The 72,089-nt window shown below is 37.1% G+C and overlaps 1 protein-coding gene across 1 annotated transcript; it reads left to right on the top strand.

Annotated features, from left to right (window-relative positions):
• The first annotated feature begins 3,598 nt into the window (after positions 1-3,598).
• Positions 3,599-55,838, top strand: LRRC2 (leucine rich repeat containing 2). Its single transcript, XM_055699755.1, has 8 exons — positions 3,599-3,723; positions 13,275-13,485; positions 21,074-21,230; positions 33,086-33,222; positions 51,835-51,980; positions 53,177-53,332; positions 54,181-54,317; positions 55,789-55,838. Exons 1-8 carry the CDS (start codon positions 3,599-3,601, stop codon positions 55,836-55,838), a joined length of 1,119 nt encoding a protein of 372 aa, XP_055555730.1.
• Positions 55,839-72,089: the final 16,251 nt, after the last annotated feature.

Genomic DNA, 72,089 nt, shown 5'->3' on the forward strand with positions numbered 1-72,089 from the left:
GGACTTGTCCTTAATAAAAGGAAGGTTGCCTGTTTCTTGGGTGAGAAATAACTTGAGTATGTTTTTTGTTTTTTTGCTTACTGCTGTGTTAGTGGGTTGGGTAACTCTCGTAAGTATGACCAAAGCTTGTCCTGAATGAACATGTGTAAATATGGGGTGTGAAAGGAGCAATGCTGGATTACACAAGGATGGGGAAATTGGAGAGGAAGGGAGCTGATGTATGTGTAGATTTGAGTGAACAACCATTTGACTGCTTTGAGGAGGGGTTGGACTAGGTGACCTCCAGAAGGCCTTTTCTAACCTCACTGGTTCTGTGATTTCCGACAATCAGTAAAATGCTTCCCAGTGATTACCTGTGAAGAGTCTGAGTATGGGAGTGAACACAGAGGTAGAATACCACTTGAAGGGAAGAAGCCTAAAATGAGGCATTTCTCTACTCAAATGTAACTTTCCACCTGTGAGTAACAGAGGATAGCTTTAGGTTTTCTTGTGCAGGCCTAACCCGGTGACTGGAAGAAAGCAATTGTTGTATGTGAACTTGAACAGGTACAGCCCTATGTATTTCTAGAAATGGAAATTATTATTGGTATTTGCTGCTTCTGTCACAAATTCATGCATTTGTGAGCAGGCACCCCAAAGAACCTACACTTAGGAACAGGTAAGTTTAGTTTCTGCCAGCTTGCCAGGTTATCTTTTTTGCGCAGCTTCTTATCATCAGGAAGATGGTGGTGTCTGCACTCTGGGAAACATACATTCTGCCATCACACTTGATTCCTCATGCCCATTGTTTGGACTAGGACATGGGGAAAAGCAACAACCCTGTGAAAGCTGTTGGGTGACCTTTTCAGAGTTGGAGATAGCATCAAAGTTTCACAATTGTCCTGTTGAATACTTCTAAAGCCTTAGGCACCCCGTGAAGTGGTCAGGATTTGTGGCTTTGCTCCTTCTGAAGAGGTTAGTCCTGAGGAGTTATGATGGACAGTGCTCACCTCCCACCCATGTTCCTCCTCTGCTTGGTTTTACCATTGAAGAAAAAGCCCAATGCACTGCATTGCAGCCTAATCCAATATGTGGATAAAAGCTGTATGAACTTTTCAGTGTGAGTGTCTAATAAATCAGTGTCTCAATAAAGAACAGGTGACAACCTGAGAGACAGGAATGTGGGGAGAAAGTCAAAGAAATAGAGTACTTTCACAGTTTATTCAGACTTTGTGTTGATTAAGGCCATCTAGTTCCAACAGAGGTCAAGTGTCCAGCTGCCACTTCACTGTCTCTCAGCAATTCAGCTCCTGCAGTAGCCCTCATACCAAAGCACACTGCTATGAATTGGTCTTTTAAAATGAATTAGATCCTGCAGAGTAGAGTGACTGCTGGTCTGCAGCTACAGTGAGGGGAAAGTCCTTGACACTGGGCTTCTTGATTTGGGCAGCAGAGGAGAATGTTTTATTTTATGCGGTAAATGTTTTCCTGTAAATTATTAGTGAATATGTTTTAGAAGGATGCAGCTGATTATAGATAAACCTTTCTGCTGAGAATAAGGTCACTGTTCTCATTACCCTGCTATTAATGGGGTTTTGACTTGGCTGTTGTCAGCAATTGGTTCCAGACAGGTTGGGAACTATTTTTGCCTCACTGTTAGTGCTTGAAAAGATAAACAAGCAATGGAAACAGCTTTATGAACAGCAAAGATGGCAGTTTATATAAACATCCTAAGATACAGAAGACTATGTCATAGAAAAATACTGGTCTCTGACCAGTCTCTGTGCCAGTACTTGGACATATTTGTAAGTGTGTTTCTTACGGAGATCACAGATAAGGTGAACAGGTAGAAACCTTTTATCTTGGTGTACCTATGCATAATCCTTTTTAGTCCATGCTGTGCATTTTCTAGAGGACCTGAGGGTTTTGCTGGCTCAGAAGAAATTATTCCTTTATGTGTTATGTCTTACGAAGAGATGTACAAGTGAAAGGAGGTGAAAAAGAAAGGGGAGAGTTACAAAGTTGCAAGAGGAAAAAGGCAGAGGGGAAAATCTTCCTCCTCAGTATTGAAGCAGAAAGACAGATAATAAATAGCCCCAGCTGAAGGATGTAGAGCTTGGAAAAAATGGTCACAGTAAGGTCTGAGGAAAAAGTAATAAATGAAAGCTTGAAAATACCCAGTAAAGGAAGGGGCAGATTGCTTTCTAAATGCTCAGTAGATGGTCCGCTGTTGTTTTCTTTTTTTTTCTCTCTCTCTTTTTTTTTTCTTTAGCTTATTAGTAGTATAATAAATGTGGTATCTAATGAAATCTCAATCAAATAAAAAAAACCCGAGATTTTTGTTTTCTCTGCTTTTTATCTCGGTAGAAGCAATTATTTTTAAAAGGCTTTGAACATCCATTTTATAAGATTTGTTTGCAAGTCCATATTATGAAGAATATTGCAAACCATATTATAAAGAAGTAAGCATGACAGAAGTGATCTGTAGACAGTCTAGCTGCATTTCATGAAAACCAGTGTATTGTGATGATTGTACCCTCACCAGTGCTTCAAGCAAGAGTGTATAGTTTTATCTATTTTATCAAGATTTGTATCTGTACTTGCATTAGTGATTTAGTAGGCGATTTGTTTTCTTTGTTGGTACTGATCCATTGCTACAGTTTAGTAAGGAATATCCTGTTGCCATTCCTGCTGTACTTCACAAGATGTAATATCTGAGGTCTTCATCTCTTGGGGTTGTTAAAGGTGTTACAGTGCATTTTTTTCCTCGAGTAAAAAGAAGGTAGCATTCATATTGGGTCATACTCAAGCATCATGCCTGTTAAAGGGAATGAGAGCCTGGTCGTGGACTTCAGTAGGGGAAGGGTTCATGCAAGAAGTTTCTGTGGCTCTAATTGAATATGGAAATCTTGGTGAGTTAGGTTCCAATTCAGCTCAGTTCATAACTGCATATGATACATTGATACCAAATCTCTGAATGTTGGAAGTTAATTCTATGCATACTAGTAGATGGGGAACTCTTTACCTTATCTCTGCCTTAGGTAAGTTTTCATTGCATGTTACAGAGCTGGTCTTTTAATGCCTTTCACAGATAATCATCTACCTGTGCAAACACTGGAAATTCCTACATTCCACTGGAACAGAATAGCTGGCGTGCATAAACATCAATACATGATGACCCAAGATTAATTGCTTTTTTGTGACTTACAATGAATAAATTCTTTATGACATTTCGTTTTAATTTTAGTTACATAAATTGTTAAAAATACAAAGTCTTCGAAGTTATTTTCATCAGTGTTACTTAATGAAATTAGTATTTCTTTGCAACTGTGCCTTTATTTTGGAAAGGGAAAAGAATACAAAAAGTCACCATTTAGCTGTTGCTATAGTTTTTATGTAGAAGACAATTGTATGGTGTATTGACTACTGCCAGCACAAAACCCCAAATGAATTGGGTAAGACGGAAAGCATACTATGTTAATGTTTCTTGTGACTTCAACTTTTTTTGCACAAATAATTTTAATTTTACATCATAATTTAGTTCCTTATTTTTCTCGTTATTCCTTTCCTGAGGTGTTCATGATGTTTGTTGTTGCAGGAGAATCTTAATGTTGACAGTATGGGGCATCAGGTGATAATATTTGACTTTTCTCTCATAAGAGGACTGTGGGAAACTCGAGTTAAGAAGAACAAAGAACGTCAGAGGAAAGAGAAAGAAAGATTAGAAAAAAGCTCATTGGAGAAGTAAGCCAACTTTTATGTTGTTAATTTTAATGGTATCCATTCTTATTATCCACTAACATTGCTATATACTAAGCATTGTCAGATGATTAATTTTTTTTTTTTGGGGGGTGTGTGTGTGTTGATTTCAATGATTTCTCACCTCCTTTCTTCAGATGATTGTGGGAAATGCAGCACAAACTAAACTTGTATTTCATTAGTCCCTGCTCTTTCCTGTGTACATTGTGATTTAATAATGGTATATTTTATTGTCTACTGTGTAGACTTAATTTGAAGAGAAAAATAACACATTTTGTACCTTTCTATTCTTGTATGCTATATAAAAGTATGGCTTTTTGTTATGAAATTCATGAAACGTGCTCATAAAATTCAGTACGTGGAAATACTTTATGTCTCAGTTGACAGGAGGAACGAAAGGAATTAAATAAATGGACACATACAATTGCTTCTTAATAGGACAAAAAGGGTAGAATAAAAGAATTATCAGAGAATTTTTTTCTTGTTCAATTATTAAAGACAGCCTTTATTATAATGCTTGCACCCACTAATCCTGTTATTATTTTTATTTAATTTATGTTTTTTTTTTAAACAATATTTTGGTTTCTTTATGGTCATTCCCATTTGGAAACATATATATGACTTATCATTTTTCCACTCTGAGAAGAGAAGAAAGCAATAAAACCCACTTTCTGCATTAAACATAAAATGTACAGGGTTAAACAGTGCCCTTGTTTAAGAGCATAATTGCATTGGACCTTCATGTGGTGGTTTGGCCATCTCAGGAGACTCACAGATATTTCACTGCCAGTGCAGCTTCACTGACAACAGAGCAGCTGGGCTAGGAGGAGACCAGAGTAATACAAAGACTGATTGCCCTTTCTGTAAGACCTTTCTCTTCAAAGCATCCATATTTGCAGTCTTGGTTCTCCTATCTAAACCCAAAGCTTGCATTAAAAACTATAATCCTAACAAAAAAAAAAAATTAAAAAATGAAGGTCACCCTTCAGGTTAAATTCTCTAGCAAGGATAAGCTTGCTTTTTGCTATGAGCTGATGGACAGAAAAAATTTGCTTTGTGAGTTACGCTTACAGATAACTCTTGGGGTACTGCTGTGACCTTCTTCATAAAAAGAATATTATGACCAGGAATCCATACCTGTAGCTTCTAGTGGCACATGCACTCATCTTGAGAACTGATGAAAGGTCGGTCCCAATGGACCTAAATGTCAACATCCCCCTGTCATGTTTGGTTTAGGTTTTGGTTTTCTGTGGTGCAGAAGATAACTTCTGAGTTTAGTAACATAAAAGCAAAGCCAAACAAAGCCTAGTGCAAGAAGTGCCAAGCATGAGGAACTTCTACATGGAAAAGGGTAACCTTATGTGCTCTGAAGTAGCTAATTTCAGCTCCCATCTTTTTTGTCAGTAGCTTATGTTAAGCCTCGTTTCTTACTGTGACTTGTGTTTTCTGTAAAAATACATTCTCCCTGCTATTTCTGCCAGTGGTTATTTGTTTGTAGCCACCCCTCCAGCTGAAAGAGTGGAGCTTGACTGCTTGTTCTGATCTTTTCCACTAATGAGGTCCAAAGTCATTCTGTTGTCTTCCTGCATCAGCTGTAGATGAGAAACTTGGGATATGACACAGAGAAGTAAAAGTTTCCAAGTGTATTTTCAGCATTCACAAAGGATTTGTTTTTTTGTTTTCTTCCTTTAGCTTGCAATTTACATACAGTACTTTATCTTGATGCACTTTATCAGGAAAGCTCATGTTCATTCTTATGATGCAGGCCTCATAGAATGGATTAATCTGTAAAATAATGGTCAAAGTCATAAAAGTATTGGTAATAAAATGTAAAATTATGTTAAAATGAAAATACTTTTTGTTTTATGAAATGTGCAGTGACCACTGATCTTCAGGACCCAATAGTCAGATTGCAAGTTATTTCTTAGATGCTTTTCAGTGCTCCCGAAAATAGTTGGGCCAAAAATAGGACAGGATTTTGCTTGTTGTTAGTATATCAAAAGTATAAATATAATTGTCATTATTATAAATAAATGCTTAATAGAAATAATGTTTCCCTGTATATATAAATACATTTCATTATTTTAGGGAGTTTCATGACTGACAAAATTCTGATATTCTACTTGGAGATTAATATTTTATCACTGTCACGTAAAGCCACTGAAATCAATGCTGGTACTTACTGTCAAGTCACAGTAAGAAAGCATTTTGGGAAGGGTTATGACCCAAAACAGTAATTCCAAGGAGACATTCAAAGAAGGCAGTTTCTTGAACTGGGGACTGCATTCTAGCATTTAATATTCTAAATATTTATTTTTGCTAGCAGCTGGAGTGAATTCCCAAGTAGGGCTGAAATTAAGAGTTTCTCTGCAAATATACTTGTGTAACAGATGAGTTTGGAATCTGACCTGCTGAGGCTGCTTTGCTTTTATTTTTTTTTTTTAAAGTCCAATTTTTCTCAAAGAGGCTACAATTCACTAATGCCCTTGAGACTGTGCAGTTCTTTACCAGTTTAGCAGTGTTGCTATGTAGAAAGCTACCTGGTACTATGTTGTGAAATGTAGCATGTATTATTTGAGGAAAAACTCCCAACTAACCTCTAGGGAACTTTGCTTGCCTTGGGGCAAAGTAATTTAGTTCATGCAGGGTCAGTAAGCAGCCACATGTGAGATATTTCTAGTTTGTGATTGAAGATTTTCTAAGAGGAAAACCTCACAAATAAACACAGAGCTTGAACTTTGTTTGCCTTAATGGTACAGTCTTTAAAGATTCTGGGAACTTACAGGTTTAGAACATGTTTAAGCAGCTGGCCAGTGAAAGCTGATTCTGGAGAACAGTCTACTTAAGAGTATTGTGAGAGGCTCATATCAGGATCTCAGACACTGGTATCACATCACTTTAAGTAGAGTTTATTCAGTCCTCTGTTTCCCCTTTGGTTTTGTGGGACTGTGGAAGTATGGCAGTTTAAGGAACCACTGCTTCTGGGAGCACATATAAACCAGCAACTGAGTATAAAATAAAAAGAAAACCACTGCTTCTGGGAGCACATATAAACCAGCAACTGAGTATAAAATAAAAAGAAACAGTACCGTGTTGTGTAGGATTAATTTCATTTTACCTCATGTCCTTAATCCCATCAGACAAGCCCATTCTAAATCTCCCATACAATATGAAACATGAAATGTTACAAAAAATGCGTACTGTTCTGTGGTTATCTCCATGTTTATGAGAGTTTATATTATGGAAAGAAGCTTGTGTTTATATCATTGCTTTATATTTCATCTTCTAGATTGTGGTAGTAGTGAATGATTTTATATTGTATCCTGAAATCCTGAATGATGTCAGGCTAACTTGATGTGGTATGTTGATTTTCCCATTTAATTTTTCCTTTCTATTAGTTACTGTTTTGGAAAGGGAATAAGAGTGAAAGTTTACAGTTAGCTTGTTTTTTTTTTTTTTTTTTTTTGGTTTTTTTTTTTTAAGGATTGCTACATATTTGTCTTTTGTCTGAAAAGAGGTAAGGTAAAAATTGAAGGTCAACAAATTAAACATTGAAGTGGGGAAACAGCAGAGCTATTTACCAAGATTAGCTATCTAAATCTTAGCTGTGAAATGGCACAGCCTCCCCTCTCCACCAACCAAACATGCAGCAAAGATAACAGCTTGTTCAGCCACCTCTTCCAGTGTGTCTCTTCTCCAGAAATTTCCTTTCAAGGTCTGGCTAGCTAAATATGCACGTATTTCCTGAGCTACACACTTCCTGAATGTTAAATGTCAAAAGAAAACTTTCACTCTGCAGGCAGACAGTAACTTTTTTCCCTGACAGATTATGTGTTTGTTTAATAAAATAATTTGTCTTTATCTCTCTGCTAAACTTCAGTGTTATAACTGTTTGTACCTGAACTACGATTTTGTTTGTGATGTTTACCTTTATTCTCCTACTCAATAGCCAATTCAGTATTTTTTCTAAGCAAGCCTGAAACTCAGGCTTGTGAGTCCTTCGTCCCAAACAGAAACTATAGGCAACAAGCTGGGAGTAGATCTGCAGCACTTATAACCACTTAAGTTGTTTGCCTTTGTTCTTAGGTACTTGTGCATACACACCTTGCATCTAATATAATGCACACAAATGTGTTGAAAGATAAGAGCTGCTGTTCAGCCACAATCCTTTACAATCCATGGAAAAGCCTGGTAGAGGGACTGAAATTAAATCAATCCAATTGATTTTGAAGCAGATGTCCATCAGGAATATTAGTTTGGGCTAAGCTTCAGTTTAACTGTCATGCTTTTATAAAAATTCCATAGGTTTATTTAATGATCCTGAGTGGCTAGTGATTCTGATTTAAACATCACCCAGGAGTACTAAACTGGTGTCACCATGTAGTGTGCTGGCTATTTCTTCCATCCAGATTTAGACGTAACAGTGCCATCTAATGAAACTTCCATTCTTTGTCTAGAGTAACAGCTTTTCCTCAAGACCTCCTAACTGGATGTTGAGCAGTGGGTAATTGCAGAAGGAAGAACCACTCGAAGAAACCCAGCCGCTGTTCATTTACGGAGGTGGCTCTGGAATCCTTACTAATGCAGTCTTCTTGTTTTCCAAGCTGGTTGCTCCTTTGAAGGGTGTGATCACTGAATTTATTTTACAGTAATTGTTTGCATCAGGTTGATTAGAATTGTGATTTTGTTGGAGGATCTAAAATGCCAAGCAAGGGACTCCCATATCCTTGAAGGGAAATATTTATAATAATAATAAAAAAAATTATATGTTGTTAAATCTTTTTGCTGCAGACATACTCCAATAGTGAAGTAATATTTGGGGAATGATTACCTGAAGACAACTTCAGCACTAACCAGACTGGAACTACTTGATTATTCCATTTCTGTGTGGCTCCTGTTTCATATCTATACGCTATTAGTCCTGAAAGTTTACTGAGAAACAGCCATGTATTGGAAACAGCTTGCTAGAACTAACCTTTCCTCTACTGTTTGCAGTCTGCTTTAGTGACTAACCTTTCCTCTACCATTTAGTCTGCTTTAGGTGTGCTTTTGTGTTACAGATGATGGTATGACACATAACTTTTTTTTTTGTTTTGATAAATTTAAGCAGCATGCAATCAGCTTGTTTTAAAATTAGTTGGACTATTTGCATAATTCAAGTGGAAATACTGGAGTAGTTAGCTGAGTTGGAATCTTAGCTCTCATTGTCTTGTGTCCAGAAAAAATACTTATTTTTGTTCATACTCCCACCTAAATTAGGCTTGATTTGACTAACACCCACTTTTTGAATATTGAAAATGGTGGTTGTTTCTTTAATTTGATGGCAACTGTTTGATCAAGCTCTAGAGGCAGATCAAAATATTTTATTGCTGAACAGTAATAAAAAGACATAAACTTCAGGAGAGATGTGATTTAATAACCAACTCATTTTTTTGTCATATATGAAAATGTGTTCCTGGAATACCAGGAGCCTTTAAAGTGCCAAGACCAGAAATTAAATTTCTCTGAAAGTATATTAGTGCATTTAAAGGCTGATTTTATTTGTGTGGTCTTTTTTTTTTTTTTTCCTGTTTGCCACACTTTCAGATGCCTTTCGTGTCTTTCCTGAAGATTCACATGGTAACCTCTAGATAGGACTAATGTGGTGGTAATCCTGTTTTATTTGAGGATTATCACCAAAGGAAGACTTAAAATGGTCTTTTATGAAAATACCTTGAAGAACTACCATCATTTCAATTTTTTGACAAAGACAGAGCTGAGTGACAACCATGTAACTGAACAGATCCCTTTGGTTTGATCTCAATTGTAACCTGCAGCTTACAGCTTTATAATCTTTGCTTAACGATACATACCAGTTTAATGTAAGTTGCACCTCCAGGCCAGGAAAGCTCATATTGATTCACTTGGTTAGTCCGTACCCCAAGGGTGCAAGCAGGGGTTGTAAAATATTAGAGCCTCTGCTCTTAGGATATATAATGTTTTCATTCTGAGATGTACTGTACAAAATTATGCATGTAAGTTGCTCTGCTTTAATTCACTTTCCATCTGTTCAAAATGTGTTTGTCAGTACTTAGCCTGGTGACCATAAGCAGACATTCTTTAAAAGATTAACAGTGCATGTTGCCATCATTTAATGTATAAGTAAAGAATAAATTTGACCCAGGATTTCCACATTAGTGCATGTTATTCATGTTGAATTCCTAAACAGGCTTAATTTTTAATGCCTGTCTTTTCTCTGAGGTCAATATTTCACTGACTGATCTGGTTAACAGCAGTTTATATTAAGTGGATTTTATTTTATTTTGCTAACAATGTGTCATGACCTCCTGAGATTTGTGTTTTGTACATGTTATCAATAAAGTGGCACAGGACAGTTTATTCTTTCATCTTTAATGTAGCTTCCTTCATGCTATTTTCAAATTCCTTGTGAGAGAGAAAATTTTTAGATCTGAGACCTCTGCTGTCATCTTCCTGGGGTCTACCTGTCAGCCAGCACTGAGATGCCTTACTTCTTATTGAGAGTTAGACTTCTTGACCTCTTCTTTCTGTTTGTTAAGCTTCTAATGTTCTTAGAATTTATACTGTGAGGAACAAGTCAGTCATTTTTTGTGCATGAATGAAAAGCAATCAATTAAAAAAAAAGCATCTTTGGGGCAAGCTTTTTCAGTGCATTGAATTATGCACTGAGATCAAATGTTGATTGCTTTGTAAGAAAATGAAGGAATTCCATGGAAATGAGAGGTCAGTAATGCAAAGTTTCACAGAGGGACAGAAAAGCTCTATGTGGAGGACTGGAAGGGGAAGTGAGAAGCAGCAGTGATAAGCAAAGCTAGAATCACTCAGAATATTTTAGAAAAAAAGAATGCCAGGGTTTTGGTCCTGAGAGACATATTTCAACTTTCATGTCTGTTGATATGAAACATTCCATCATCTGAGTGATTCCACAGTGCAGCTGGAGGGGATACCCTTCAGCAGGTCTGCCTTGCGCAATCAGGTACTCAGTTGTCTCTCCCTCTGTAACCAGAAATATCAGATGCAACATGTTGAAGGATCACAAAATGGGCTAAGGACCTGTGTCTGCTATAACCTTTTTCGTGTCTTTGTTATCTCAAGTACCTTCAGAAAAGATCTTGAGATGTTATGGGTTGGTGGTGAACTCTTCCATCACTGTACTAGCAGCTGTAGTACCTCGAGTGACTCCTTGAGCTGAAGATGCTGCTAGACATGTTTTCTGTCTGTCCAACCTTTCTCTTCCTAACTCATTTATATATCACAGCTTGCTGTGGTATAAAGCAGTCTACAATTAGACACTGAGAGAAACAGGGAGATTTACTTCAAATCTGTATATTTTTTATTCTCAGTCATCCTCTGTTGACACTTTAAATATCAGAAAGTCCTCCAGATGCCTACTTATAAAGAACATACTGATCTCTCTAATGAAAACTGAAGCCAAGGATAACTTTTCTGCAGCTCTCAATAACTTCCTTAACTATTCCTTCACTGCTCCTTTCATACCTTGATAAGTTATTGCTCCTACTGTCTCTCTGAGAGGCTTTCTGCTTCTGATATTCTAGAAATCCTTTTCCTATTCATTTGTATACCTGCAGTAAGTGGCTTCACTTGTTTTTTTGTGGTTTTACATTTAATTTACCAGAATTTGTTCTGCCTTCTAATTTCTTCATTTGAACATAAATGCCATTTTATCTTTTTTATTTTTCTGTTTTTGGAAATGAGAGGAGAAAGAGATCCTTACAGTGGTTTCATTAGAATGTACTTTGAGATTGTGCCGTCTTTGTGCAGTCTGCCAGCACTTTACCCAGTGAGCTGGATGTTCAACCAACTTCACTGTTATATGCAGCTCATCTTCTGAAATATTTGTAGATGTTTTTCCTTATTTTCTCTTTATAAAGATGTTTCATGGGAGTACACTGCTGTCATTATAGAGGGAGCTTTCTGTAGGTCTCTGATGACCTACGTACAGTGTGCTGCTCCTTGAAATGACATCAGGTCCTCCTGTGGTCTCTCAAGCTAGCTGGTTTGATAAACAGTATGAAAGTGTATATTGTCTGCAGTGCATTAATGTACTATGTGTATGCTGCTAGCTGAAGTCTCTTGCTGTTGCTGTGCTCTCTGCTTTAAATTCTCCCTAACATCCCTTAAGGTTTCAGTAAGTGCCACAATTCGTGCTGGGCAGTTTACAGCTGCCTCAGTAATACCTTGCCTTTTTAGGCACGCAGTTTTGATCCCTAAAGATTTATTTTGATAGCACTGAGTCAAATACAAATTTTAATCTATGCTATCATATTCCCATAAATATATTCTGCCCTGTAGTTTCTATCTCATACCTTGCTATGAGTGCCCCAAAAATACTTATTTTCACCAAGTTTGAAAGATGTTTCCTGTACCTGAGTTTATAACAGATTTCTTGTATGTGACTTAAAACCAGGCATTCTGTTTCATGTGCCATTTTTTTAACGTCTCAGCATTTCACTCAGAATCCCTTGCTTAACTGTGAATAGGTGTACAGGTTTTGTTAATTCCTGCTTGAACTTTACAAACTTACATGTGATTCTTTATAGGACATACCACTTTTGACTCTCTCTAGGGGGCACATTGTCCTGAACTTTATGTCCTTCTTCACATGTCAGTTTTCAAGTCTTTAGCTTAAAAAATTTGGCAGAGGGTGGAGATCACATAAATGAATCTCACAAAAATATAGCATTCAAAGCATGAGATCAGATTTATGAAGCAAGGTGCTCTGCACAGTCTTATTTTGGTATAAAGAAGTCTTGCTTCAGTTGATCAACCTCTTCCTTAATTGACTAAGCTGAAATAAATCCCTCTTAAATTAAAGCATGTGTTTTTGTTGTGTTTCATTATGTCAAATTCAGCTTGCACCTGAAGTTATATGGGTAAAAATTTGTCCTGGAGGTAAGCCTCAAGTAACACTGAAATTGAATCTGAAAGTACTTGATGTGGTAACTTTGACCTTTGCCTCTACCTGGTACAATGATATTGGAAGATAATGCGTAAAAAAATAAAAAAAGATCATTATACTTGAAGAAGAAAGGGCAAGGAAAAGGGAATTTTTCTAACTTCTTACTTTCTAAAATGACTTCATTCCAACTAAAAATTTGACATATATCACCAGGTCCTTGTTTTTGTTTACGCATAGAACTTGTTCTGTGAGAATATATTTCCTACCTTATTGAAATAACGGGCATCATTCATGCTGTTTTCTGTGACAGTGTGCTTAGTCTCTACTTTTCTGTTATTCCCTGAGTGTATCTGTTTTATAATCTGTAAATGAAATCCTGCTCATCTGAAATCTGTGTGTGAGTCTAGAAAATCTAAGCATGACTCCAGGAACACTGGGTATTTTCGTTTGTTTTATTTTGGTTTTTTAAAATGGTCAATACATGAAATACATATTTTTGTTTTCTTCAGTACTTGTGCAAACAAAGGTGAAGCTTTAAGGCTTATTTGCCATATTGTTTCCTCTGATTCACATAAACCATTTTTTGACACTATTTCAGGATAAAGCAGGAATGGAATTTCATACTAGAGTGCCGGAAGAAAGGCATTCCTCAATCAAAATACCTCAAGAATGGCTTTGTAAACACTGATGAAAAGATCTTGGACAATTACGGAAAGACTCCTCAGCTCCAGAAGAGGCGTGCTTTGTCAGATGAAGCAAATAAGGAAAAAAACAAGTTTATTTTTCAGCTTTCTGGAGAGCAGTGGATGGTAATTATAATGGAAAATATTTCTATTGTTAAAGAGTTTGGGTAGCCTAGCACTGCAACTTCCAATCCCAAAGCCCTTTTTTTTTTTTTTTTTTTTTTTTTTTGCCAATGCATATGAGATTGATGCTTTTTCACAGTATTAGAAGTGACAAAAGCACTTCCTATCTTACACTGAACTAGTGGCTTAGTTTTCAAATATGCTTATTTTAAATTCTCTACTGATACATGTAAATCAGCCTTCTCAAAAATTTTGGTGTAAGCAATCATATTGCAATAAGGTAACTTTCTCTGAAATTCCCCAGTAGGTGGAAAAAGATGCAAAAAACATTCAGCTTTGTTGGCTTGTTGATGTCTTCTACTACTCAAGACATCTGTCTTCTTGCTCTAATGGTGTGCTAATATTTTTGTCAAGCTCTGTTCAAATCAAAACTAATATTACCATCAATCCACAATGGCCTTGCTGAAAAAAGCATTTTTTATGTGCAGTTGTGTTTGATGTGAAACAGCTGTTTGGAAGTAAGCTCTGAATTAGTGCTGTTTCAAAATGCAGCAAAAGGCAGAATAGGGTTGGTCTGAAGGCTTCTAGATATGTTAAAACTTTGAAATGTATTTAGAGTACACACTATTAACATGAAAGTCTTTTGACGTCTTCATTATAAAAATGCAAGTTAAAAGTCAATTGATCAAATGGCTAAATTTTACTAAAACAGTTCTTTTGATATAACTTTACCCCAGATTTGATCTTGAATATGAAGATTTTTCTTTCTCAGCTTTCGTCTTTTTCTGGCCTCAGCTCTTTTCCAAATAAACACAAAATAGATGAAATTTTTGAAAAATAGAAAACCCTGCTTCCCCTCCAACTCTAGTAAGGAGGCTATTTCTTCAGTCAGTGCCAGCCATTCATGTGGTAGGACTGGTTGCGGGAGAGCTATCACATTTCATCTTTCAAGAGCCTTGGATTTTGGAAATGAAGTTAAAGTTGTGTAGTCTTATATTGCACACTTCCCTGTGCTGTAAACTTTGTACGTAAGTTAGAACAAAAAAACATATTACAGCTCCCTAGACACTGATATAGTAGGAATTGCAAATATTTTCAGTGCATCAGGGAGCAGAGAGCTGTATAACTAAACTTTTCTATTGCTTATTCTCTTTTTGGCAAACTGTTAACATTTTGCTTTGTCACCATAAACAAAGCCTCACTTTAGGAGGCAAAATCAAACACATATAATTTGCTCTGCTTTCCAGAGCATTTAATTTCAATTTGACACACTGAAAGATCACATTTAAGAGCTATCAGTGTACTGTTATGTACATAATGCTACCTTGAACAGTACACTCCTAATCACCCTGCACTTCTTTTCTGTCTACATATCCTGTGCTCTCTGTGGCCACATCACACAAACACTGTGCCTCATTGTCCAGCTCTAGCCTGGTTAAAGTGGGTTTTCTTTTTCACCAAGATACTGTGACATAGTTCAGGTGTTTGCAGACAAAGATAAAATCAAAGCTGCTTTATTAAAAATCAAAGAACATCACCAGTCTCTAACAGCAGAAAACGATTTAAAAAAATGTGAAAATTCTCTTGATAAAGTTCTGAAGGAAGTATATTTCACTTTATTGCAGAAATTTAGTAAAAATTACATTGGTTATACAAATCATGTCATTTGTTTTGTGTTCTTAAATCTCGACTGCTGCTTCTAAACCAAAGACAGAATCAGACATGACACTTTTTTCCCCTATTACTCTCTCACAAAAAAGTGCACTTAGGCAAAATGAATTTTCAGACTATACAACCAAAGCTGCACAGGCTGGTAATTTGCATGTGAAAAGGTCTGCGGACATGTGACAGTTTTCTCAGAGAAACCTGCGTGTTACATAGCTGGGACCTGTGGTATCAGTTGTGGTTTTGTTTTAATGTGTTTTGCACACAAATACACCTACGAGATGAAAGTTTGGATGATTAAGCATTCAGACGCTAGGAGAAGTCAGAGCTGGGATTGCCTGTGCAGTTTTACAGGCAGATAGCCAGCTCAGCTTGCTGTTGGCTGGCCACTTAGGGGTGGCAGCAGCAAACAGCACAGCCCTGTGAAGTGTCCATTTGGGAACTGGCTGCTCAATCCTCTATCTCACTTGCTTTTAGCTGATAAGTGTTTCCATTATGTTTCCCCTTTCCTCTCATCAGTGAAGCAGTAATATATCCTCCAGACAGTTGATAGCTAAATCTGAGTAGGTTGTTGGTATGACTTACAGATTTAATTTTGAGAACAGGGCTTGCTTCTGGGCTGTAGCAGTTCTCTTTCTGGATGCTGTGAAGTTAGGTCTTCAGGAGGAGTAATCCCCAGCACAGGGATTTTTCAAGATCAAAGCAAGTGGCTTTACCACATCCTTGCCATAGGTCTCAGTGGAAGGGTTCTCATTGGAAACTTCAGCAGCAAATGAGCTGAGTGCACAGATCAGCTAATGATGTTATTTGCCACGTTGCAGTCAGTTAGAATGGTAGCTTGTGTTGGGCACTAATCAGTGCCTAGGCTGTCTAGACGGTAAAAGTGTAGACATGTAGCAAAGATGCTATCGTCTCGTGCTCCACATCCATACAGCGTAACAGTGAATCTGGCCCACTGATTCTGCATTGTTGAGTGTCAGGTTAAAAATGGGTTTCATAAAACACCCCATCATATACTGGAATAGCTTGGAAAATTATTTTGAAAATCACCTGGATAGTGCTTTTTTGAAAAGATCTTGGATCTCCTCCTGAGAACCTTTGTAAGGGAGAAAATCAGAACAGATAACACATTTTGAAATCCTACTAAGATGTTCTTCCTTCCAGGACCCCTGTGCCACTTTTTTTTCCACCTGTCAAATGCCATTGAAATTTTAATGTATTTGCATTAGGGGGAGACCTAATAATAATTTTCCTAATAATTCCTTGTAATTACTTAAACATATCTGAGGAAAAATAAAGCTTATACAATGAATGTTAGGTTACAGAAATAGGCACAGACCACTAGCTAAAGAGAGTAGGGCTTGATTTTACAGCATATGAGTTCTGAGGAATTGTATTCTGTTTATGCAGATCCGTAATTCCTTGTGGATGATTAATTCTTACTAATTATCATTCATGTTTAGGCTAATTTTTTGAGATGTGCAGTTTAAGCCTCTAGACATTTCAAGTCACAAAGGTTTTCTAACAGCATGGTCACACGAACTTAAAAGGAAATCGAATAACGCTGTCAGTAGGGTTAATATCAAGCCTTCGTGCTTGAAGAGCATATACTCAGTGAGTCCCTTTGAATCTGAAAGTCCTCCTCTGACCTGGGTACTGGTTTGGCCATGTCTGTCCAGAGAGATTAGCTTCTACTGTGGACAGTGGTTGATAACTACAGCGATGAGATAGTTTTGTCTGTCAGAACTCCACCTGGAAGAGGCTGTGTGACAACATCCTTAAGGGTCAGTGGTCCTTGCCTACTCTTTTGCATACCAACCAAATATTTACAACTTGTGTCTGTTATCACTGGCATTTCTGCCAGCTGGGAACAGTAACGAATTAGGAAAGAAAAGGTCTTATAACCACAAAGGAACCAGTCTTATAACCTGATGTAAATGAAATCAGGCAGGCTTTTCACTTCTCTTTGTAAAAAATTAGGCAGAATCCAGTTGTATTGCCCCATGAGTGAGTCTTTTAAATCCTCTGGTGTTTGCAAAACCCATGGGATTGACAGCATGAGTATGGTGTACTGTGCCACAAGTAATCTGAGGTTCCGAAGGTATGTTTCAGAAAAACTTGTTATTTATCTGAGAGTTTTCCAGGCAAACCCACCACAAAAAGTTGCTGTGTAAGGACTCTGAACTCTTGAATTGTCTGTTTGAATCAGTCGCCTAGGAGAGAATGATGAAGAGTTGATGAAACCCTTCACTGAGATCCTTTGTACATGTAGACATGTATCTACAGGATTAAATTAGTTCTTCAGAGAAATAGCACTGCTACTAGAGCAGAATGAAAACTATGGCAAAATAATTCCATGAATATTCATATAATTTTTTCAGTGACTTCACTTTAACTGTTTTTCCCCTCTGAGTGTTTACTTTCTGCTCCTGACTAATGAATGTTGATTCTCCAGTGGGTCAGTGAATTTCAAATGATTTTCAAAAAATATTCAGGAAAAACAAATTTTTGAATTTGTGACATCAATATTGGGAAAGGAAAGGTGATGATATTCATCAAATGCGGAGCAGGACTGTTCTTGGCTGTGCTGCTTTACCTAAGCAGAGGATCTGGATGCATATGTACTTTAAACAAGTTCAGTGTTAAATGTGCATGACAAGTAAATGAATGAGTGATGGTAAAATCCTTTACTTGTAAATCATGACCTTGCATATCATTTTTTCACAGAAAAAGGCAGCAAATTAATTAATACCTTGGTATTTATTCTCACAGTTTTATCATCTAACTTAGTGTGTATTTTCACAGAGAACAGAGAATTTCCATTTGTTATTCCCAGCTGTTAGAGCAGTGAGGTATTTATTTGGCGCAAAGGGTCAAGTAGAATTGCTGCATTGAATGGACAGAGAAAATGTCTCTTGTGCTTGTTTAACTTCTAGAGGTCTTTTTTCCTCTGACGTGTAAAACAACCGACCCAGCCAGGTAATAAAGGTGTCCCTGAGACATATTAGTTTTGGAACTAACTCCTAACTTTCTCAAAGATAGGGAGATTTGGATCCAAGGAGTTGATTTGGCCCATGACAGATAAAACTACAGAGATAGAAAAGAAATTACATTGAAACTTCTCAGAACTTTGACCACCATTTTAGTTCAGGCTCATATCTAGCAGGTAAATTTTCTCCTGGTTAGAAATAACATAATCAGCAATGTTTATAGGTTTGCTATTTATTTCTTTTCAATAGTTGTTTTTTTCCCCTCTCCCAAAATTCAAAGGAGTTTGAGGTATTGTTTTGCTGTTAAAGGCAAAAAACTGGCTATCCTCCAAGTGTCAGTCTTCATGGAGCAATTTATCAGCAGGCTGCCAGCTTTAGCATGGCAGCAGAAGATTACAAAAGAACACAAGGGAATCAGAGAGTAAAGAAAATGTAAGGCTTGTGCAAATTTCAGTTCCCATCCCTATCTAGTTTGTAAATGAAGTAAAATATCACATCAGTTTATGTTTCAGTAACACAAAATATATTGTTAGGAGGAGAATGCTAAAACCCCCATATTATAGCAAAGTATTTGTAAGCTTACATTTGCAAATTGTAAATACGATTATACAATTTAAAGAAATAATATCAAGAAAAAAAAAGTAAGTCAGGGCAATTGGTAGAAGAATGGAACCTCCTTCCATTCTTTTGAAGTTATGCCTGATTTTATTTCAGTTACTGCACATACCCTCAATACAGAAGTAAAGATTAATTAAAAAAAATTTTTATTAATAAGAAAAATTTAAAAAAATGTTTTGGTTTAATTTTTCTAAAACAATGAAGGAGTTTGCTCTTAATCTGAGAGAGTGCTTTGTGTGCTGCACTGTTTTTAGTGTATCAAGGAGAAGTCTGTGGGATATTCCCTTCAGTCTGGGAGAACAGCAATTCTGTTGGCTTCACAGGAGTAAGCGTTCCCTTTTGTTCCCTGCTGTATGTGCCAGTAAGGAGCTGGAGATGGTCTGTTGTGACAAGGTACAGAAAACCAGTAGGTCAGTAGAAAGACAAAGACAGACCTGGACTGTGGAGAAAGAGAGTAGCAAATGTTATCTGTTACTGAGACATCTTTTTCAATCCAGTATGCCTACCCTGCATGTGCTTTCTCTGTGAATTGGGGTTCTTCCCTACAATGGCATCCATGACACTAGAGCTACACGCTATCCCCTATGAGCTGCATTTTCAATTCTGTACAGGTAGGAAAGACAACACTAATTGAATTTGCAGTTGACATTTATTCTTTTATTTGCTGCAGAACAATGTGCAACACTGAAGGTGGAGGAGTGGAAACCCACTCCAGAAAGTTGCAGAGATTTCTCATTACCAGCCCTGAGGCATTTCAGGCATTTTATTTTTTAACTGCCATAATTTGACAAATATGTAAGATGGATCACAATGAGATATACACCTAGTGAGAAAATGAAACAAGAAATGAAACAATCTGTATTAAATATGGAAAGGCAGGTAGCAAGGCAGAAATGTCTGCATGATTAAATTTGAAAAGGACTGAAATTAGAGCCAGCCACAACCAAAGGACACCTTATAATCAACAGTCCAGTATATTTATAATTACAGTTAGATGTTTTAGTTTAGCTAGGAGTTAAGTAGTACTATTCCTAGTTAAGAAGTTCAGAATTAATAAAAAACAACCAAAATGCATCACTCTTGTCAATGTCTTAGGGGATCTATAAAATCTAGAAAAAAAAAAAAGTGGGGTAATGTCCTCTGATAAAAACCAGTAATTCCTATTGTGTTGTATTCTTCATGCACAGGAAACAAATTTGGAAGTTATAAAGGAATTGCAGGCTGAAACTCTTATGTGACTTTTTAAAGAGCAAAGTTAGTGATAGGACCTCATACAGATTATTTATTTTAGATGTTACCAGTGGACAGTGTTATAAAATCCAGGACAACCTGGTAAATTATGGTGCTGCATTAGAAAGTGGAATTTAAATGATCTTACCTTCAACTTTATGAATTGATTTTTGTCTGTTTCAAGTTCCAGAAATTTTATGACATAACTGAAACAAAGATGTGTACATCTGAACTGAATATCAATTAATTAAAAAAATTGGAAGGATTAAAGGCTTTAAAACTTTTAGTTTCAGTAACTTTTATACATTGGAAATTTTGGACAAATAGAATAGTCTGAAAATTACTCAGAAGCAAATTTATTTGCTGTGTATATGGAACAATACTGGAATTCTTAAAAAGAAGAAGATTCTACATGTCTAAACAAGAATGAATTGTGATTGTGGACAGATTTAAAAATTGAATATTTCTATTCTACCTAAAGAAATCTAGTAAAAATTTTAAAACATTGTTGAAATAACTTAGGAAGTTAAGTCTCTTATTTGAAAAAAGGTTTTCAAAAGTTGTGTGTAACCTATTTGAAATGTTTCTGTTCCTTGGACTGTGCTCTATCTTGGTAAACTGGTAAACAAATTTTGAAACATTGGCAGGTATTAAGAATGTAGTGACACTTTTTTTTTTTTTTTTTTTTTTTGGCAAATTCTGTTTAGATGTTCTCCACACACTCATTCTTCTCTTCCATGTTGCATTTTACTGCGTCTTGATGTGTGAACTGAAATGTGTTTTTAAAAAAATCCTCCAGCTGAAGAAAGGAGATAGTATGGGAGACATGAAACGAGTTGACTGCTTCAGATAGGTGTCAGTTTTAGAGCAAAATGATTGCATTAGCAGGTAAAAAATGAATATGTAGTGACAGCTGTAATGCTTTTCAAAAGCAAAGAGCTCCTATGAGAGTTTGGCAAATTGCTGTTCTATATCAAGATAGTTAAGGCAAAGTGTGGAGATTTGGCTGTGAAATTTTTCCCCCCTGCATGGTAGAACAAAATTCTAACTTTATGCTCTCTATTTACCTGTTCTTATTTCATTTACAGGAATTCCCAGATTCTCTGAAAGAACAGATCTATCTGAAAGAATGGCACGTGTACAGTACATTGATACAAACCATTCCAGCCTACATTGCATTATTTCAAGATTTGAGAGTACTGGAGCTGTCAAAAAATCAAATCAACCACCTCCCAGTGGAAATTGGTAAGTGGTTTCAAGATATTCAGCTGTTTATGCTTATGCCATTTTGCTGTATTACAGGGAAATGAACATCCGTGGATATCCTTATCAAATTAATGATAATTGTCTTCTTGCTTGTTTCCAGTGAACAGTCCCTTCTAAATTTTTACAGCTCTTTGGCTGTAATTATACTTGCTTAGTTGTATGCAATACCATGTGTATAGTATGGCTTACACATGGGAAAAGTCTGACACTTTTGTTATCTGACTGTAAGTACTATAAGGCAGTTATTTGTGTTGAAGTAGATCAAAAGTTCTTTCTGAGAACAGGTGGTGTGTTATGTTCCTTACAGGTTAAGAAACACAGAAGTATTACAGAATTATAAACCTCAAACAAGATTAATTGAAACATAAGATTGTGATAAAAAGGAATCAAAAATATAATGTTGCATAAACCCCACCTTTTGAATTTTGTAGTGAGTTCAGTAATGATCCCCATTTAATAAAGTGGTATATCCATCATGTCATCAGGGTTTTTGGAGAAACACATTCTCAATGCATACATACTTCGGTCTTTGTTATTTTAAGCTACATAATAAGACTTCTAGTGTTTGGTTCTCCTGTGTTTTCTGATCGTACAATATTAAAAGCTTGTTTGAAAGACTGTAACGGTTTGAGAGGGATTTACTGGTCTTACAAGGAAGAGTGTTGCTGTAGCCAGTGGTATCTTTGAAAGCTGAGGAAACCGGGTCTGCTATGAGATCCCCATAGTCAAGTCCATGCACCCAGTGGTACTAATACATTAGCCCTTGTTTTTAAATGCAACAGTCCTAAACTTTCCCCATGATTGGTATTCCGTATATATGCTAAGAGCTAACAACTTAAAAAAATAAGATAAAAACTAAAACCTCCACCTCCATAGTTATCAGAGGTTTAAGTAAGAAAGACAAGGAGAGACCACCCTAAAACACAGAAATCAGCGCTAGACTCTTCTATACTTTTCTACTCTTTTTCTACTCTATTAATAGAGTAACACTCATGCTTTTGATTTATTTACTAACATTTTACACAGAAAATTTCCCACTGACATAGAGATATATTTCGTAGTTTCAACCTAGCAGCTAAATACACTAACAAATCATAAACAAGACACAAGCAGGAGATAACAGACATAAAATAAACTAACTGTTTTGTTAGCACTTTGACCGTGGAACTCCGATGGGTCAGTGAGTTTAATGGACAAACACCTTCCACTAGTTGGTCTTGAAGAAAGGGGAAAGGACATAATTTCTTTCCAGAGGCTACCCTAAACCACTAAACATAAGATTTTAAAGGGTCACTGCTTGACAGTTGAGGCAGGTAAAGGCTAAGAAAGTTTTTTCTTTCTTCTTGCAATATTGTGCATGGTTAAAGAAAATAATCCCCAAGAGAAAGTGATTATGAATGGTAGTAAAGTCTGTTTCCAGAATAAAATTTCCATCATTCTATCATAACCAATTCTTTGTGGAAGGTAATGTAGAGGCTGCATAAGACCCTTTTTAGGGAAACTGGGAAGAAAATTTCAAATGCTTCTAGAAGCAATAACTGTTCTTTCAATCACATTTAAATGATGATTTCTGCTTATCAGTAGCTTTCACGTTACTCCCATTTATTCACTTTCCCTCCTATATATGTTCATCCCTCTAGCTTATATTGAAGGTGTTGCTTTCTTCCTTTTAATGCTTTTGTTGCACTTTTATTATGTAAATGTTTAACTGGACGGCCCAGTGAATGTTAGGAAACCTTTTGTTGTAAGTCCTGCCTCAGACATAAAGTTACAGCACTCACCATCCTTCTCTTAACAGTGAACTCTTGTTCAGAATTTTTTGTCAGGATTCATTATATGAGAGTGGGCATGATTGTACTAAACAACTCGCCTGGAGAAACCTGTTTTTGAACCTTTCCTTTTGAGACACTGCATAACCAAATTAACAAATCTGGTTAGCCATAGATGTTACTCATAAAATAATTCTACATCACAGCAGCAATTCTAGCCTATCCAGACAAAGACACAGATTTACCAATGTAGTTTAAAAAGAAACAATACAAAAAAGCCCATCTAGGACTGTGCAACTGAAGAGTTCCACATTTTTTTTGCCAAAACTGCCTAATGATTTTCAGTCTTAGTGAATGTCCTGTGTTGATAGACCACCTATTAGTAATACAGTGGAGATACCCTTGTTGTTATGGCATAAATTACAGAGGAGTTTTTATCTCAATTTGTATAATGCTCTCTTTGTGGACATGTAAGGTGGCATGCTTGCAAATAGCTGTATTTTTATTTCATGTACTATACGTGCATACAGACAAACACTACTATGTATTTTAAATGTTCATTATTTTAATAAGACATTATTATGAAAAGTCTTGGATATTTTGAAGTTTTTGGATGCTGCTTCAAAATGAAACCTTTCATACTTTATTTACCTAGCTGCTAAATTATCACAGGGAAAATAATCAATGTGGATTTGGTTTGGGAGCTCTAAGCAAGGAGTGAGGACTGGGTGCTAAATCAGAAGGTAAGGTCTCTGGAAAGGTTAAGTGCTAATGCATTCATCATCTTGTGTTCTGTTTACAAAACAGCAGCAAGTAGGTAAATATCACAGCTAAAACATACTTGAGAGTAATGACAGATGGTTAAATTTGGCAGTGACATGCATGCTGTTGAGTCTTTAATCTTCAGACAGAATTGAAGCCAAGTTTAGAGCAACAAATCATCCAGCAGAAACTATACTGGTAAGCCATGTTTGGTCTACTTTTGATTTTCACAAGAGGGCCTTAAAGGTGTGAGAGAACAGGAGATGCTAAGAATATTTACAGTAAAAAATGTATCACTGCATAGCAGTCTTTGGACTAAAATACCTGCAGGAACTGAAGTTCGTGTTCCTGTTTTACTTGATTTAGAAGGGAATGTTCTACTCTGAATCAGAAAGAAAGACTTGAATCCATTCTCAGATATTTCAAATCATACTCTTAGCTATAATCATCTATGCACTTGAACAGACCAAATTTGGGTCGGAAATCAGACAAGAATACTTTTGATTTGATTCTCTTTGTGGAATAGCAAATATTTCCATGGGAAGCAAGTAAACAGAAATGGAGAAAACTGTAAAATGGAGTAGTTGCTTGTCTCAAAGTTGTCAGGTCTGGTTTTCCGGGGAATAACAGAAAAAATGAACATGGGGGTAGCTGGGGGATTTTCTTTGGCAATCATTTCTAGGTGAGTTTGCAGTTCTGGCTCTGACTGCATGGCTGCAGTGCATCTGCTGAATATCAGTTAATACTAGTACATTAGTGGTTGCTGTACTCAAAAACATTCAGTAGAATGTGTTCCCACATTCACAGAGAAAGTAGTGAACTGCATTTTCACATGATCCCAAAGCTTTTGTGCTGGGATGGGATAGTGAGGGTGTATCAGGATTTTTTGTCCCAGAAATTACTCATGAAACATTTCAAAGAGCTGTTAATAAAATATTTGTTCATTTATGTTCTCTCACATTTTTGATATGCCAGATATTTCAGAGGAAAAATAACTGTGCTTTTGAGACATATTTTAATGAGAAATCACAGTAATTGTTTTGGTCTCCTCCCTATCTTACAGTATAGAATTTCATTTGTGCATGCCATTAATCCAATTTCCTAAAACTCAGAGGGGAAAACCGTGAGTAATACAGTTTTAATGATTTCTAGGTACCTAAAATAGCTTTTTCTATTAATAGATTCCTAGTGTGCTGATGTGTGAGTTTCCAAGAAGAAAATACGTATTCTCAGTTTAAATGCAGTCTACTTCTGAAAAGCTGCAGATTCATCTTTTACACTTGGCATTTATTCATTATTGAATATTACAGGTCCAACAGCTCAGTCTTGTATACAACTGAGGAAAATTTTCTTTATATTTCCCATTTGAAGGGAAAGTATTAAAACCCTCAGTCTCAAGTTGACTCTTTTTAGGAGGATGACAGCTGCTTTAAGGCAGTGATGGCTTGCTCCTATTTGAACAGCTAGTAAGCTCCTCAAAATTTAACCATTGGCTAGTACATCACAAAAGTACAAAATTGTTCTTTTAATTGAACTAACTAGAGAGGAAACAATCTTATTTATTCATCTGCTTAAGCTATCAAAAATGGGAATATTGTACTAAAATGTAATAGAAACATACTGCTTTAAAAATTTTGACATCACTGGATCTTGCAAAGGCCAATACTTTATTAAGCTAAATTTCTTGAATGGATTTTAAATAGTGCCATTGGGTGCTGAGATCAGACTGCCGTGGAAACTATTCATTACATTAATTATTTTTGCCAAAATATTCCTATCAATTGACTTTGTCATATTGCTTTATGTAACTATATTATGTATAACAATGTTAGGACACGTTCCTACACAGAGCAGGTTGGTATTAGCAAACTGATTTATTTCTCAGTATTCATTTGGGTCTTAGTGGGAATGTTGGAGGCTGTGCACACCATTTTGGTTATGATGGAAAAGTTTTATCCAAGAAGAAGCTTTTTCTGTTTCCAAGGTGATAAAGATGTATTGTTCTACCCTCCCAAACATTTTACTTCCTGTTTGTTTCTGATGCTGGGGAAGCTTTTCCCATCCTGGAGACTGAGTGTATAATACTCTGCTTTGCCCTTGGGAGTTATCCTCTTTTCTGGGGATCTCCAGGGAGATAAGAGTCCATGTTTCAGCTTAACTGCTCACATGAAAACAGGAAGTCACATACTTTTCTATAGAATTTCTGATTACCAAAGTATCTTCAATTCAGCTCACTGCATTTTTGTTGTAATTAATTTTCTTTTTAGACTTTTCAGTAGACCCTCACCCTATATTTTTTCCCCAAAGCTATCTCTCTCTACCATTCAGTCCACAAGAACTTCATGTTTTTCCACCTCTATTTTCCTACAAGAAAACCTTCTTCCTCCCCTGGCCCTTACATTGTACTAATACTCCTCTGCGCACAGATCAAATTCCCCAAATTTATCCTTTTTATTTTTGTTTGTATTAGTGACTTGCAATTTCTCTCAGCATGTTTAAATATTTTTAATTGAACACATGAAGGTTGGTTAAAGAGTGAAATTCTACTAGCCCATGGTCAATCTGTTACAGTGCTATAGCTTTTATAAGTCTTAGTGCCAAAAAGAGGTTTTACAATTTTATTATGCAAAAGGATTTCAGGAAGTCTTCATCCCTACTTTGCTTGGATGTTTTGAGCAAAAGTAAAAAAAGAATAAATTGGTGTTTTAACTGTTACCTGTAAGCTTGAACATCAATATCTCCTTTCAGATAAATCAAAGGCAATGTCACCGATTCCACAGAGAAGACTGGAAATAGGAGACTATTTGTCTTGGCCCATAGAAAGCTGCTATCAGATCACTGCAGATCAATGCAAAAAATTGCTTTGTGTTTTACTCCAGTTTATACAAGTGGACTTGTGTTTGCATTGAATAGGATCCTTAAGTAATAAAGACTCTCTGTAACCTCATCTGTACTTTGTCTCTGACACCGTATTGAGAACACTAATGTAGGCTTTTTAAAATGGTCAAGTTGCATTACTGTTATTACTGTGCTGCACTGTCCATCCAAAATTATAGTGTTTAATTACTGGTTTAATTTTTTAAAATAATGAAATAAAAATTTAACCTGGGAATAAACGCTATGTTAGGCAACAACTATAACATTGCAGCTCCAATTTAAAAATAAAATATTCTTAATGGTGAAATTGCCAGGGAAGACATGGATTTCATTACGCTTTTACTGCCTCTCTTGGAAAACACAGAGATGTTAGCTGTTTAACTCCCTAATTTGCATTTCTTACAGAAGTGAAAATTCAATGTCATTAAGCATAGCTAACAACAGCATTATAGCAGCAGTGATCTTATTATTACTACTTTTATTTGAAAAGTTGTGCTTGAGTATTATTTGAATATATGTGTGGCAGGTATGACAGTCTAATCCTGCCCTACATTTGTGCCTATGTGAAAGGGGTGTCACCCCTTCTGTCCCCTCCTAAGCTTGCCTCAATGGTTGCATTGTATGCTTATATATAGCCTGGGGGTGGCTAGGCACCACACCTAAGAGACTGGAGAACTGCACTAAGAAGGTATAAATAAGCTCCTAAATACAGATTACATGGTAGTGAAAGTCGTTCATACTGCCTTACTGTCCCTCTCACTCCCTCCTAATCCTCCAGCTGTTACTGCAATGAACCCCAAACGTGGATGAGAATGGCTGGAATTTTTCTGACAATGCTTATGACTTTTGAAGGTAATTTAGGGATTCATTGCTCCCCAAGTTTGCATTCCTTCAGCCAAGATATCTAGATTTGGGAATTTTGAATTGTGATGAATCTTGTCTTATAGTCATATATATGTGCTCCTTCTCTCACAAAAGTAGCCTAGCAGTCTTGTTTAACAGATTTAGGGGAAAAGAAGAGTGACAATCTTACTCCTTTTTTCTGAGAAAGGAAAAGGTCTCAGTCTGTAACCTAGATTACTGTTCAGGCAACTCATATAACCTAATTCTATCCCTGTGAAGATTGTTGCTTGTAAGACTTTAAACAGTTTTTTTAGAGGAGGGAGTAATTACAGATGTGGACCTGAATGGAAACTAGGTTGAAATTAAAAATTTATAAAGGAAAAGCAAGTTGTGCTCAACTGATTTGGTTTCAGTCTTTCTTTTGAGAAGATGGTTGATCTTTAAGTAGTATGTCTTGTCTATCTGATGTTCCATAAAGTACTTGATACAATGAACTATGGAAAATGAATGTTTGATCTAATAAAATGGATTTTGATACAACATTGTGAAAATGAGCAAAAGACTTGCTAAAGCAGAGGCCACAAGGCACTCATTTGGAAAGACAAGCTATCGATCAGGAAGAAGATCACTGGTGGAGTTTCTCAAGGATCAGTTTTGAATTTATTTCTTAATTAAGAAACTTTGAGGAACTAGGCTACTGAATTTTTCTGCGGACACAGTTTGGGTGTTATTGACATTGCACAAACAGAAGGAAATATGAAAGCCTGGATGAGCAGATGGGCTTCCAAGAAAGCAGGGAGATTAAATTAATGATTACAGAGTTCAAGGTCATGTACACAGCAGTTAATAATTTGTGCAGGAAGTCATGAGCTCATTAAATACAAGTAACTGAAGAAATAAAATCCCTAATCTAACATTCACAGAAAGACAGTCTAGTGTGATACATACATAAAGTTGTGGTCATCCAAATTCAAGAAAAGTTATTTCAGATGGGAACAGACACAAAAGAAGTCTATTAGGACTATTTGAGGAGAGGAATTTTTATTTTGTGAGAGGAGATTAGAAAAACTGGCTTAGTAAAATAATTTCTGATATGTCTGCTACCTGTGAAAACATCACAGAAGTAAACATCAGGGAAGGAAAAGAGCTATTTAAAGATAAAATTGGCAAAAGAATTAATGTTTATAAAACGTCTACAAATAAATTCAGACTGGCAATCTGAAAACCATTCCAAATCATGGAAAAGATGAAACTCTCTAACTTTGTTTTTCTGTAAGTACAGTGGATGTAAAAAACCAAACTACTTTTAATAAGGAATGAAATAAATAAAAAAATGAGATTATATGAAGTGATGGTGTAAGGATTTTATCCAGGAGGTCCCGGTGAGTGCTATGTATGTCTTATGGTCCTAGAAGAAGGGTTAATACTTGGCTACTGCTCAGCTGTCAGGTGGCATAACTTAAGCCACTGGAGAGCCTAGAGGTGAAAAAACAGCTGTAACACAGAATTGCGAGAGATTGCTCCCTGCAGGCAGATCTCAGTGAATTGTATCCCACTTAGCTATGATGTACTGAGTTTGTTATCAGAATTAAATTCAGTTGTAAGACTCGTGGTTTTTTCCAGTAATTTTCATAACGTTAGCTACAGCAATTACTGGCAATTGCCTGTAGATTCTGTAGTGCACTTCTGTCAGATTAGAAAGACATTATATATGACCAGAAAAAATGTGATGCATCTTCTATTTACTCACTTCCTTACACCTGCAAGCTGGGACAAACTATTGTGAACATTGACATACATATTAAAAACTGTGAAAGGAGAAACAAGCTTGAAAACTCATGGTTTCAGAAGGCAAGAAATTCAGAAAGGGAAGCGATGCTTGTCTCTGTCACTCTGCCCTGAAAGGTAGTTAGATGTTTGTGGGTTTTTTTTTGGTTGTTGTGTTTTTTTTTTTTTTTTTTTTGTAAGCAATTCTACTCAGTGTCTCCTAGTTATGCACCAGAGGTACATCACCGCAACAGAGTCAGAGAAGACGATGACTAGGAGGCTGGTGGTGCTAGGTGACTTGTTCTCCAGCTACTAATGGAATTAAGAAGTAGAAATTTCGGTGGCTGAAAGTTAGCATATACCTCTGTTGTGGGTTAACAATCACAGGCAGCTAAGCCTCACACAGCTTGCTCAGCCTCCCACATCTGCTTGGTCAGTCAAAAGTGAGAAAACTTGTGCATCAGGATGAAGACAATTTAATAGGTGAAGAAAAACAAACAAGCAAACATACAAGTGATGAAAAAGTATCACTCACCACCAGCTCACCAATGCCTAACCAGTCCCTGAGCAATAGCCACCTTGGAAAACTTCTCCCCACGTTCCTTCTCCACCCCCAGATTTCACTGCTGAATGTGATGTTATATGCTGTAGTATGGCCAATGGGGGTCCAGTGTCTTGGACTTCTCCCCTCCCAGACTCTTACCCACCCCTAGCTGACTCACTGGGCCAGCAGAGTGAGAAAGAGAAAACTTTCATGCTGTGTAAGCACTGTTCAACAATAGTGAAAATGTTGGTGTGTTATCACCACTCTTTGGTCACAAATCCGAAACACAGACAGGGCTGCAATGAAGAAAATTAACTCCATTCCAGACAAGCCCAGTACAATATCCCAGCGCTAAAAGAAAAGACAAAACCTCTCGGTGTTAATAAGTAAGTAGTTCCTTTTTCATTCCAGTGGGATTTACTCTCCTTCACTGAGGGATTAATGGGATGAGGAATTTATTTGCGATTCTCTAGTGCTCCATTTTATGGCATTTCTGCTTCAGTGATTATTTTGTTGCAATGCAGTGGTTGTATATGCCACTTAGCATGTGATATAATACCTTCATTTGTCTACATCGTGATACTAAACCTGGTGAGGCTTCATCATGGATAGGCTAAACTTCTATTACTTCCATGTGCTTAAAAGTCTGGAAATAAGGCACTTCACATGTTTACACCATTAAGGTGCTTCTGCTACACTCTTGTACCAGCCCCAATGACCCTTGTGGGACACTAATGCACTGCCATAACAATACCTGTTGTAGTCTTGCAGAAAAAATTGCTTCTGCTCTTTTAACTAAAACAGCACTTCATAGCAAATAGGAAAGACACGTTACCTTCCTAAAAGGACAGCTGAATTTTGAAATACTAGTTCAGTGTCTATTTCTGGCAGAGCTAAAACTGGGAGGAAGCTGAGTGGAAGCTCCTGTATTTTTCTCTGTTGCAACCTGTAGAAATTAATATAACAGAGTTCTTACCATATACGGCTTGTCTGCCACCTGTAAGAAAAATATGCATAGCCCAGTTGTCATTTGAAGACAATGTTGTGTCTAAGAAAGACTCTGGGGTTTATGTAAAATGTTGTGTGATTTGGTGGCTGCTAGTATTAGCCATCAAACTGCATGCCTCTCCCTTTGAAAACAGCAATTTCTCAGGGAAAAAAAATGTGCAGCTTTCAATTCCTTATGTTTCTTCTCTGTCGTTGCCTGTGGAAGCACCATCTGGCCTCTGGTATGGTTTTCCACACATTGCAGAAGGTGATCAGCTCTAAAATAACTTTTGCTTTAGAGAGAGTTTAAGTAAGCATTAGTACCATAAGGATAAGCTCACTGTTATGACAGTTTTGAGTGCTTGAGATGTACCGTAGGGAGATTCTTTCCAGTGTCATCCAAATCTCATGAAACACCAGATTATTTTTAAAAATTTGTTTATAAATAGAAGACTGACATAATATGAAATTGTGACTCTCGTGTACGTCTTGTACTAGTTTGCCAACAGAAGATGTTATCTCCTGATTTCAACTGGTGAATTGCATGTAAGTTTCTTACTGCTGCTTTTGCTTGTGAATGCTGTACTTTGTCACTAGTTAGAGGCGATATCACAGGAATATCACTGAAGAGGGGAATATTGCAAATGATACAAAGCTAAGTGGCACAGTTGATACGCCAAGGGACTTTGGCTTGAGGAGTAGGTTCATGTGAACCTCTTGAGGTTCACCAAGGCTAAACGCAAGATCCTGCATCTGGGCTGAGGCAATTTCCAATACCAATACAGGCTGGGCAATGAAAGGATTGAGATCAGCCCCAAAAGGAAGGACTTGGGGATACTGGTGGATGAGAAATTGCACATGAATTGGCACTGTGTGCTTGCAGCCCTGAAAACCAACTATGTCCTTGGTTGCATTAAAAGAAGCATGGTCAGCAGATCAAAGAAAGTGATTTTCCCCTTATACTGCACATTTGTGAGACCCAATTTGGAGTGCTGCATCCAGTTCTGGAGTTCCCAGTGCAAGAAAGACATGACCTGTTAGAGTGGGACCAGAGGAGGGACATGAAAATGGTCAGGGGGCTGGAGCACCTCTCCTGTGAAGAAAGACTGAGAAAGTTGGGTTTTTTCAGCCTGGAGAAGGCTCCATGGAGACCTTATTGCAGCTTTTCAATATATAAAGCAGGCTTATGAGAAAGATGGAGAAAGACTTTTTACCTGGGCCTGTAGTTACAGGACAAGGGAGAATGGTTTTAAGCTGAAAGAGGGCAGATTTAGATTGGCTGTGAGAAAGAATTTTTTTACAATGAGGGTGGTGAGACACTGGGATAGGTTTCCTAGAGAAGATGTGGATGCCTCATCATGGGAGAAGTGTTCAAAGTCAGTTTGGACTGGACTTTGGACTAGAAGGTCTTTGAAGGTCCCCTCCAACTGAAACCATTTAATGATTCTGTGATTCTATGATCATTTGTGTAATCAATAACACAGCTGTCTGTTGAATGTTCTCATTTTGTTATGTATGTATTTAAGGATCCTGTTGCTAACACATCAGCTATTTGATACATTCAACTTCTTTACTTCCTTCCCTTTTGACTATGTCACGGTATAATTTGCATTTTTTCAGTATAATACATTTTGCTTTTTAATGATGTTTCTAAACCTGTTTTTACTGGAGAATATGTAATGCTATTAATTAAAGAAACAGAAAGTATATGTGACTAAACGTAGCCTAGAATATTGTAATGGTCTGAATTAAGCTGACAAGGATGATAAATTGCAATGAAGAAAACAGTGAAACAAACACACTTGTCCATTATCTTTTATAATCAAAAGTATGAAACGCTGGATAAAAAATACAGAATTCTTGATGTAGTAATTTTAGTAGGATTGATTGTTCCCAATTAAGAGGTTCCATAAAAAATAGTAAGATACTTTTCAGTTAGCAGGCAAGTTTTCTAAAGTGGCCAAACCAAGAGCCAGCTTCTGTAGTTTCAGATAAGATCAGTAAGTATCTCATCCCTGGTAGAATCAAGATCTTTGCAAGTCTTTGCCGCTTCCTTTCAAATTCTCACCCAAATCCTTGCTGATTAAGGGAAGTCCGCATGAATGCAACACAACATTGTTGCCTGCCCCCCACCCACCCATTAGTGACCGCTGCTGAAAATATTTATTAATCTTTTATTCATCAGCACTTTTTTTTTAAGGAGCTTTTTCTTTGGTAAACTGGCTATGCCTTTTATTTTTACTTTACCTCTGTCTCTTTTGATTTTAATTATCTTTCTCTCACAGGCTGCTTAAAAAACCTCAAAGTGCTCAATGTCAGTTTCAATAATTTGAAGTCGGTCCCTCCAGAACTGGGTGACTGTGAAAACTTGGAAAAACTGGATTTGTCTGGAAATATGGAAATAGCAGAGCTCCCATTTGAAGTAAGAAAATAAACTATGTTTCTTCCACCTTTTATATTAGGCTTATAAGTACTTTATTACAGTCTTAAAATGTTTTCTTAACAGATAAAATCACATTCCTTGCAGTTTTTAGCAGTAATGTTTAAATAGTAGTATCAGTGAAAATACCTTAGCAGCAGTTAAGTGGGACCAAGCTTCTTTGTTTTGATTTTCAAATGACTAAATTTTGCTTGTATTTATTCTGATATATGAAGGAGGACATGGTCCCAAAGGGGATTTGGCCAGCGGTGATGAGGAGCAGGTTGTGAATAGCTGTTTTCTGTGAAAGTGAACTGCATTTTGACAGCTAAATTCACATACCAACCTTCATTTGTTCCCAGTACTGGTTTTCCTTTAAAAAGAGCATGGAGAGTTCTATAAACAACACTGCATGTTGATATGAGAATAAATATGTCTGAAAGGGATATTACGTGTGAGGCATGGTATGAATATATAACAAAGACTGAGAAAAGGACTCCCAGGCATGCACCAACATTGTTTCTTGTGTTAGATGCATAACTGCCCTCTGCCACTGCTGCTCTGCGACTTATTGTTCACAGAGAAATGAAACCATTGGCTGGTACCTAACCGCAGTTTCAGATGTCATCTCTATTTCTCAGATTCTTAATGTCCTAATTCCTGGGGCTTGAGTGGGGGGAGCTTTAGGGAGAAGTGTCAGGCTTTTTGCTGAATCCTACTTTTTCTCCAAACGTCTGTTACTGGTGATTTACAGGCAATGTTGGAGTGGACTAAGCTTATGTGAGATCTGGTTTGGCCATGTTTATGTTCTGTTCTGAGGAAATGCAAATGGTAATTAACTTTTCCCTCTGACTTTTCACTGTAAGTTAATGTGAAAAGAATAGTTAAAAAATGATGTGAAGGAAACAGAAATAAAGGGCAAACAGCTTCACATCATAAGTGGACACGGCATAGAAATGCTAGCTAGCAACAGCGCAAACAGTGCAGGTCTCCTTTCTCCTTCCTCTCCTCCTCCTTCAGGTAGCAAAGATAGGGGACCAACCAGGTAAAACTTAAGTGGTAAAAAGGAGCCATAATGGAATCAGAAAAACATATCCTGAACAGGCAGAGGAATTAAATATAAGCATCTAGGAAAAGTGAGTATATTCAAACCTGTGGACTAGAATGGTGAATTTAGCCCCAATCACTACTGTGTTAAAATCAGTGAGTATTTTTCTGGTTGCTTCTAAAGGCCTTGTAGTGCAAAGGCTTACTTATGTCTATGCACATAAACCTGACTGTGCTTGCAAGTCTTTCAAGGGCTGAGTCCTAAGAGACCAGCGTCTCTCTTGGAAAGGTCAAAAACATTGTTCCCTTCTGGCAGTCTCCAACGCAATGGGATTGAACGCCACTAGAACTGAGTGTAGGCAACTGGGTAAGGGTTCACTTACAATCTATGCAAAAATTTTGGAGCTGTGCAAATAACTATATAACAGCAAAAACTGGAAACAATATAATGCCTGCATGGTCTAAAAGGTCAAGAAGAAAAATAGTAGTGTTGTCCATTGTGTTTCTACATTTGTCTGAAGGCCAGCACTTAATATATACTTGCAGTGACCCCTGGGAAGTACACTACACAAACTCTTCTGATTTAGTTTATAAAATTAGTTTCCCGTTAACATTTACAAGGCAGCTTTGGAAGCCAAACAGACAATTAGAGGAACACTTTTGTCACATGATTTATAATGCTGCAAAGTGTTTGGCCTTTGGTGTACTCAATATGGCTGATGTTATTCATAGCAATTGCATCAGTGTCCTTGATAATGTAATAGGTGTCTGATGTTTGATTCTCAGATGGGCCACAAGTGTTAGTCGCTGGCAGGTAACTATTTAATTAATTAAAATATTTAATTGATCTTAACAGTCTAAAAAGGGAAAACAGAAAGACACTATAAATGTTGTGATGGGCTAACCTTGGCTACTAGCCAAACACCCACCCAGCTGCTCGCTCACTCCCTCTCCCTCCTCAGCACAACATTGGGAGAAAATGGGATAAGAAAGCTCATGGGCTGAGATAAAAGGCAGGGAGATTGTTTACTGTTTATTATTGTGAGCAAAAAAGACTGTACTTGGGGAAGATTAATATTTGCCAATATATATTTGGATACTGAGAAACAAAGACATTAAATGGCATCTTTCCTCACCCTTCTCCCAAGGTCGACTCCACCTCTTCACTCCAGATTCCTCTCCCAGCCCTGAGTGGTTGGGGAGGTGAGGAGAGTTATAGTCACTACACAGTGGTTTCTGGCTGCTTCTCCTTCCTCCTCACACTTTTCCTCTCCTCCAGTATGGGGTCTCCATGGGCTTCACTTTCTTCAGATACATTTGCAGCAGCATGGGTCTTATGTGAGCTGTGGTGTGGAGGTCTGCTTCACCATGGAGGACCTCCTTCTGCTCCTGCTCTGACCATGGTGTTCCCTCTGCTGTTTTTTACTCTTTTTGTTCTGCGACACCCCCCCCACCCCGCCCCCCCACCCCACCCCCAGTGTTTTTTCCTCTTTCTTAGATAAGTTTTTAGAGTGGCATCACACACTTGGCTGAGGAGCTCGGCTGTGTCCTATGATGGGTCCTTTGGTGCTGGCTGGAACTGTCTGTGTCCAGCTTGGGGAAGTCCCTGATCTCTTCCCACAGAGGACACCCTGCAGCCCCTATGCTGCCAGCATCTTGCCGTGGACACCCAATATAAAAATTTATGACCCCATGTTCAACAGGTTAGATCAATTATTACCCAATACAATTGTTCCTAATGTCTATTAATCCAGTGAAATGCTCATAAGAGTTGGTCACCATTCTCTTTTGTGGTGTGAGCACTGGGACCTAAAGAGTATAAATGAGCAAGTACATGCAAGCTTTGCTTTAGTAGGTGAATGTGTTACATTTACAACATTAGGAAAAAAAAGGAGAAAACTTGGGAACCGATACACAAAATAAGGTAGAGAATTGCTAAAATTGTTTCCTGTTCATCATCTTCTAGAAGTCCAATTTTTATTTGACTTTCGAATGCTTAAAAGTTTCTTCAGGGAAGGTTAAAGAAATGCAAGAGGACAGCAACAATATTCTTCGATGCAAAACTTCAAAAGAAATAAGAGCAAACTTCTGCCCAGCAGAAATGATCAAAGTCTAATTTTACCTTGGTTTTGTACATAGAATAATGTCCAGAGAGACACTGATAACATATGTGAAAATGGATTCAAAGAGATTGATAACATTCCTGTAATTCAGTCAAAAATTTTTGACAGACCCATGAAGTTTTATGAGATCATCAGAACGCTGAGGCTGAATTACATCTTCAGTAATAAGTTTCCCTGTACCCTTTCTATCCATTTTCTTTATGACAGGTGCAAAAAATAGAGAAGTCTTGAAGTTTTTAGTTTATTTGGTTGTTTTGTTTTTTGCTTTCTTAGGAAAAGTGTTTAGGTTTTGTTGTGGTTTTTTTTTTTTTTAATAGACAAAAAATATTACATGATGAGCTAATTTAAGGGGAAAAATATTTTAATGAGATGGATCATATAACGCATGACTGTAGTTGCTACCCAGAAGTGGTAGAAGGTGAGAATAGCTTATTACACAAAAGCATACAGTGTCACCAAATACCTATTTTGAATTGAAGTTCCTAATTTGTGAAGACAGCTACCATATATTTGTATAATTTTTTTGCTGGCATATCAGCTGTTTCTGTGCCTTAATTTGTCAGTCAGCCACATAAGAAATTCGTAGACTCTTATGAAGTCTGTTAAGTCTGTTATTTGTTTTGTAAACAGGGAAACTTCAGGAAAGACAAAATGCTAAACACCTTATATCATACAACTTTTCAGGTAAACTACAGTTGTTAAGGAGGTTTCCAGCATGACTGTACTTCTTGCCTTTTTAATCTATCACTTTCATTTTCAATGCAGCTGTTTTAAGCTTAAGTATGTAATGATTGAGATGCTCTAGCACAACTGAAATCTTGTGGATCTTTATTCTCTGTTAATAGATTCAATAGCTGGTAGTGGTACCTCCACATTTTTCAGTATGTGGGGACCCTCCCACCCCACCCCAAACCATAGCATTCTGTTGGCCTAATGCAACCTGTTTCAGGGAGTGGCTATATCAGCCTACTTACTAGGAACATTTATGTCCAATACCTGGACTTCTGTCAGAATTTCTATTTGAGTGTGCTTTGGAGTAATGCCTTGAGAGACATGCCTTATGCCATAGCATCAGGAGGCAAATGCACTGCTCACTTGTCTGTTCATTTCTTATAGAAATCTCTTTCCCTGTTTTTAAAGGCCACTTCCAGCACTCTGTAAGTATTCTCACTGAATCTTAAAATGAGGTAATCTGGTGCTCCATTAAAAAATATTGAATGTGTATGCTCTCATCTTTTATTTTCTTAGGGTTTTATACCATTCCATACTATGACTAAGGAAGAACTAGCTGGTTTAAAGTCTACTATTCCATTTTTTTTTCTCTCTTCTACTGTTGGATGTAAAAATTTTTAAATTTTATAAAGTTTTACTTAAGTTCAATATTAGATTAATATTAATTGCAAAGTAAGTACTTTAGCAGAAAAGGTTTATGTATCTGCAGCTGAATTCAAATCTCTTTTGGCTACATTTGTAAATTATGAATGCCTTTCTCTGAACATGGATGAAAATATAAATTTAAATCAAATGTAAATTTTAGAAAAGGCAATATGTGACATTGCATTTATGTAGCCAATTTATAACAGATATTTCTACGCTTCAGTAACCAGGCTCAGCAGAGGAAGGTGCACTATGAAGTTTAGGGCACAATCTTCCCTGAGATAGCACATAGCTGATAAGACTCCTCTGTAGAGTTGAATTTGTTCCTCTAGCTAAGATCCTTAGGAGATGCATGCCCTCTATGTTATTCAGTCCCTCCCCTAGCATAGTAGGGTTACACTGGGTACCATACTCTGTAGGTGCAGAAGGAAGGGGAGGGGTAGATGGATTTGCTTCTAAATTTTTTTGTACCTTGTGTGTGTGAGTTTAAGGATTAGTATGATGCTAGTATTTGTATTTTAACTGTTGCATAGAGTTCCTATTGCTATTTTCATACACATGCAACTAATTTGCTTTTCTAGGAATAAAAGTGGTATTATAAATAACTTGTTTTCTGATATAGGTTTCTAGAAAAACTGCTTTGACCTTATTTTGAGGTGTGCTTCCTTCAGAAAGTATTGCTGTCTACAGTTGCATACTGAATCACCCAATTAACATTACCTGTGCACGGCAGAATACCTGCTTTGTGCTGATACTTCAAAGAGACAGCTTTGCTCTGTTGAAGGGCTAGTTCTTCCGTACTGTAAAATGCTAATAATGTTACATTAGCCAAACGTATCTATATATCTGTGACCCGAAGAAACTTTAGGGAGAAGAGAGGGAAGATAAAGAAATTCTTATTTCCTCCATCTTCACTATCTGGTGTGGCATATGCTGTCAGTCACAGGACAGGCAAGACAATCCATGCTACCAACAGCAAGACAGAAATGCTTACAGGTAGATGTTCTGATATTGAAAATAAATTGAAAAGGGGCTTTGCAAAGTTGTTCTGCTTTGAACAGTGTTCCATACCACGTCTGAGCAGTCCCAGCAAGCAATCTGAAATGTTTTTTGTATTCTCTGTGAGGTCTGGGTAGTACAAAGTGAAGGAATGAGACAGAGACTGTTACAGCATATGAATACTTTGTCAAAGAAGGAGCATATGTATGTAAGCCTGCTTTTCCATGTCAATCCTGTATAAACTGATCTTTGAAGTTCAGAGAAATGGCAAGGTTATGCTTTCTGGCTGTTTTAGCACACTGTGTTTTCAACAGATCAAATAAAATCTTGTATTTGTGATGCATAGAAGGTTTCAGCTAAGTCCTGATATAAGCAAGTACAGACTTTGGGAACTTTCAAAATCATAGAATCATAAAATACGTTAGATTGGAAGGAATCATTAGAGGTCAGCTAGTCCAACACCCCTGCAACAAGCAGGGACATCTTCACCTATATCATGTTGAATGCTTCCAGGGATGGGGCTGTCTGGGCAACCTGTTCCAGTGTTTCGCCACCCACATCATAAGAAATTTCTTCCTTATATCTAGTCTGAACCTACCTCTTTCAGTTGAAAATCATTATGCTTTGTCCTGTCGCTACAGACCCTACTAAAAAGTCTGTCCCCATCTTTCTTAGAAGCTTCCTTTAAGAACTGAAATTTAAGAACTGAGATTTAGCAGCTGGAAAGTTTTCAGGCTTTTTTGGTCTGATTCTGTTTTTCTGACCAGTCCTACTTAGCAAAGGAAAACATTTAGCAGGAAGAGCAGAGGCAGAAGTACTATGCAAGTGTGGGCACACTTCAAATACGTCCCCACTGGGCATTTCTATGTAATATGTCTTCATGATCTGTGAGTCATACCCTGGTTATGCAGGCAGGACACCAGCAGTCTCAATAGAAATGTAAAAAGACAGGTTGTTTTACCAGCCCGTTATTCTTTAAAGCTGTAAACTTCCAAACCTGTTTCTTTCCCTTGCCATTTTTTTTTAAATGTATGTAACAATTATAAAAATGAAAAATATACACATAAGGAGGTACAGGACATTAATTTCCCAGGGATTTCACTATTGAGTCTGGCACCAGACAAGCTCATCCTTAGCTCCTGCCTCTCATTCAATGGGATTATAAAGAACCTGCAAAATTTTCACATTTGTAGAAATTTTAGATATTTACAAAGGAGTCATGCATTTTATGTATTAAAACCCGAATTTTATTTGTGTAGGATTTTCAGGACCACAAAGCAGAGAAGAGTGGTATAATAAAGGGCTTAACTTGCTACTGTGAAGCCAACAGCATTAAGCCAACCTCTGGTGAAATTTTTCTTTTTAAATCACCGGCAAAAGTGCAGCTGATTTTAATCAGACCACCATTTCTGTGCATACGTTTTGCAGTCTCAGAATTGTTTTTCCAGTTGTTGGCTTGCATTTCTGTTAGACAGGATTTCACCTTGCCTTTCTTTGCTCATTGCTTGCATTCTCTTCAGATTTGTTCAGTGCTCCTGACGAGTTGCTTTCCGATACAGTTGGCCAAAGTGCTGTCAATCCATGCAAAGCAACAGCTGTTTTACGGAACTGGTATAAGATGTAATATCAAATGCTAGCAGGAGGGGTGTGAAACCCAAAAGAGCAGGTGCAAAGGTGTTAGGTGTCAGAGGAGATTCATGGACACCTTACTGCTGCAGGAGCTCTCACAAATGTTTTAATAGACAAGGGGCTAAAGAAGGGCATGGATCTATGTTAGGAAACAGGATTATGCACTTAGGCACAGGAAAGTGTGTCAGTTGATCCTGTTCTTGACACTGTGCTTCCAAAGTCTACCAATTAATATAGCATCACTCAAAACCACTCCACTATCAGAACAAGTCAGTAGCTAATAATAACATCCCACTTCATTGGAGAACCGACCCATGCCTACCTCCATGCTGTGGTGCCAGCGACCTCTCCTTTACCTTTCATATGAGTTCAATAAAAGTAACATCACCTTTCACAGTCTGAATTTTTTGTATAGTAGGGAATGACAGAGAAGTAGTTTTACAGTGTAAGGGAAGACTTAACAATGGGCAAAAGGGCACAATGTGAACACCACAACATGGCTATGTTGTTAGAAAAAGCATGAATCTAACTGTAAAAGAATTCAATGGTAGGAAAGAGTATTTGGTACTGTTCCAGTCCTGCTTTCTCTGAAAACAGTTCAAAATCTCATGAAGTCCAATAGCAAAATAGTTTTTTGAAATCCTGGTTATATAACCTCTGTTCACCAGTTACATAATGAGACAGATTTTATATAACTACTTAATAAGAGAACAAATACATAACACTATCTCATTTGCATATTTTAACTTAAAGAAAAATATCTCTGGTGCCCACATACATGGATTGATGAGACTGAGAAGGGACTTGTAGGTGAAGGGAGAGAAAAATATGCTATTTTTTATTCCATAAAGTGCAACTAATGAGAGGTATGATTTATTCTGTAAGAAGAATAAAGTTGGAGAATCAAACTGAAGTTAAGGCATTTAATTTATTGCTGAATACATTCTTATCAGTTGTTAACTAATTATAGGTAGTTACATCATTGATCAAATTCTCACAGCTGTAAACAACACTTGGTAAGGCTGACTGTGATTTTTATTAACCATCATTGATCAGTGGCAAAGGCATAAAGACAAGAGTCAGCCCTATCAGCTAAAAGCAGATTTAATTGATTTTTTTTGTCCCATTTAGAGCTCAGTCAGTTAAGCTCTCTCCTTGACTAGTGCTGGGCAAAAGAGTGTAGATTAGACCCAACATGAAATGGAAATGATGCTGAATACACAAGGGAATCCAGTAGAGGATACGGCACAGTGGTTCCTGCTTTTCTTACTGAAGAGACAACCGGCTCACAAACCTGGGCCTCTGTCACGCTTCTGAACTGCAGTGTAAAGCACAATGAGTTTCAGGTTAAGAAACTAATGGCTGGGAAAGTCAGAACAAATATAGAAAAAGAGATGACTCTTCACCACCATTTAGATTATTTACCTAGTCCACTGTTGTGAGTTGTTATAAAGCTAGCTACTGCTGCTGGAGTTCAGAAGGATGTGGGTAGTTTTATGAACAATAAACCCACAAGTTATGAAGGTTATGGTCAAGTTAATGTAACTTCATGCTTCATGGTGTAAATGCAGCTTTGCATGAATGAGATTTTCAAGACTTCCCTTGTCTTTTGCTTTGAAAAATAGATCCTGGTATTTTTTTAGTTCCTATCTATTTTTAATTGACATATGCTTTGTTTCCTTCCACATCACTTATGTTATTCCAGCCACATCAGCCAATTGCTTTGTGGAGTAACCTGAGGTGATACTGTTAATCTGCCAAATTCCTTCACCCAAAACTTGAGACTCCACGCAGTAGTTTACATGGGCAGTGTGGATGCCAGGTGTATGTGGCCAGTGCCCACCTGTATGTAGATCTTGTGTGAAAAATATGTATGACTGTGACAGAACTTCCCCTGACTGTCTGGTTATAGGATACATGACTGGGGAGAGCATGCACTGCTAGACTGCTGCTGAGGGCTATGACGCCTAGCTTCAATCCTGTCAGGTGGCATACGCTGGCTGCCAAGCTGTCTGGAGACTGCTGTTTGTCTCATCTTGACATACAGAGCTGGTCAGTTAAAAGTTTTGTCTGACCTGTGTGATTGTGGTGGCAGAGGGACTGTAATGAATTAGAAGATACATGAGTCAGGATCACACATGGGCATCACCATTTCATGATTCACTGGTCTTTTTTCTGCATGTTACTAGTGGTTTCTTTTTGTTTGTTTGTCTTGGTTTGGTTTTTTTGTTAGTTTTGATTTAAATACTGTCCTTGCAAGGCAGGGAGATGGTTAAGAAGAGGCAAGGCTATCCCAAACTGCTTTAATAGACTTGAAATATTTTTCATTCTCAGAAGCTGGCTCCAAGACTTCAGGTTACTAATACAAAATGCTCTTTGAAATGCTTGGTTAGAGGCAATAAAATGGTTGACTAGACTTGAGGACATAATGTGATGCTTCAGAATTGTAGAATGCTGGAGTACATTTTTTTAAAAAGGGAAAGAAATTAGGAGGTTACAAAAAATATAGAGCACCTTAAATCCCCATTAATTTTATTACCATAATCAAAGAAAGTCTTGATAGGTGCCTGAGACTTTTCATAATACATACTTGGAGTGGTCCTTAGTATCTCAAGACTACAAATAAGAAAACCTGTGTTTACTTCCCCTGACTTTTTTTTTGACCTTGGTCTGTGACTTCTTGCCACTGTGTTTCTGTTTGCTTTTGCTCATTGGCTTGTCATGGCTGTTAATGGTGTTAAAGCTGCAAAGGAGAGATCTCTCAACATGGGTGTTTGTAGCACAGCATCACAGAGCTTTATTTGCAGTTCTACATGCTCTGGTAATAATGTTGTTAGTATTGTAATACACTGCTAAGTTGCAGATCTGCTTTCCAAAGGATTCAATTTTCAGTAGCTTTCACCTTTGAAATCTCAATAAGCAAGCTGAGTATAAAGTGTTCAGTATTATTCTGCTAGAAAATCAGTGTTTGTGCCATATTCTGAGGCTGAAAAAATCTGAACTGTGCTTATTTGAACTGTGACATTGAAATAGAGTTTTTCATTATTTGTGTAAATGTCAGCTTCCTCTGAATTCTGCAGAGTTCTAAACTGGAAAACCTTTTGTTGTTGCAAAACCTATACTCCAATTTTCTAGAAGTTTCATGTTATTGGGAAGTGCTATGCTTTTTGGTTATAGTGCTCTTGTATTTTGAAGGAAGAATGCACCAGGAATTTACCATTTCTTGCTCAACTGTTCCAATCTTTACAGTCTTTCCTAATCTTGATTTAGGCTTTTCAGAACTATCGCAAACCCAAAAATTAACAAAAATAAGTCTTTCCATTCCATTACTGTTCATTTCTGGATACCATCTGCTCTTGTGTTTTTCCTTGAGAAAAACTGTCAAGAACCATGGTGTTTTGTATGTAGGTGTACAATTGTTTTAGTTAGTGGCAAATAATTTAGGGTTTAATTATTGGTTATCACATTATATATATATATATGTCCTATCACATTATATATATATGTCTAACTATCCATTTGCTTTTTTGACCAGTAGTGCATACTGAACACAAGGCTTTCACTGAGTTATATACAGTTACTTTTTTCTTTTCATCTTTTCCCATGTTTCAGTCAAATAAATGTGTGTAGTTCACTGTTCTTCTATTAGCTTGCACCTCTCCGTATTAGATTTTATTTGCAGTTGTGAAAATCTTGACAGTTTTAGATGCGTGCTTCTAATAATAAATGTTACTTCTTCTAAGTATTTGTTCAGTAGTCATAGTTTCTTTTGTTATATTCCTGTTTTTATATGCTCAAAGCATTACATAGGTATTTGCAAAATGTCATGTTCAACAGAAAATATTATCTGGCATTGCACATGATATACACAAATATGCAGAAGTTTTTTGTTGTTTTTATTTTTGTTGTTATTAAAAAATTACTAGGGGAATATATGTGTCCAGCAGCAATGTGTATCTAAGTAAAAGATAAGTTGCTGGAACACAATCTGAAGGTGACTGGGTAATAAAACATTTGTTTGGAAGCTGCCTATATTAATACAGCACATAAAAGAAAAAGTGTAAAATGCATCTGAGTTTATACTGTTTCAGTACCATGAAACCTGATTCTATGCAATTTATCTTCTAAGTAAATATGCAGGGACAGGCCAAGTGACTGATTTTATTAGACATCTTTTTCCTGTTGTTTAAGAGACACAGGACAAAATTTAGAAATCCAATGGAGGATTATGGACCAAGCCTTCAGTTGTATTTGTGCCTACCTCTTTCTGAGGTACTCTGACTTGATGGAAGAGCTCCTGATGTAATTTAGACCTAGAAGCTTGCCTGAAATATAGAAGCTTCTTAGCTACTTTGAGGACCTGGTCAGATACCTTTCTATGTAGTCCATTTTTTTGTTTGTTTTGTTTTTTAAAAAAGATGATTTCAACAACTTCTTCATTAGTGTATAAGGAAAAAAAAAAGTAATGAAACTTTAAAGAATTTCCAGTAAAAAGCAGATGAGGTTTGTAGGCTTCCTATGATCTCATCCATGGGGCAGTACCAAAGATCATGTGGCTGGGTGGTGTTATTGGAGGGCTGCAATGTGTCCAGTGCCTGTGCCAGCTCTCTGAAAATTCCATGTCAGGGGAATTCTTCCCATAAAATCAATCTTGAAAACCCTTCAAGATTCCCTACAAGCTTCCCTACAAGGTTTCATAAGTAAGTATATGAATAAGTATTCAGTTATATTTTGATTAGAAGACACTTAATAAGGAAATAATAATTTAATACCTTAAATTACTTGGACACACCTAGGTTACTTGGACACAGCCTGGATGGAATAGTTCAAAATGGCAATGAAACACTAAAAACAACAAGAACTTATAGCCTCATGCCCTTATTTGCATCCACAAGTTCTTAGAAAGTAGTCAAATATCTATTTGTGCAAAAAACTCTCCCACAGTGTCTATAATGTGCCATTCCTCAGCTTTCCTCTCCAGGTCAGGAAAAGATCTCTCCCATATCTGAGTCTTTTACTAATATTAACTGTACTTCCAAGTTTTGCATGTTTGTATCACAGGAAGACATAAAGCCTCCTAGAAATATTGTTATAATATCGAAAGAAAATAATCCTTTGGGAAGAGATGAACTCAAAATTTTTCCTGTTAGGCTTGTCACCACCTGACAGAAAGCGTATAACACCCCCTCCCCCCACACCTCCCCCCCCCCCTCTGGCCCCAGCATGTATCTAACAACAGTATGAGAAAGAAAAGGAGAGGAGGGAGAGAAAATTTGCTATAATCCTGGCAAGCCACAAAGCTGTGAACTGTCGTGTTCAATTGTTGAAGATGTTCTCAATTGTACGTTTGTGTACTATCAGTGTCATGCACATGTAGTCTGTGGCAGTAAAAGAAAAATAATTTTGATGATAGACATTTTGCAACAGTTTGCTCAACTAGATAAGGTCTAATTCAAGACCAGATATGTCACAGGGTGCAAAACAGATTTGTCTCCATTGTGACTTTGCTGAATTTGAGGATTTTCTTTACGGAATTCCTGCTTCAGATGCAGATAAATCCAGTTTCAAGTTGCAGGGTTCTCCTGCTTGGTAGCCAATTATTAGTATTTGTCAAACTGCTCTGGTGCTCAGCACCACAGCAGGCAAGAATTTTGTGCATTTTAGTGAAGTTTCTCTGTGCCAAGACAAAAAGTTCTACCATTTCTGTTTTTAAAGCAAACAACCATGAAGATAGTTACTCCTGGCTTACTAGGAAGCAGTTCACAAATCACAAACTTTCTGACCTCTGCTGAAGTCAGAATGTCTTTTTACCCTTAAAATTGTGTCTTCCACTTACATTTATAAGCAAGCTGATTTCTGGCTGACATTCCACGCAAGTCTTGTTTCCAAGTTTATCAGGATATATCTATTCAATCAGTTGTAGAAATCTGTTCTCATTGCCTAGCATTAATATATATAAGGTGAAAAGATTTCATCACCAATTGTCAAAACGGTGCTACTGCAATAGGTTAGAGCCATTAGACCATATTCTTAGTTTCACTTGAATGTTTTTCTCATATAAATTTTCTTATTATTTGTTTTGTTTCTGTCCATATCGTGCCATTACCTGGTTCCCTTTTACTGATATTATCTCTTCAAATATCCTTGACATTTTTTTCCTTTCAAGTGAATAGTTACTAATTTATCAATGCAAAACAGTACCATCAACCAGTGTATTAAATTTTTTTGTTGTTGTTGTCAACTTTCTTTATAATATGTTTTCTGAGCAGCTACAAAATAAAATTACCTTCTTTTCTGGGTGTTTTCCCCTTGCCCCACTTTGGCAAATAGTAATTTACTCTGGGTTTCAGAATGGATTGAAATGATCATACTCAGTTTTTAAAATCAGAAAAGAAACTTCACAGACTACAGAGTATTGTCATGGCAAACCAGAATTGTTGTGTATGTTTAAATCATAAGGAAGATGGTACCACTTGAATAGTATCACTTTAATCACTATTGTATCTTGAAGCAGAAATGGAAAAGGTTTTTGGCTTTGTCTCTATTCCGTTGTGAAAGTGAGCAATTTTAGTCGTCTCTTGGTGGAAGAACAGAAAATATCTTAAAAGGGTCTTTGGATATATTCAAAGAACACTTCCTATCGAGACATTCTGGAGAGGTCAGTTAATGCCTGTATGCTATTGACGTTGCTGCTCTTCCTCTTCTAATGGTGTTAATAAAAACTTCTGAAAAGTATGTGCACAAGGTGAGCTACTGGATCCATTTAAGTTGATGAGAAACCTGTAACTGACTTTTGGTAGAGCCTAGCTTTCCATTCTAATGTGTGTCCTTTATTTACAAGTTTTGGAGATGTGAATATGAGATGACTTTATGATGGCAAAGTGTAGCAATATATGCAGACTGCATGTAGCTGCAGCAGCAATACTATGAAAATTTAATGTAACTACTCAACATAAATTTATTTTTTGAGACAGCAGACTTGTTTTGGATTCAGCCCAGAAAATCATTAATTGGGTACTTAATTTCATGCATGCAACATCCATTCACTTGGAACAACTCCTAAACTTAAACACATGACCCACATTCTTGGGGTTTTTTAACTGTATGAAGCTTCTTGTATTGCTGTCTGGTTCTTTAATCACCTGTGAATGCTCAAGACCTGACATTTTTGTGAATATTGCATATACAGTCAGTTTGCTCATTCTTTGCAGACCTGATGAAAGAATTGTGTATATAAAACCTGCTCTAATAAAAAGCAAAGTCCCTTTCTATGAACTTTTAATGCTTAGATCATCGTAGCTATAATTGGCTTTAAACATTAGGTGTTTGAATGATGGTAATGCTCTAAAGATGAAAGGGGATAAATGATAAACTTCCAAGTAAACAGTTTGCATCAGAATAGCAGTGTCTGATTGTGGATTAACTCTGCAAAAGATGTAAGATTTTAGCATTGCCATTTGCGTGAAGACTTGCATCCACATACATTTCTTGGATTTAGCTTATCATGGTACCACCAAATGAAGTGCTGTTTAAAGTCAAGCATTTTTATGCTTCAGTTGATTTTGTCATAAAATACATGAATGAATACCTTGTTATTAAGGGGTGGGGTTGACTGTTAAATGCCTTTGCCTCCAAAAATCCATTCTGGAAATCTGATGGTGAACTGGGCTACAGATACACAAGTATATCTCATGAAATATACCTTCTGCCTCTAAAGATGCTTGTATGTGTTTCTTTAACTGGTTCTTTTCTCCAGGAATGTCAATGACACTATAGAAGAGGTTACACTTACAACTCTGTGAAAGAAAGGCTGGGGATCTTGTTTGAATGCATGAGATCTGAGTGGGTGACTGCGCAGTTTGCACCGAGGGTGGTCCTTTCTCATATATACTGTACCGCTTTCAGCAAGCTAATGTGATGCTGAGTACTAATCTGTGTTTTGGGAGATAACATATCCTGATTCTACTGAAGTGGTACAAGTTTGTTTTTTTTTTTTTAATTCACTGAATCTGAAATTTCTGGGCAAAAACCTTTTTGTAATGCATTGACAGACTTTTTTGGGTTAATACTTTTTATGTCTTGTCATATATTGATGTTGGTGGGATGCTGTTTCTGTCACAGAATGTTGACATGTAATTAGAAAATACAGTATTTTTGTGGTAAGGCTTGACCAGACTTTACATCTTTTCATTTTTTGGTGCTAATTAGTAGGCAACTTATGATAAACTTGCATGCAACCTTAGCAGTAAGTCCCTTTCATGGCAAAAAGCAGAAAAGAAATAAAACCACACTCGTTTATTAAATAATTTGTTCAGCCCAGGACATGGTGTCCTTTTCTTTCAACTGAAGGTTTAACTGTCAGAAGGAAAGAGAGGTAGTGGAGTTCTACAATGTTATCTGGATTATGTCTATGAACAAAATTATTAAGATAAGCAAAATGGGGCAGTTTGTCAAATAAAAATGACAACAGTGATTAAACGTAAAGACCACAATAAGTCAGTCCAGGTAGCTAGACTATCAAATATAGCTATTTTTCAAAATGGAACTTACATGAAGCCTTATACTGATTGATCCAAAGTCACATAATAGAGGAAAATAGCAAAAATCAACATCAAGCAAATATAAATTATAACGTAAAAAATGATAAGGGACCCATGCTTGTTTGAAAATGAAATGTTATAAAAGGTGCAAAAATACATCAGTCCTTCAAGAAGAAATAAAATACATGGGATTTTCTTTGAAAAATATAATACATAGCTGCCATAATTTCCAGAGCATCATATATCATAGATGTTTGTTGGTAACATATCAGACAGGTTAAATAAAAATTCCATTAGGTTTCAATATACTACAGAAAATTGAGAGGTTTTGTTAAATATTATGCTAAAAGAACAAGTACTGAGGGTTTACAGCTTACACGATATAATCACAGCTCCATATATTCTGTGGCAGGCTGAACCAAGCTTTATATCAAGAGTGTCCATGGGATTATATTTTGTTGGTACATATTTATGGAAATACAAACTCCTGGAAAATGTAGGTTTTCATTTAATGAAGTATTAATTTCAATACTATATGAAAAATGGCAGGAATAGCTCTGTTTATATATATAAAAATAATAGCGCTTGCTCTATTAATGCTATTAATGTAATTTTTAATGCAACCAAAAGTTTCCAGGAAAACATATAGAACTAGTTACTGCTGTTGAAGAAATATCATTTTACCACTTAGTGTTAATGTTACCAAGTTCTTTCAGAGTGACAGGTGACTGCATGTGAAAGCAAAGTGTTTAGGAACTTGGGTGAACATTGATGTCAGTTTATTTTAAAACGATCTGGTGGTTGGTGTTTAAAAGACTATGACTTATTTTGGGATGGTTTGAGAACATTTTGGGTGGCATTTAAGCCTGTGGGACATTGTTTTAATTCTGTGCCTGTTAAATTCCTTTTGCACAGAGTTTGTTGTAAGGAATGTCAGCAGTATTAACAAATCTTTCTGAGTGCAGAGAAACTTGAAATATTTGCTTGGGATTTGGAATTGTGACAATAATTTCAAACCACAAAGTAAATGCAGTGTAAAGATGGTGCCAATTTCTTCTGTATTCTGCCATTGCTACAATCTAGACAAGTCACTTTGCTTTCCTTGTTGAGAAGGAGGTTCTGCTTTGTTGGAAAAAAGATTCAGTATATGGGAAATTTACAGTACAGAAGTGAGTGTTTATTGCTAGTAGTCAGTCCTCAAAATGACAGAATAGTTTGGAAGTGAGAAGTGTCAGAATAAAATGTGTGCTTGCCTGATCTGAATCAGGAGCGAGACATTTCCATGGTAATGCATCACCAAGGCTTTTTTAATGCAGTGGTCAGATTTCAAAATTATATCTTTGAATTGAGAAACTCTGAACCTCTATTGTGTTTCTGAAAGGTAAACTTAATTGTGTAGCCATTTGTAGTATGATAACTTCAGTAAATCTCCCTGAAAAGATTTCCCCAAATTTTAAGCTCTGGCAGCACTATGAGGTTACCTCTAGAAAAAAACAAAACAAAAACCCACACTCCACAAGCAAACAAAAAAATCCACTAGAAATCCTAGTCTAAGCTGGCTCTGATAGCTCCAAGATGTGAATGTGAACATTTTAAGTGGCCATGGTCAAATTAAGAGGAATGTCTGGCAGTACTGCAGTAAGTTTGGCCATAAAATATAAGAAAACAGGACTTGATTCTAGCTAAATGATAATAAAAAAATCCTTCTCACAGGTTCAAAATTTAGTTTATTATTTTCTAATTTTTTTTCATACTTTATGCTGGTGATTGCATTTTGCTCACGTTGGAAGTGGAAAATATATTTGGTTTGGGGTTTTTGGTTCCTAATTGTTTTCTACATTCTAAAAAACCTTCAGGCAAAGACCAATGAAATTGTTTTGCTACTATATACTATATAGTGTATATATATACACTATAGTATATATGTAATATTGTATATAGTATATAATATTTTTATATATATTATTTAATATATATTATTATATTATATATAGTATATATTATAGTGTAGTTTTTCAGGAATTATAGAGATAGATTGTGATGGTGACATGTGATTAGAAGCGGAGAGACACAATTTCCATTTTAAAATACTTCTTTTGGTTAACATTCACAGTCCTTTGACATTCACTTTAGCTAGCTGCATGGTTTTATGAACACTGGTAGTGTGAATAATTGATTCAGTACAGAGAGCTTTATTTAACACATTTATTTCTTTAACAGATATATTTTACATTTGTAGTTAACTTTCATTGTGTTAAAGCTTTGTTTCTTAAAATATTAATTCCTTTGAAAAGTATGTAAATAAAAAGCTTTAGTGCACCTCATTATATATTTAGTTTTCAGTTTGGAAGATATATTTTTAAAGATCTTTGTAAAATATTGGACTAAATTTTCTGTTGGCTTAAATTGGAAGTTTCATTTTCCAAGGTTCTCCTAGCAATATACTCTCAGGGCATTACAGAGTTGTAACAAAGGAAATATATATATTTTTGGTGGGAGTTATAAAATCTCTGATTTTGGGAATGGTAACCTGGTATATATTAATTATCATAGCTGTGCATTGTCACTTCAGAGATTAGTTCGTATGTAACCTAAGAAGGAATCAAGCCATTGTCTGGTTCCAGCCTCGGTGTCATCTGAAACTGTATTTTTAGAATGAAAATTTCATTCAATACCCTGTCACTGTTAGAAAGGTGATGAACACTTTGGGAGGTGGTTGTTTCTGAAATCCTTTTTCCTATGAAATGATGACTAAGAGATAAGGCTGGCAAAAAGCTGAGTAAAAAACCCCATGCAATTCTTATTTTTCTAAGTGCTTTGGGAGAAATAAAGTGTTTGATTAATGAAATGTCTTTTGTATCTGCAAAATGTAACTAAAATAAAGCACCACTTCTTTCTAGCTAAGTAACCTGAAACAAGTCACTGTTGTGGACATATCAGCAAACAAGTTCCATTCTATTCCAATTTGTGTACTCCGGATGTCTAATTTGCAGTGGTTGGATATTAGCAGCAACAACCTGAAAGATCTCCCAGAAGACATAGACAGGTAGTTTATGTTTTAATTCATTGACAGGCTTGTGAGTTATAAGGCAAATCCAGAAAGTAACAGGTTTCCAAGGGACACCATTAATGAAAAATCACATGAAAAAATCACATTTGGAAATGCATCAGATAGTTTTGAATGTAAGCTTTACGATTATTATTGATAGAATAGGTTTATTTCGTACTGAGTTGCCAGTCTTGATACTAAACCATCATAATCAGGCACAGACATGGCAAAATAAGGTTTTCTTTGTTTGCTTTGGGTTTTGAATTTTGAGACTTAGGCTCATGTACATTCTGAAGACTCGAAAATGTCAGGATATCTTGCGCCCAGTAAACACATACTCTTATTCAGACTCAAAGTTTCAATGCCTGCATTGTCAAAGAATGTCAATAAGCTAACACGAATCCTGTGATTAAATTGACAAGTTGACAGTAAACTGAAACCTTACTTAATATCTTTCCCTGAATTCAAACAAACCAAATGGGCCTGATAAACAATAGCCTGCAACAGTGTTTTAGGAATGGACCCTTCTGGTCAAATGGTACAAACTTGTTTCATCGGTTTTCTATGTTTTTTGTCTTCTAAAAGCTCAGCCACAAATTACTATTGCTTTAAGAAAAGCCAAGGAAATAAAATAAAGGCAGCCCAATGCCTTTCTCTGGAAAACATTGACATTAAATTGATTTCAGTGGGATAACTTCAAAGAACCAAATGACCAGGAACTGGTCTTTCTTCTGCTCCCCACAGTACTAATTACTAGTGAAAAACCGTAGATGGGAATTTGCTGCCTAGCAGAGGTGTATCTAGTTCATAAAAACCAGCATATGGGCAAAGGTGTGAGCTGGTGACCCGTATTTTTCATTAGTTCTGCAGCACACATGGTGAGCCTTTATATCATGTTCTGTCAACATCTTCTGTATGAAGCACATTAATTTTTGTAACATTTTAACTTGAGCATGCTTTTGAGCACTTGTCAGAGGTATGCTATTAATATCTATAATATTGAACCATGACTGGAAATATCCATTAAAGTTGATGATGATTTGTGGAAGTGTGATATGAGTAATTTTTAAGCCAAAGATGGTACATGTAATTGTTCTCTTTTACACCAGATTAAGTCTGTATTACTATTTTGGATAGATATTCCTGTCTAAAATAAATATTCTAAGTTACCTTTATCTTTTACATTTTTACAGGTTAGATCAACTGCAGACGCTTCTCCTACAGAAAAACAAGTTGACTTATCTTCCACGAGCTCTGGTCAATATGCCAAAGCTCAGCTTGCTAGTTGTCAGTGGTGATGACCTGGTTGAGATACCCACAGCTGTCTGTGAGTCAACCACAGGCTTAAAGTAAGTAAAAGTGAAGAAGAAAGGAACGTGTTCTTCAGAAGATAAGGTAGATGCACCCAGAAAACATACCTTCACAAGCATCAGTTTCTACCACACCTGGTGGTCAAATTCTGACCAAATTTACATCAGAGTCTTTAAGGAGGCACTAGAGAAATTGGGAATTCCAGACAAGCCTCATCTTTCTGATTTTCATCTGCCAGTTCCCCACATAGTGCATCTGTATGTGTTTGTATTCCTGTGTAGACTTGGTCATAGTAGCTCTAATTGAAGCCACAAAGCTATGTCCCAGAGTGGGACCTGTAGTCTGGCAGTTAGCTGTTGATAAGCTCAGTGCTGTCAAAAGTGCTCTGTGGGGAGTGGGAACCATGGCTGGATAAAAGGCTAAATAGTGTTGTGGTTCATATATTGTTTGTTGTGAAACAGCACCTGGTTGCTGCATGCAGAGTAAGACTAAAAGGCCTTTTAATCTACAGTTACAATGATCTTACATTTCTGCAGGCAATGCTCATGTCTTTGATTATGAAGCCTTTTGAGACTCTAGACTGGTTCTTGCTGGGATGGAGTTAACTTTCCCCATGGCATCCCTTATAGTGCTGGGCTTTGTATTGGTAGCTAGAATAATCCTGATAACACAACAAGGTTTTTGATTGCTGTTGAGCAGTGCTCCAGCTGCATCAAAGCTGTCTCTTCAACCCTTCCCCACAAAGGCCAGTAGGCAGAGGATGAGCAAAGGGTTGGGAGGGTACATACCTGAGACTGCTGACTCAAATTGACCAAAGGGATATTATGTACCGCATGACATCATGCTCAGCATTGTTGCATATATTTTTGTGTTAATCTCTCTCTAGATTCATAAGTCTCAAGGACAGCCCAGTTGAAACTATTGTATGTGAAGACACTGAAGAAATTGTAGAAAGTGAACGTGAACGAGAGCAATTTGAGAAAGAGTTTATGAAAGCATACATTGAAGACCTAAAGGAAAGGGGTGTGTGTAACTTGCAGTAAACTTCCTGCTGTCTTGGATGTAAATGCAGAAATACATTTAGAGCATTAATTTTTAACATTACAAGCAATATCCTTAAACTCTAATTGTCTGTTACGGTATTAAATAAGACTAAAAGTGAGAATGTCCAATGTGTTTTATTAAAAGTTTGTGCCCTAACTAAAACACCTGTTATTGAACACATGTATATAAAATTAAGAGTGCATTTTTACATGCACTAACCTTAATTCAATAATAATATATGCAATGATTATCCTAATTCTCCAGATCTAATTACATTTTTTGGGATTAGCATTAGGGATTTTGAATTCCTGCAGAAAAAGTGATTTTGAATTCCGTCTCAAAAAGAAATACAATGTATATATGAAATGCTTTTTGCATTGATAGAATGTTTTTTATTTGTATCAATGCACTAATTGCTTAACCACTGTAAAATTATTGTAGCAAAAATCACTGCACAATCTTTAATGCACAGCATCGGGAAGTTTACATGTTATTTTATTTTGCTAGTCTGTCTTATACTTACCTTAATCAAGTAACTGTCAATCTCTGTAGTCTTGTTTAGTAAAACGTTTTAGGAAACAAAAGCAAAACTTCCTGTCAACCAAAATACCTGATAGATTCTGTTTCAAACTCTTTGGGATTTTGTGCACAGAAATGAATTTTGGTGGAATGAATCTTTTGGTATCTTTTCGTTCCTTGAATTTCATGTAAGTGGCCTGTGTAGTGGTCCTACAATACCTGGTAGAAGAGAAATGTAAAGGCAGGCCACAGGATGCGGCTGCAGCATACTTTTCATGTTCTGATACTAGACTTCTGTACTTTGATGTCCATAAACTGCAAATTTGAGTATTCAAGCTGTCTACTTCTAAAGTGAACTCTGCTATAAAAGTGCCAGATTCTGATAATGGTAGCAACAGTGGTTAAAAGGGAGAGAAGGAATGGAGGAAAAACTGAGATCATAATTTGGCTTTAGAGATACTTGTGAAATATGTTGTGATGGAGCTGTATCCATGTACTTGTGAAGAGTGGAGTTTAAGATAATGCCTACCAGGTTGCCTAAAACCTGCATTTGGCCCTGTCAGGCACAGGCCAGCTTTATACTTCTTTGAGGCAAAGCAGCTCAGGGATACACTTTTCTGCCTTCCTAGGCAAGACTTACCTCCATGCTTTTTATGATGAGGTTGGATCATGAATCAGTCTTGGATTTCCTACTGCTGAACTCTTGTGCTATAGATTATACCAATACTTGCTTTTGAAAAGCAGACTGGAGAAGGAATAGATTCTGTGTAATATGAGCCAGCTGAATTTCTGAAACATAGCACAGAGATGACTTGTAGCATACTTTTGAAATAAAACCAAACCTAGCTGTTTCTAGCTAAGGTCTCCAATTTATTTGTGCCAGATTACACAGCTGAAGTCTAAGATGTATTTCTTTTTTCTCTTTTCGCAGATTCTGTGCCTTCCTACACTACGAAAGTGTTACTTAGTCTTCAGCTCTGAACATCACTAGTGGATATCAGAATAACTCTGTTTTTATCCACCTGAATAGAAAACATTGGAAACCATAGATGGCCAGAAGCACTTCAAAATCATCATGAGTTTTTTTAATTTCTAGTTGTTCCTGGTAACTACAGATGAGACAAAGAGCAGTAGAGCTTTCATAAGATGCTGTTTCACATTTTAAATCAATGTATTTTCAAGTCCGCAGCAACAGCCACTAATTTAGGTATAGACCCTCTGAAAGTAAATATTCACTGTAATAAAGTATACACAGGCATAGATGCCTTCAGGATGAAGACATTATATGTTGTAGTTGAAACAGTGGGACATAAATCATCATCTTAAAAAGAGATTTCATTTTATAAGGGAGGGAAAGGATTAATTTAGAATATGAATGTGATCTGTCATATTCTTAAGACCATATAACACATTTAGCTCTTTACAGTATCTAAAGTGCAAACACATACATAGATGTTTGCATTTACTTTCTGTTCTTCAAGGAGATTGTCCTCCTCTGGATTTTCAGTTTAGATGAGTTTCAACAACTTTATATATAAAAACTGTAGCAATTCTGATGTTTTTTTCAAGCCTATTACAAGCTTTTACCTGTTCCCAAGTTCAGGTACCAATGTGACTGAAACTTCTGGGCTGAGCAGTCTTATAATGTAACTGTATTAAACCAGATTTTAAGGACTAAGAAGTATGACAAAATAATATCAACAAAATGATGATAAAGGCCTTCTACTAATGGTTTTAGATTACAGCATTTTGAGGACATTTATTGGAATTTTCCAAGTAGTCTAGGAATGAGTTTGCTGCATAGAAACTTATTTTGCTTGCAATTTAATAATCTGTTTATATATAATTATGTAAGTGTACATACTGTAGAGTTTTGGAAATCTAGTTTTACATATACTTTTTGTTTAAGAAATCAAAATTTTTAATCTAAAAAGAAGTGAGACTTTGAGAATTTAGATTCAAATTAGACAAATTAAAGAATTTAAATAGTCTTGAACTTATGAGTACAGCTACAGGAAATATTTACATCTTGCTTTTTTGTTAGAGATGAGCTATGTCTAGTTTTGTGCAGTAAAGTGCCACTTAAGTCAGTCATATTTAAAAAGCAAAGAAATGAAGCATGTAGTCTTCAAGACTTCCATATTAAAAAAAATAATGGTTTTGATGTTTTCTTCCCTTTTTATTTTTTAGCATTCATTCTTTGAAAGAAGAGAATTTGTAAATACTAGGTGTGTTATTTTTCCAGTCACAAACTTCTGCAGGGATATAACTACCCAAAACGAAACTCTCTTAAATTGATCTCTAGCTGTTAATACTGATTTTAAGCAAGTTCTAGAACAAACAGAGAGTTTTAAAAAGTCCCAAGAAAACTTGACATTGATCTGAAGGAATAATGGAAGATCAGAAACTTTTTTTATTTTATTGTGAAGATATTGAAATATGATAAAATAGTGGCAATCAAAGTGGGCTTATAGAAATCAGACCATCTGAAACTACGCTACCAAACTTTCTTTTAATGAAATTATAAATTTGGTTGATTAACTATTGATATTTCTGTAATAAACTTCTGTAAGACATCTGATTTGGCATTACTTGAAATTCTATTTCTAGATTTCTACTGTAGTCTAACATGATTCACTGAAAATCATAGGAACGCAGTGTCCCATCCACAACTTCTCTGGGAAACCTGTTCCAGTGTCTCATCATCTTCATCATAAAAAATTTCTTCCTTAGATCTGATCTAAATCCATCCTCTTTAAGTAAAAACTGTTACCCCTTGTCTGGTCACTACAGGCACTGGTAAGAAATCTTCCTCCATCTTTCTTATTAACCCCCTTTATATTTTAAAAAGCTGCAACAAGGTCTCCCTGGACTCTTCAGGCTGAAAACCCCCAACTGTCTCAGCCTTTTGTCATAGGAGAGGTGTTTCAGCCCTCTGACTTTTTTTGCGGCCTTTCTCTGGCACTGCTCTAATAGTGCCATGTCTGCCTTGTACTGGGGACACCAGATCTGGATGCAGTACTCCAGGTGCGTGTCTCATGAGAGCAGAGCAGAGGCAGAGAATCACTTTGCTTGACCTGCTGACCATGCTCCTTTTGATGTAGGATATGAGTGCCTTTATGGTGTGCAAGTACACATTGCTGGCTCATGTCCTATTTTTGCATCCACCAGTATCCTCAAGTACATTCCTCCAGGGCTGAGAGCTTTTGTTCCTAGGTCTTGTAGAACGTTACTTCCTAAAACCTTATTCAGCAAAAGAAAGGATTATTTTAGTCATAGAATTTGTCAAGTACCTCTGTTTAAGGGGAAGATGGCATATATGTGCAACTGTTTCCGTTACACCTAAGACATCCAGTGGGTAATGTCAGCTATAACTCAAAGTCCTAATTTTAACATAACTCCATTTGAGTTCTGCTTCTATGTCCTGTACAACAAAAACTGTGAGAACACACTTATCACATGTTGTTAAATATAATTTTAATAGTGTCATGCTTTGCAGTACAAAATCTGTGTGTCAGAAAACACCTAATTTTGTATTTAATCTAACTTTATTGGTTTTCTACAACTTGGTTTACTCATAGTTTCCTTTGAACTGTTATCTTTCTTTAAAAAACACTTACAGAGCCAAGCATTCTGCTATTGGCACATTGCATATTTTCTTTTTCTATTTCTGAAAGTGAGTATTTTTATGAATGAAATAAGTGTGTGCAGTAATGGCAATTTATGTTATTTTCAAGCCTCTGTTGCCAGATATTTAGATACCTGAAGGAAAGCAATGTGTTTTTTCTTCTGGGCTGCAATGTTGACATGCATGTGTTGTGTTCAGCATATTTATGAGTTGCGACTGGCTGCCAAATGCTGCCTTCTTCATACGCAATACTTTCCTTCTGCTTCACAAGTAGCTGCTATTCAAAAGCAGCAAGACTGGAGAAATTGGAATATGTATTAACTGGCTCAATGTGCAAAAGTAATCAGATAATTACTTTTCATTGTGTTTCTTTTCTCTGTTTTCCATTGGTTTTGTACATTATGTTTTTTGTCATTCTTTACAGAGCTCCAGACAAGTGGAGGTTGAGTCAGCCTTTGCCTCTGTGTATTATCTAATGATATAAAACAACATGTTTAGGAAAAGCAATGTATTACACTGTCGGGGTTTAAGCTGACAAATATATGTGGTGCTCCTCAAAGCTACTGAAGCTGATAGTACTTGTCAGATCTTTTGTGTGTACACTAGTTCTGATGTTGTGCACACAGGAACACCACAATATTTTTCTTTCAGATTTCCTACAGGTTTACGAATGGCACAAAACGTTATTCAGTGTTTCACTCTTATTCTGTGTTTGCTCGTTTAAAAACTGCAATGTTTGTCACCTGTAGTACCTGTATAGCTGCCTGTCAAGATACATATTTGGAAATACGTGGATCTCAAGTTTGTTGCGGTGCTGCCCTGGCCCCAGGGAGGTAGAGCTGTCTTATCTGAGTGTATTCAGAGAAGGTGAGTTCAGTGGTTAGATATTGGCAACTGCATAAACCACAAGTGGCAACACTTGAGACAACCAGGTAGCTAAAGGACCTTGAGATTTTAATGTTTTTAAAATGTAAACCTGGTTTTGTTTTTGCATTTTAAAAAGGTCCATATCACCAGGGTTCTTTTTTCTATAGCTATGGGAGCTGTACATCAAAACACATGTTGGCATTTTAAGGTAACACGTGATTTCAGGGATAAGGGTTTAAAGAATGTAATAGCATTTTAGTTGCAGTGAATTGACCATTGACTATACTAGGATATGGCTGGAAATGATTAGGATATATCTGCTTTTATGCTATAAGTAGGCTTTGCATATACTGGAAAGTCTTGCTATAGAAAAGTTTCTACCCAGATGTCCTGTAGTTCCTTTTCCTCTTATTTTGGACTTCTGTAAAGTTATACTGTACTAAGCCAAACTGCCTGAAGCTTTCAGGCTCAGGGTAAATGGGGAAAGACTTCAGGACTTTGTTTCACCTGTCTTTTCCTTTCCTGCTCTTTTCCTTTCACTCATTTATTTATCTGTCAAATAAAAAATCAGGAGTTCGTATTAGGTATCTCTCCTACAAATTTTTTTCAAAAAATTGGTATGTAGTTTTCAAGAGCTTTTTGGCAACTGACTATTGTACTGACAACTGCTAAACTGGGTTGTCCCTGAATTAGTCTCAGTAATTAGCATTTGGCATGTGCTATGTGTACAGCAGGTGTTGGCATGCTGGTTAGAAGTTCTTACAGAGAAATACTATATCCTGACTGATGGGAATAATTTATATCCCTTTTCTCTCCTACCTGTCTGCCACTTAATACTCTAGGAATGACACTAAATTAACATTCTGAAATTTAGTACTTTAGCATTACTTGGCTTGTTAAAAACTTGTTGTGTGTTTCATCCCAGGGCACACTACAAATTAGCAGGAAGGCTCCTGCTCCACATGAAGCCTTGCAGCTGTGGGACAGGTTTGCTATCCTCAAAGCTGAGGAGGACATGGGTGTGCTTTCAAGTGAAGCAACCAGGATGACCAAGTCTGAACACAAATGATGATCAGGAGGAAATGGTGGGTGACAGCGGCAGGCAGCTCTCTGCTGCAGAGGATTGAGGCACTCACCTGCCAACTTGACCTTTTGTCCAAAGAATTTTGCTGCATCCTGGGGATGTGGATCCAGGATGATATGGAGAAACTGCTAAAGCTTGTCCTATAATCTGTTACCCCCTACTCTTCTCCTGTGTGGATGTGAGTGATACTACCAAGGACAACCTCAAGAGTATTAAAAGCAACTACAGAGTTCTGGGGGTGATAATTATGGTTATGGAACCAGGTGGTGTTCCTCTCAATCTTGCTGGTCAGGCAAAAGGTTTAACTACATGTTAATAACTGTTTGCAGAGCTGATGTTGCTGGATGGGTTTGGCTTCTATGACCATGGGACCCTGTCTAAGGATCAATGTGTGCTTGGAGAGATGGGATCCAGCTAAGTAGGGCAAAGATATCTTTGCCAGAAGGATTGTTGGCCTGGTAAGAAGAGCTTTAAGCTGGGAATGATAGGAGAGGGAGAGAGTTACCAGCAGCCCTGTGGAGAAGTGATGGACAGCATTGACACACAAAAGACTGGAACACTGTAAGTGAAAGGGAACAAAATCTGCAAGACAGGGCTCAAGCATTTGCATACAAGCAAGACTACAAGATGCCACTGTGGGGAAACCTCCCAGACCATTTCTGGGGAGTCAGCATGCTGGAGGGCCTCTTTGAAGTGCCTGCACAGTAATGCACACAGCATGGGGAATAAACATGAGGAATTAGAGATCTGTGTGCAATTGCAGGGTTGTGGTCTTGTTGGGATCATGGGGATATGGTGGGACAACTTGTGTGACTGGACTACTGTGATGGAAGGATTCAGGTTCTTTAGGAAGGACAGCCTGAAAAAATAGAGAAGTGGAACTGCCCCTTATGTGATAGAATAGCTGGAATGCATGAAGATCTCCCTGGGGATGGATGAGGAGCCAACAGAGAATTTATGAATAAAGATAAACAAGTAGACTAGTATGGGTAAACCTAGTGGGTGTCTGCTATAGGCCATCTGATCAGGAAGAACAAGTGAATGAGGCCTTCTACAAACAGCTAGAAGCAGACTCAAGTTAGCAGGCTCTGGTCCTTCTGGAGGACTTCAGCCACCCTAATTTCTGCTAGATAGATAAGACATCAGGGCATAAGAAATCTAGGAGTTTCTGGAGAAAAATCAATGAAAACTTCCTGATGTAAATGATAGAGAAGCCAGTTAGGAAAGGTGCTCTGCTGGGCCTTATACTCACAAACAAGCAAGGGCTGGCTAGGGATGTGAAGATTGAAAGCAGCCTTGGCTGCAGTGACTACGAGATGGTGGTTTGGGTTCCTGAGAGTGAAGGGAGCAGAATGAAAAACAAGATCACAACTCTACTTCAGGAGAGCAGACTTTGGCCTCTTCAGGAATGTGCTTGAAAGCATCCCATGGGATAAAGCCTTAGAAGAAATAAGAAGCCAAGAAAGCTGGTTGATCTCCAAGCTCAGCTGCAGTTCACACCAGTGAGCGAGAAGTCAAATAAAAATGCCAGGAGACCTGTGTGGGTGAACAACGAGCTCCTGGCAAAATTCAAAGAGGAAAAAAGAGGTATACAGAAGTTGGAAACAGAGGCAGGTAACTTGGGACTGGAGAATGTCTCCTGTGAGGAAAGATTGAGAGACCTGAGACTGTTCAGCCTGGAAAAGAGAAGGCTCAAGGGGTTCTTTTAAATATATATAAGTATCTGAAAAGAGGGTGCAAAGAAGATGGGGGCAGGCTCTTTTCTGTGGTTCCCAGTGACAGGGCAAAAGGCAGTGGGCACAAACTGGAATGCAGTAGGTTCTCTCTGAACATCAGGAAACATTTACTATGACGGTTACTGAGCACTGGCACAGGTTGCCCAGGGGGGTGGTAGAGTTTCCATTCTTGGGAGATACTCAAAAGCTTTCTGGACATAGAGCTATCTATTCCAGATGAGTCTGCTTGAGCACCGGTGTTGGACCAGGTGGCACCTAAAGGTCCCTGCCACCTTCAACTTTTCTGCGACCCAGGGACAGGAGAGGTATCCTGAAAGCTGCTTCGCTTTATGTGGCGAATTCCAGCTGTAATGTTTCGGCACTACTGGAAGTTTATATGGCCTGGGTACACGTTCAGTGTGGTAGGTTTAATGGAATAGTGTTATCTGCTGTGTTGTCAACGCTGACACCCTGAGTACAAATCCTGACTGAATATTTCTATAATGCAGTAGTGTTCAGGAGAACTAGACTGAAATAATCTGAAGTCATGAGTGAATACTGCCTGACATTCATCAATGTTTGCAGCTAGTACAAGCTGCTTCAATAAAGAGCAATTTGTGCTGTCCTAGATCTGCTTCCCTCTATATCCGCTGAAACCAGCATTGTTGTACTGTGCATCAGACCTTTGGATTAACTCATGGGAGTATCGTAACAGAAATTCAACAGAAGTCTGCAATGATGATGTCGTTTTGCACCCTTGTGGGAATGTTTCAGGTCTTTATTGTGCTCCCCTTGGTGCTGCATGGTGACAAGGCCTGCATAGCCCTGGGTTTCCTCTTAAAGCATGACCTCTGGCCTACATCTTATTTATTATTAAGCTAGACTGGTGGAAACTGCACAGTAAATGGCCAGATGTGCTGTATTTTACAGTACTCCCTTTTTCATCCTTAGTACTACAAGGCTTTCCAGTAAAGCTTGTGGCTTTCCAGTAAAGCTGCTGAATAGATGTCTAAGTGGACAATTGGTATGGTGTGCTTGGATGTGACAGCTTTTGCTAGAGTTTGTTGCTTTTGGTGGTTGGTTTTTTTTTTTTTTTTTTTTTTTTAAATAATAAAAAGCAGCATCTTGGCTGTGTTTAAATTCCAATCTGAAATATGAGGAGCTGAGTGGCTCAGGTCAGTAAGTAAAGTCACTTTAAATACAAAAGACTAAGTGAAGAGGAAATCTATTTCAGAGGAAACCTCTGAAGGCACTAATAAGATATCCTGGTCAGAGTTTGACAGTCATTTCTTTTCGTGGTGGTGTCAGCATAATTAGTTCTTCATATTGCTTTCTGCCTCCTCAGGGAACTGGTGTGGGCTAAGTCTGTTGTGGGTTATTTTTAATTCAGATCAGATCCTCAGCCTGTTTGACTATCTGCTATCACAAAGGGGTTTAGGAAAGCATTTCCTCTGAAAAGAAACTATAGCATTACCTCTGAAATAAATGGTCACCAAACTACAGCTTTGCTGCATTAACAACCAAGTGGTGAAGTTGTAGGCTATCTAGTTAGATCTGGCTCCTGACATTTTGTGATCTATTTAAAATCAATATAGTAGGTACACATGGGAAGTGCCACTGTGAACTATCAAAATAACAATTGTAATTGGCACCTCTGTAATACGGGAATAGAGTGAACTCTGGAAAACGGAATGTCAGCCACATCTGTGGTGCTTAAGTATTGCCTTTTACATGCAGTCTTCTGGGAATTGTACTCCATCCCTCATGCTCTGTGCAGCTCCCAATTTCACGAGCTTTCATATCTGATTAATTGTTTTACTTTCTTTTCTCAAAAGCTCACAAGGAATTCTTTATGACCTGTTTAAAACCCATGTAGACAAAAAAAAAATACAAGAAATAAAGGAAACCCAAGGCAAACTGATCACTGACTGAGCAATGACAGCTCTGAACAGAATTCACTGATCATTCCTATACTTGTTTTGGAAGGGAGATAAACACTTCCAGAACAGTTTTCATCTGAGCTTTTCGTTTAATCAAACCTGATTTTACAGCTTATATGTGGGGAAAACTGGTGAATATTCTTGTGTTCTCAACATTGTTTTTTACAAGCTCAAGACTTTCATTTTGAGTACAGCATGAAGGGTCAGCTGGCTCGATATGTGTGCACTGATTTGTATGTACTTTCATATCACAGTTCAATGCATTACTGAAATCCAAATTGCAAGGGTTACTTTTTTTAAGATTGTCCATTTTTATGGCATTTTTATCCTGTTTTATTTTCTAAATATCTAGGAGGCAATATAAAGTATTTGCAGGACAAATGATGTGATTGAAGGGGGAAGCTTGAGGCTTTGGGAGAGGAAAAGTCCAGAAAAGTTACAAAACTTAGTGTTTCTGAATGAAATTAGTAGCCTCCCATTGTCTGAAAGGCATGGCTGTAGACTTCAGTATTTTGAAAAGCTTTGAATTTATATTGATACATTACACTGGTCTGAGGCTTCTAAGTTTCCATTTGTTTCATGGGCAGCTGTTGTTTTAGGTGTTTGTAAATGCTATAGAAATAATTGCTGCATGATACGTAAGAAAGGAGTTTGGAAAGTATCAGAAATTTACATATTTACTGAGGACTACCTTTTCATTTCAAAATGTATTGCAACTTCTAGCAACTGTAGTCAGAACTGTTTCCTTCTTCAGTCTCTTTGGATATAATTTCCTTGGGCAAATGGGAAAAATGGCCCACTCTTCATTCTGATGCAAGAGTGGAATTTCTTGCCTGGGATCTGTTCCTTGAAAAATTCTGAAAGGCTGTTGAACATAAGACCTCCTGTTCTTACTAATGTTGCTATACATGAACAGGTGCGTTCTTCCAAGTCCAAAGGTTTCTCAGCCCGAACTGGAATACCTCAAAAAAGCTCTTTAATTTAAAAGATACATGAATTTGAGTGTGAGTTATCCACTTCTTTCCTCCCTGCAATTGCTCTGGATAAGCTGTCAAATTTCTGTTTAGAAATTGATTATTTTTCTAGCTCCAGCTTCATGTCTTATGAAAACCTTCCCAAATGTGAGCACAATTTTAATTTTTCTAAGCTACAGATAGAGGTAGTTTTTATGAAAACTAGACCCAACAATAACAGAACCAAACCAACAGCTTAATGAAGGCTAGATGAGCTACTGTATTTTGAAGCTGTGTTGTCTATTTCTGTCAAGGTTAGTCCTTATTAAACACCTTTACCAAATAGGTATTTTTCTTAGTTTTACATTTTTTGGCATGCTGCACCCTACATTTCACTCTTACTATTTTATTCCTTATTTATTACAAATCTTTAAAATACACCTGAATTTAACAAAAAAAATGGTTTTTTTTTAGTTGCTTAATGTTTTTTGTCTCTAACCTGCAGTCTTTGCTACATTCCAAAACCAAAACCTGAGATAAAACTATCTATTAAACAAATCCCTGGACAAAAGATTTGTGTTTGTTCAGACCAAAAGGAGCATCCTGGAAACCTGTCCAGACGCAGTAACAACTATGGCAAAATGTAATGTGCAGCTGGCTAATTAGAATTGGTTTTATCTGGCTATTCTTGTACATAAAATTCCAGCATCTGTTGGCAAATAACAAGGACTGTCTAGCTAGCAGAACCACTGGAATGCAGGGACAGTGGAGACTGTAGGACCTGTGTGATTTTGAGAAGGATGCTGGACAAGGTGCCATGTTTTACAGTCACATAGGTTGTCTCTTTCTTGCAAAAAAGACTGTCTGCCACCTGCTGTAGGTATGGTAGCTTAAACTCCACATTCTCACAAAAGGCTTCTATTAACTTACCATTTACCAGTGGCCTACAAAAAAATATCATGCCCCCAAACTTGTACGAGCTTTGCTTTCTGAGGCTTCAGACAGATTCTTAGCCCAGAAGACTTAGCTGATCCTTCTTGTTTGTGTCCCTTCAAGGTAACAAATTAGCCAGCTATCTTTCAACAAATATTTATACTAAGAAATAGTGCAGTCTGCACAGTAGGAAGGAAATCTGTCCTGAATCTCTGGGGTCCCATCTTTGTGGGAAAGAGATTTTCCATTCTAATTTTACGGTAGGCTGTACTTGTCTGTACTTGTGCATAGAAAGTGTAGCAACTACGTTAGTAGAAATTTCCATGGCTTAGTACAGTTCTTCAGTTTTCTGTAATGTGAGTAGGACATTTACTACTGTAGCTGTGTCACACACACAGATGCAGAGTGAGGTGTTCTAAGAGCAAGCACAGGACTGTTTCCAGCTCAGCCAGATGCAGACTGCTCCTGGTTTGTAGGAGGCATGGGTTGAGCTTGGAGGCTGGCTATAAGGACAAGTAGTGAAAGAAATGGTGTATCTGGATGACTTCTGTGGTGGCAAGAAAAGTAGCTGCTGTCCTGTCTTCTGCATGACACAGAATGCTGAGAAAACAACAGCTGAGTGCAGGGCAGACTTACTTTCTGATCTGTGACATATTTAGGCATCACAAGCGTCATGAACAAAGAGGCTCAGGGACTCGGAGCTGACAGCTACTGCCATATGCAGAAGCCAGGTACAGTCTCCAGCCCTTTTCCCCCACTCCTATTCTATATGTTGCTCTGTCTCCTTTCTTGTTGTGGGAGGCTGTCTACCTGTCCCTAGTCACCTCCCCACATACACAAAGCAGAGCTCCAGCCCATCCAGTAATCCTAAAATCTTTTATTTTATTCTGCTTGTTGTGCCTCTGCAACATGCATCAGTAGCAGCACAGGCTGGGGAGAGCAGGTTGCTGGCACTTCAGTTCATTGCCTTTCATGTGCTTTCCTTGCCTGGCTGGAGAAAAGATGTATGTCCAGGACTGGCATGCAGCTGCTGAAAGCGGCTTGTGCAGTGCGAATGCTAGGTGTATGGCTGTCTGCCTTAGCATTGGGATTTGTGTTATGGCCTAGAGGCATACAAATATGTGTGCATACTTTTATTATTCTTTATTTCACAACTACTTTACAGAGGCTTTGATCAAATTATTAGGAATCATGTTTAATAAGTACACTGTAGAACACAGAGATTTTCCTCCCCAGTATTACCGTAATATCTAGCACTTTAATTTGAAGGCTTGTCATACCCTAGATGTAAAAAGGCTTATTAGAAGGGAAGCTATCTGGCATTGGGGTGATTACTTTTATTCCATATACTTCATGCCTCAGAAATCAGTGGCAGTTTGCCAATGGAAAAGGGTTCCCAAGATCTACTTTGACTTCTGAAGTTACAGTAGAAATTTGCAGGAAATTACATACACTTATATACATTAATTTATTTTGCATTATCAAGCCTTAGGCTAGACACTTGTCTGCATTTTAATGCCTGTCCAGATTAGTTTAGCTAAAGAAAATAGCATGGATTTTATGTTCACGTTAATTTTTTTTTAAACAGGTGTTTGTAGTAGAGCTGTTGAAGGAAGAACACTACAGCAGTGAGTAGACTGGAGCAATGAAATTGATTTTAAGGGATTATTTGGCAGCATAAATAAGTTTAAGGTACCTAGAGGAAACTTCCATCATTACGGAACAGACTATCAAATGCACTGTGTGGGTGCATAAGTAGGGCTTTTCTTTTCCCCAAAAATTTTTATATAAAATGGCAAAATTAAACACCAAATGTAAATTCACAGTATCATGATTATATTGCATGCAGCTGATCAGATGATTTTCAACAGTTCTGGAGCTGGATGAATATTTTACTTTTCCTCTGGCTTGCACATTTGCTGCTACTGTCTCCTTCAGGTCTATGGGGCAATGTCTAGAATCATAAGGTATGAGTGTCCTGCAGACTTCAGGTTCTTCCTTGGTTTGTAGTGACTGTAACTCATAATGTAAGTACCCCGTGGCTGATTTCTAGCCCAACTATCTTACAGACCCCACTGCCCCACAAATTGGTGTCCTCTGTGTTTTCTTGCTCACAACACTGAAGCCACCTTTTTTAGAACACTGGAAGTGCCAGTCTTGCTGATTTAACTTGAAAACTGAGACTCCTTTTAAAAAATGAGAGCAACCCCCTGCTCTCCCTTCCTTCCACCCCAGTTATATGGGAAGTTCTGCAGAAATTATAGCATGATAGCAAAAAAGCATGGGAGAACAATGTACTAATTACCATAACTTTAAAATAATATAGGCTGTAGCTTGACTTATGTCATGGGTGTATAAATTTCACAAGATTATCATGTTGCTCTTCTTAAGAAAAACACCCCTAAAACTAATGTTTTCTTTGTTTCAACCATGCCATTTAGACCAGACCTATTTTAATTTTTTGCTAAGTTTATAGATGTTTTCAGCATATTTTTAGTTGTTTTAGAAATCTATTATTTTTTCTTGCCATTTGTGATGTTGAAAATCTAGTTCTTCCTCTAAAAAGAATTTATAATTTGTTTTTATTTATCTATAATCAATGTATTAATTGGTGAAGAGTTCTGAAAATATCAAAAGAAAGTAGTCAGGGGAATAAATGGGTGGATACCAGAAGAAAAAGTGCTCTATTTATTTGCAGTCAGCAGTTGCTGTTTTCTATTTTGGCTGGCTATTAGCAGCGTTTTTCATTTGAGTGTTTTTGTAAACCAGCAATAGGTGTTAATGCCAAATGCCAAATGATTGTTTTTTTTTTTTAAAGAAAATATCCTGCCAGATGTCATCCTAAACTTGCAAGTCATTAAGAGAATGCACTGATGAATTTTAAACTTGATTTTCCACACTCTTCAATGTATTTCTAGACTTGATTGTTTGGTCTTAACAAAGTGTTGATCAAGTTAACTCCACATTGAGTGTTTTGAAAGATTTGGCATTCATGGCAACTTTAACATTTTATGAGTTACACTTGAAATACTTAAAGAATTCCCCAGGTTTATAGTTTTTCTATATTATAGACTTATGTTATGCTCACATATCAGTATATGTAATTCTGGATAACATTTTGTTGTTATTGTTGTGGGATGACTGATATGCCTCATTGTAAAAAATGCTTCATCAGCCTGCCTTCTGGTGGATACAACTTTTTACAAAATCAGTGAAGGCACGTTTTCCTTGGCCAAGCAGAATGTGAAATACAATAACATCTTGGTGCATTGCCACAATTCAACAGACACAAAATCTATGTTTTTAATGTTCTTCTCTCTCCTTCTGCTGTCTTTGACAAATATTTTCAGGTTTATTCTTTTAATGTTTACCTACTGGGCTCGTTATTACTACAATGACATGTTTTTTCTTTCAGCTGGAACCAATAAGTGATTTAAAACATCTCCTGGTCACAATGTAATGTATTTTCTTAATGAAGGTTTCTCTTTTACTGCACATTTTAACATTCTAAAATAACTGAGACTGTGCTGTTCTGTACAAAGCCATGTTGACAATAACTGGCAATGCACATTTCAGATAACGAATATCCATCATTTTTGTATGCATTTGTAAATACAGAGGAAGATTTCAGAAATAAAATATTTGTTTTCCTTTTCTCCAAGCTGTTTTAAAAATTGAGTGAAGTGCATCCCACCTTGTCAAACTTGTTATTTTTAGAAGATCTTTATAGTGTTTGTGCTACAGGCAGCATGGTGTTTTGATGTGTAGGACTGGAAGGAATATCCTTCAAGTCCAGGCCTACTTTAGTCACAACTAATGCTCGTAACACTCTTTCTTGCAAACTGGCATGTTCTAGGTGAAATTTGCAGGAGGTCTTTACCTTACCCTTTTCCCAAGTTCATATGTTATCAGTGCTTTCAAATACTGTTGTCAAGCCTTGTATTCTGACAATTAGAAACTTCCTTCCCCCTGGTTATTTTTGTCCAGTCAGTATTTGTTTGGTCTTGTACCAAGGTTGGCCTTAAACAGGTATTTTGTGTAATTCTCTCATACATCCTGGCAGCAACATTGTTCCTTCCTAAACCCTTCTCAGTGCCTCTGATAAGATCTGTTGCTCTGCCTTCACAGTATTTGCACTGATCCTGGGAGCTTTACTCTGTATCATTGCTTTGAATGATCCTCTCTCTCTCTGACTGGTGACTAAAGCAGCATATTGAATTACGTATGTGTTTCAATATTGCTGTGTGCAGTAACATTAGTGTTTTGGCAGGTACCCAGAGAAATGTACTGGTTTTCTATGGCTGTCCTGCACTGATGACTTACCCTCATGCTGTTCCTTGCTAATATGTGTTCTTCTCCTTCTGTTGGAAACAATCATGAAGAAGCCACATGGCTCCCATTTTAACCAATCCCTTATCTCACAGAGCTTGCCTCCATCTTCTTGATTTCGGTTTTCCACAAGTACTTCATCCATTCCTTTACAGTGAAGCAAAATGAACATGCCCCATTCTGAAGGTGCTGTTTTTGCTTTAGGAAGTTTTATGGGGACAAAAAAAAAAAAAAGGGATACTATTGCAATGATTCTTGAAATATTGTTCAAGTTTAGTATGTTCTCCTCATGAACGAGTCCACCTTACAAGCAGATAGTATTGTTAAAAATTTTGAATTATGGTCAAAGGTAAGTTTTGTGCTTGCTCAAAAAAAAAAAAAAAAAAGCCTATAAAGAGTCTATATGGATGCTTTAAAATGTTTTTCAAATCTTATACATATGCCTTCTCCCACTGTCAAAACAGAGAAAGGTCAAAACGAAACTTATAATTCCATTTAAAAATATTATTTTGTGTGTGGTCAAAGATATACATAGTTGTTTCACGTTTTTCATTGAATTGTTCTGTATTTCTAAGTTTTTCAAGCACACTTTTCCCCAGGGGAAAAAAAAACGGGGGGGAAGGAAAGCAAAAAAGTGTTTTCAAGATTTTCCAGAGAAGGTTTTAATCAGAGAAAATACACCATAGAGATATTAAATTAAATGGACAGTACCAAATCCCATGTTAAATAACAAAATGAGTGTGGTGGGTCGACCTCAGCCAGCAGTCAAACACCCATCAAGCTTCTCACTCACTCTCCCAATTGCAACATGGGGAGAAAATAGAAGAAAGGTGAGAAGACCTGCAGATAGGAACAATGACAATTTAATAAGAAAAGCAAAAGGCGTGTGTGTGCAAGGAATGCAAAATGAGGAATCCATGCACCACTGGCAGATGCTGCTCCCTGGGAAGCAGGGCCTGGGAAAGGACAATAGTTGCTTGGGAAGACAAAGGTCCCTCCTTCCTCTTCTCCCTGAGCTTGCATTGCCAAGCAAGGTGTCATCTGCCATGAGTTAATGTTCTGGCCAGATTGGGTCAGCTGTCTTGGGTATGTGCCCTCCCAGCCTCTTTCCCACCCCAACCTACTTACAGGGGGAAAAGGGAGAAGAGAGGAGGCCTTAAGTCTAAGCAAGCATGCGCTTTTCAGCAACAGCCAAAACACAGGTGCCTTACCACCGCTGTTCTAGCCATGAATGCAAAGCACAGCACCCTAAGGGCTGTTATGTAGAAAGTTTATTTCATTTTGGCCAGATGCAGTACAAGGATAAATATGAATTATGTTTAGGAATGTTGATTTTATGGACTTTCAATGTTTCAGAATGAATTTTGTTAATCAGTTGATTATTAGAATTTTTTTTCCCCTTTCCAACTAAAAGCTGACAAGGGTATCCAGCACAGTGTTCCACTTCTCAGAAATTCATTACTTTGTTACAGCAATGCATTTCAGAACAAATTAATCAAGTATTAAGATCAGTTTCGTTATTTTGCTGGGTATTGTTAAAAAAAGGAAACAGTAATTTTTCTTTGAAGATACAGCATCTAAAAGTTGGTTGTGTAGTATAGAAAACTCAGTTATATAGGCAAATTCATTGTTGTAACCTCATATTTGTCTTCCTCCATCCTTTGCGTTTTCTTGTAGTTCATGTTTACAGCATTTATTTGCTCTGCCCTCTATCCACCAGTGCTGTGCTAAAGACCTGATTTTCTTTTTCTTCTTCTGTTTCTTTCCATATGCTAACATAATT

The sequence above is a fragment of the Falco cherrug genome, chromosome Z (assembly GCF_023634085.1).
Source record: "Falco cherrug isolate bFalChe1 chromosome Z, bFalChe1.pri, whole genome shotgun sequence".
NCBI classification, from domain to species: Eukaryota; Metazoa; Chordata; class Aves; order Falconiformes; family Falconidae; genus Falco; species Falco cherrug.

Excerpts from the sequence above, each read along its gene's own strand:
- LRRC2 (XM_055699755.1), top strand. The coding sequence starts at position 3,599 with ATGGGGCATCAGGTGATAATATTTGACTTTTCTCTCATAAGAGGACTG. Across the intron at positions 3,724-13,274 it reads GAAAAAAGCTCATTGGAGAA|GATAAAGCAGGAATGGAATT; the intron begins GTAAGCCAACTT and ends ACACTATTTCAG. Across the intron at positions 13,486-21,073 it reads TTTCTGGAGAGCAGTGGATG|GAATTCCCAGATTCTCTGAA; the intron begins GTAATTATAATG and ends TTTCATTTACAG.